This window comes from Neoarius graeffei, chromosome 23 (genome assembly GCF_027579695.1).
Source record: "Neoarius graeffei isolate fNeoGra1 chromosome 23, fNeoGra1.pri, whole genome shotgun sequence".
Lineage (NCBI taxonomy): Eukaryota > Metazoa > Chordata > Actinopteri > Siluriformes > Ariidae > Neoarius > Neoarius graeffei.
The window spans coordinates 33,199,677-33,271,765 of NC_083591.1; positions in this window are offsets into that span (position 1 = coordinate 33,199,677).

Here is a 72,089-nt window from a genome sequence, read left to right on the forward strand (position 1 = left end):
CACAATTACCCCCCATAATGGTTGCATGAAGGAATCAGTCTCGAGATTAATTATTATGGGTTTAACTCAAAGCGCGCTCTTCCCGTGACAGCTCATTCACGAGGATAAACAATCTTCCCGTGACTCTACATGAGGATAAACAATCTTCCCGTGGCCCTTCCACGAGGATAAACAATCAATCTTCCCGTAAACCAGTTATGAGGATAACCAAAAAAAAATCTTATAAATAGATAACTGGGTTTTTCTGATACTACCAACCAGGCGGAAGTCCCCCCCAACTAATCAATTAAAAGAGACCCCTTACCTGATTGGAAGTATCCAGGATGAGCCCCCAAATTGAAAGGTTTTTTCACCTCTGGCCCTCACCATCTTGAGATCAGTCCCCTCGTGTCACCCAGACGTCTGGGGGTGAGTCTCAGAAAAAAGACAGGAACCCCATAAAGTAGTTTGCAATCTTTATTCGCAAGTCCCCCATGAGACGAGAGTATACAAGGGGTTTTATATATGTGTGTGTGTGTGAGTGAAACCTTGGATCAATCATGTCATAATGCTCCATACACACCCCACACCAGCAGATGTTCTAACAGATATCAACATTTACACACAACCTTAGGTCAGAGATAGCACAGTTCTGATAGAATGTTCCAAAAGATATCAATATTACGTCTCGAGCAATGTGTCTTAGACAGAAGGTTACACAGTAACTTGGTACACAGTTACACAGGAAACAGAAGGTCACAGAAGAATTCAATGCCTTCTAGCTGAAATAGTAAAATAGAACAGAACAGAACAATATTAAGAATAAATCCTTACAATTTTGTCACAAAATAAATTACTGCCTTCTTGGTCAAGAATAAATACTTACAATTATTTATCCTTACAAAGGAATAAAACCTTACAATGTATATTTTATAACTGTATTTATAATTTGTAATTGCAATTAACATTGATTTCTCCTTCTTTGTGATGTATAAAGAGAGTTAAGATCATCTTTATATTGCACAAATAAAACCATATGGTGAAACTTTGAAGAAAAGGGTGTGCCGATTTAATGGTTTTACCTAATTAGAATAATTATTGCTAATTAAAAACTAATTCATAATTTGTTTTTACTAATTTTTCAAGCTTTGTATTCAGTATATATCCATCTATGCACCTGCCAATTTTCATGTAAATATCTTGAAAAATAGTTTTGAAGAAAAAACATTTGATCTCATTCGTTAATGAGGCCCATTTTGGACCATGTTATCCGAATACATAATATTACACCAGTTTTCTAAAAATTAAGCCGTTTTTTCAATCTTTGATTTGTAATATCTAAAGGACAGATAAACATATTTTAATTCTGTAAAAAGTATGTTGTTCTATATTCAATTCTGAATTTATTGAGACCAGTTTCAAGCAATTTGGATTGAATTTGAATTTTCATCTGCTATGCCTACATATAGTAAATATCTTTGACATTCTGTTGGGTTCCCAGGGAAATGAGACGGGAGGCAGACTTGGGTCAACTCAAAAAGGGCTCTTTTTTTTTTTTTTACCCTTTCTTTCACACTCTACAGTAAAAAGAAAATGTGCAGAATGTTTGAGCTGAGCAAGCATTCATCTGCTACACTGGTAGTTAGTTTTAAGTTAATTCATAATTAGCTATGTATTTTTTTTTCTTTTTCCCTGCCCCAACATGTCTCATTTGGCCCCAATGGGTCTTATAATTGATGTTTAATGACTTGACTCCAATATGTAAAAGTAGGAATAAAAGAAATATGCAGAGCATGTGGCATCAATTCCTTTTAAAATTTTCACAATTCAACACTAAAGCTTCCATATACTACCATCCACATTGTGTCAATGTTTTTGCTCATTACTTTTTCAATAACTGGCCTTTATTAATACATCATGCCTAAAATAATATAACAATCCCCTTGACCTGAAACCCAGGTGCAAGAACAAGTAGTTTTATATAGCAGATTTTTCTCCCAGCTATCCCAGAATTCCTCATTCTGACCCATATTCTCCGTTATAGCCATGGGAAACCCAGAACCTTCAGTGTGTACAGAGACATGCTTGACTTTCACACTTTTGATCATTCAATAATCCCTGCCTATTGTCTTTCATCTCTTGGTGCTCACTCTGCCTATTTTATTCCCTTCCCTCAGGAAACACCTGCATTTGCCACACAAATGAAACTGAACATCGCAACAAAAAGGAAAAGATGATGCGCTGAGTGAAAATCCCATTTGCACTCTTCAGTCCCTATCAGACGACACCATTTTGGGGGGAAACATCAAAGTTTTACCCTGGCAGATCAAACCTGAACAGAAATACTGACACTCTATTTTTAAAAGCATAATCATACTCTTCAGAAACACTATCATGTTTTATTCAAAGAAATATATGATTGTAGCCATCAGAATTCAGAAAATTGCACTCTATATTCAACCTGGCTGTTATTTCATTGTGTCAGGCTTTATAGTAATGTAAGCAGGGCCGTCGACAGGGGGGGACAACCGGGTATTTTGTCCCAGGCCCCGGCATGAGGGGGGGCCCAGAACTGGTCCCTCATGAAGATGCCATTAATCATTCTGTTTCATTTCAAAATGTGTTGATTTGGGGGAGAAAAATGTGCTATATTTGCATTCAATTAATGATTTCTGGTTCTTTTGCCTTTATTGTCTTCAAAAATAGATTCAAGAACCCACCTACCACCCCTAATGCAGAAATGGTTTGGTCTTTGATTAAGGCGCCAAATAACACAGCACTATTCCATCATAATGCTTCGACAATAAGCGTGCGAGCCCGTTTGCCAACATGCACAAGTCAGGAGCAAAGAAAAGAAAAGAGAAAAAGAGATGAAGAAGCCAAGAGCCTCAGGGGCTCACTGCAGACTCGACGCCAGACACGGACTGACGGACGGGCCTTGAATTGCTTTGGGGGGGGCACACATTTTATACGCCAAGCCAGGGCAACACAACTGTTTCTAGCAACCCAGGAGAGCAGCACAGACGTGACGAGTTAAATATTCTAAGAAATCTATAAAGCAACCAAAACAACTTTCCAAAATGTATCAAACATTGCTCAGCATATTAAAAGTTTTTTTTTTTTTTTGCTCCGCTGGCCTCACAATACACAAAGCTGATTTCGGGTATCTACCGGAAGACGTCGTGATATGATCCCGTCCAGCAATAAAATGTGATTGGCTGAGACAGCTGCTCATTTACCCAGATACCATTTGAAGGAAAAATGCGATTGGTCGGTTGGTTCATTCCATTACATTAACCCATTGGTTCCCAAGAAATATTAGTCCATGTTTATAGCAATGATCCAGAAATTATTACTAGTGTTTCTGTACTCACGGATAATAATGAATGAACCGATCAGCCGATTTCGAATAGTTTCAATACATTTTAAATTGAGCACATTTTTCTTTATTATTGTTATACTGAAAAACTTTGACTTGTAGTTTACGTTTTTTTTTTTTTTTGAGGGGGAAAAAAAAACAGAAGAAGAAGAAGCTGTGACGGGATCCTATCAGGCCAAGTGCTGTCACTCGCCGGCCACTTTCAGGCATCTTTTTCGGATTAGTGAGACCAGACCCTCTGAACATGAATGGGAAGATATCAATACTGGACTCTGTGAAAACTAACAGTCGCGAAGAGCATATGATTGAAATCGCCATGAAAAGTTGATTATACTTGAGTGTTAGGTTGGTTCTCATGACTCAGAAAAAGCTTTAAAATCCACTTTTCTCGTGGATTATTTTGACACTGTGCAGGCGCAGTACTTCTATAACGGCAGGAGAGGGACAGCGGAGCACGAAGCTGCAAGATGATTGGAAAGCTGTTGGTTCAGATCGACATATGATTGGTTGTTGGCAGCGGAACAGGCGGGATATTTGCAGACCCGTACTGCCGTCAGAGACGGTTGATTAGAATGTTTGCTGCCGTTACGAACCGTCCCCATTCATTTCTATGGACGATTTCTTCAGTGACCTGTCTCCTATGAAAAAAAAGTCTCTGCTCTGGGTTCCAGCAGGGCGGGCCCACATGAGTCTCAGGGCGGGCACGGCCCCCTAAGGCCCGCCCATGGCGCCGGGCCTGGCTCACTGCATAGATATTTTAGAAAAGATTCAGATGATGCAGCAGGTGGTGAAGGCAGTGGGGCAGCTTAGCCAGGTAAGACACAGATAACTTTTTTCCAGCCCCGTAATGTAACCCCAGCACGCGCAACGCGCCATTCATATTGACGACTTTGCCACAGCAAAAGTCCGGCGCATTGCATTTCGCACCTGAATAGTTGCAGACTAAGGAAATGTTCAAACTGTAAATATGTTGAAATGTTGAAATAAAATGGTTGACTGTTATAATGGGCTTGGAATACCTGTTATTTAAGGGTTGGAGTGAATGGAGACTGTGAAAAGAGGGGTTGGGTGTGGGTGGTTGCTGTGTGGCGATGTGCGTGCGCACGTATGTGTGTGTGTGTGTGGGGGAGGCACTCAGATTATTTGGGGGGGGGGGGGGGGGGGGCACTCAGATTATTTTGTCCCGGGCCCAGCCAAAGCTGTCAACGGCCCTGAATGTAAGTATGGATGATTTTAATTGACAAAAAAGAAAAAGAAAAATCATTCAAACAGTGAGCTCAAGTGTCCCCTATGTGGAAGAAAAATAGTTCAGTGCTCCTCCCCCTTGTACCCTAATCAAAACAGAGGTATCTGACAGGAATGCGGCACATACATGGCAACAGAGAAGACTGACAGTGACAACAAATTTACAACCCCAATTCCAAAAAAAGTTGACGCTGTGTATACTGTAAATAAAAACAGAATGCAATAATTTGAAAATCGTGGAAACCTCTATATTTCATTGAAAATAGTACAAAAACAACATATCAAATGTTGAAACTGAGAAATTTTATTGTTTTTTGAAAAATATATGCTCATTTTTAATTTGATGTCAGCAACACATTTAAAAAAAAAGTTGGGATGGGGCATGTTTACCAATGTGTTGCATCACATCTACTTTTAACAACACTCTGTAAACATTTGTGAACTGAGAAGACCAAATGCTGTGGTTTTGATAGAGAAATGTTGTCCCATTCTTGCCTGATATACAATTTCAGTTGCTCAACAGTTTGAGGTCTCCTTTGTCATATTTTGCAGATTACTCATATAGTCAGCCAAAACATTTCATTCATATCGACTACTATTGGTTTAGCCTGTTTTATTTCAACTAAAGTGCGCACACTTTTTTTTTTTGACTGAACTATCAGTCAGATAATTAAAAGACTGTTGTTTTGCATGTAAAGATGTGTGTTATGTGGGAACTGAAGAAACACTTCTCAGTTTGAAGAAATAAGCTTATACTCCTGAAGAAATGTTATCCATATCATTGTTCCCACATTCCTTTACATATATCTGTGTGGCAGCGGGGGCGTGGTCAAGCGCCGGTCTGTGACAGGAGGGCGGAGTCAGGGAAGGTAAGTGGCAGAATCACTACACCTGAGAGCAATTAATCTGTGTTTGTGTGTCTTCCCAGTGACCGCGCCCTATATCAGGAGGGAGAGCGAGAGCGGAAGGAGCTCTCTCCACAACCAGATGACTGGAATGTGTGTGCGTGTGTGGCTGGGAGTAGAAAATATTTGCACTGAAAAGTGAAAATAAAACAGTCTGTCAAACTTTATCTCTGTCCTGCCGTCCGCTGTGCTCCACCCACCAACACAGAAACGTTACAGTGGTGCCGAAACCCAGGATCTGGAGCACAGCAGCCAAACAGCCCCATGGAGTCCTCCCCGTTCGCCGAACTGGTCCACGCCCTTGCCACGGCCCAGCAACGCCAGCACCAGGCACTACTCACCCTACGAAAGGAGCAAGAACAGCGATTTGAGGCCCTGGTGCTGGCTCAACAAGAAGATCAAGAGGCGTTCCGGCACCTCCTCGCGTCGGCGGGGTCCACCAGCGCTCCTACCGCGGGCCCGTCTCCCCTCACCGTCACCAAGATGGGCCCGCAGGATGACCCCGAGGCATTCATCACGCTCTTCGAGCAATTCGCTGAAGCCTCGGGGTGGCCGATGGAGCAGCGCGCGGCGCGCCTCCTCCCCCTGCTAATGGGAGATGCACAGCTGGCCGCGCTACAGCTCCCCGCCAACCGCTGGCTGGCCTACACGGACCTCCGCCGGGCCGTCCTCCAGTGCGTGGGGCGCACACCAGAACAGCAGCACCAGCGCTTCCGCGCGTTGCGCTTGGAGGAAGTCGGCCAGCCGTTCGCATTTGGCCAGCAACTCCGAGACGCCTACTGGTGGTGGTTGAGGGCCGACAACCATGACACAGAGGAGATCGTCGATCAGGTGGTGCTGGAGCAGTTCGTCGCGCGCTTGCCAGCCGGAACCGCGGAGTGGGTCCAGTGCCACCGCCCGGCGTCACTGGATCAGGCAGTCGAGCTGGCGGAGGACCATTTGGCGGCTGTCCCGGCAGCAGGACAGCAGATGGCATCTTCTCTTCTCTCCTCTTCTCTCTCTCTCCCCCTCCTCCTGTGTCCCGTCCTCGCCCCATTCCCCCACCACGGAGGCGGGGGCCGGCACCACCCCAGCCGGCCCGCCGCACCCGCAGTGCCCTCCCGTTACTCCCTTCTGTGTCTGTCTCTCCCCCAGCTCAGGTGAGTGAGCCCCAGATCACCGGTGCAGAGGGAAAGCCCGGGCCGGTTTGCTGGCGCTGCGGGGAGCCGGGCCACCTTCAACAGCAGTGCACGGCAATGGAAGTGGGTGTGGTGGTTCGGATCCCCGACGCGCCAGAGGCCGCCCTCGATCGGGCCGGAGCGTATCGCATACCAGTGAGTATCCAAGGGGCTACATATCAGGCGTTGGTGGATTCTGGTTGTAATCAGACCTCAATTCGCCAAAGCCTGGTTCAAAATGAGGCATTGGGGGGAGCACAAGGGGTGAAGGTGTTGTGTGTGCATGGGGATGTTCACAGCTACCCTTTGGTGTCGGTCCACATTATTTTCAGAGGGGAAAAATTTATAGTGAAGGCGGCGGTTAATCCTCGCCTTACCCACTCTTTAATTTTGGGGACTGATTGGCCGGGATTTCGGGGTTTAATGACACGCCTAGTAAAGAGTGGGTCCTGCCATTTGACAGGGGGAGGTCCCGGTGTTGCTTTGGCAGGAGCAGCTGTCACAGAGCCGTCTACGTCATCTCCGCGTCAGACCGAGGAGCCGCCGGCTCCTCCTCTCTCTATTGGGGAATCCCTCGCGGATTTCCAATTAGAGCAGTCGCGAGACGAGACTCTGAGGCATGCATTTGACCAAGTGAGAGTAATTGATGGTCAAACGCTCCAGCCGAATGCCACCCCGTCCTTCCCCTACTTCGCGATTATGAAGGATAGATTATACTGAGTGACACAGGACACTCAAACTAAAGAGCGAGTCACGCAGCTTTTAATTCCGAAGAGCCGCCAGGAATTGGTATTCCAGGCGGCTCACTTTAATCCCATGACTGGACACTTGGGGCAGGATAAAACACTAGCCCGAATAATGGCCCAATTCTATTGGCCGGGGATTCGCGGCGATGTCCGTAGGTGGTGTACGGCATGCCGCGAATGCCAGTTAGTAAATCCAGTGGCCATTCCAAAAGCGCCTTTGCGCCCTCTTCCATTAATCGAGACCCCATTTGAGAGAATTGGGATGGATCTCATCGGGCCATTAGATCGGTCAGCACGAGGGTACTGCTTTATTTTAGTTCTAGTGGACTATGCAACGCGATACCCAGAAGCAGTGCCTCTGCGCAATATCTCAGCACGCAGCATTGCAGAGGCACTCTTCTGCGTCATCTCCCGAGTTGGAATCCCGAAAGAGATTCTGACTGATCAAGGCACTATGTTTATGTCACAAACACTGCGCGAACTGTATGGGTTATTGGGGATTAAGCCGATCCGCACCAGCGTGTATCACCCACAAATGGACAGTTTAGTGGAACGGTTCAACCGCACCCTCAAAAATATTATTAAAAAATTCGTAAGTGAGGATGCACGTAATTGGGATAAGTGGCTTGAACCCTTGTTGTTCTCAGTGCGAGAGGTCCCCCAAGCCTCCATGGGGTTCTCCCCATTCTAATTATTATATGGGCGTAAGCCGCGCGGCATCCTGGACGTGCTGCGGGAAAATTGGGAGGAGGGACCTTCACAAAGCAAGAACGAAATTCAGTACATTATGGACCTGCGCGCAAAACTCCACACACTCACCCACCTAACTCAGGAGAATTTGCGGCAGGCCCAGGAACGGCAAGCCCGCCTGTACAACAAGGGTACGCGCCTTAGAGAGTTCACACCAGGAGATAAAGTACTCGTACTGTTGCCCACGTCGAGCTCCAAATTGATCGCCAAGTGGCAAGGACCCTTTGAGGTCACACGGCGAGTCGGGGACATCGACTATGAGGTGAGGCGAACGGACAGGGGTGGGGCGCTACAGATTTACCACCTCAATCTGCTTAAACTCTGGAATGAGGAGGTCCCCATGGCGTTGGTGTCGGTGGTTCCGGAGAAGGCGGAGCTGGGGCCGGAGGTTCAAAAAGGGACATTGGCATCACGTACCTCTCTGGTCCCCTGTGGAGACCACCTCTCCCCGACCCAACTCACGGAGGTCGCCCAGTTGCAGACCGAGTTTTCGGATGTGTTCTCGCCCCTGCCAGGTGGCACTAACCTCATAGAGCACCACATAGAGATGCCCCCATGGGTGGTAGTGCGTAGCCGCCCTTACAGGCTACCCGAACACAAAAAAAAGGTGGTTCGGGAAGAACTTCAGACCATGCTCGAAATGGGCATCGTCGAGGAGTCCCACAGTGACTGGAGCAGCCCGGTGGTCTTGGTACCCAAGGCCGATGGGTCGGTCCGGTTCTGTGTGGACTATAGAAAAGTCAACGCGGTGTCTAAATTCGACACGTACCCAATGCCTCATATTGATGAGTTGCTCGATCGACTCGGCACTGCTTGCTTTTATTCGACCCTGGATTTGACGAAGGGATATTGGCAGATCCCCTTGACTCCACTATCCCAAGAAAAAACAGCCTTTTCCACACCGTTTGGTTTACACCAATTCGTCACCCTTCCGTTTGGGCTGTTTGGGGCGCCCGCTACGTTTCAGCGGCTGATGGACAGAGTCCTCCGCCCTCACGCCACTTATGCGGCCACGTATTTAGATGACATCATCATCTATAGTAATGACTGGCAGTGGCACCTCGAACACCTGAGGGCCATTCTTGGGTCACTGAGGCGACCAGGTCTCATGGCCAACCCAAAGAAGTGTGCGATTGGGCGGGTGGAAGTACGGTATCTGGGCTTCCACTTGGGCAACGGGCAGGTGCGTCCCCAAATTAATAAGACAGCAGCAATTGCGGCCTGCCCGAGGCCCAAGACCAAAAAGGGGGTGAGACAGTTCCTGGGGCTGGCTGGCTATTATCGTAGGTTTATACCTAATTATTCGGACGTCACCAGCCCGATGACTGATCTCACTAAAAAGGGGGCACCAGATCCGGTCCAGTGGATGGAGCAATGCCAGCGGGCTTTTTCTGGGGTAAAGGCTGCACTGTGTGGGGGGCCACTTCTACACTCCCCTGACTTTTCTCTCCCCTTTATGTCGCAGACCGATGCGTCGGACAGAGGGCTGGGGGCGGTTTTGTCCCAGGAGGTGGAGGGGGAGGACCGCACTGTCCTGTATATCAGCAGGAAGCTGTCAGTGTGTGAGGGGCGCTACAGCACCATAGAGAAAGAGTGTTTGGCCATCAAGTGGGCAGTTCTCGCCCTCCAGTACTACCTGCTGGGGCGCCCTTTCACCCTCTGTTCGGACCACGCGCCCCTCCAGTGGCTCCACCGCATGAAAGATGCCAACGTGCGAATCACCCATTGGTATCTGGCGCTCCAACCCTTTAATTTCAAGGTGGTCCACAGGCCGGGGGCGCAGATGGTCGTGGCGGACTTCCTCTCCCGTCAAGGGGGGGGGAGTCGGCTGCAGGCCGGATGGCCGCCTGGCCTGAGTCGGGCGGTGGGGGTATGTGGCATCTGGGGCATGGTCAAGCGCCGGTCTGTGACAGGAGGGCGGAGTCAGGGAAAGTAAGTGGCAGAATCACTACACCTGAGAGCAATTAACCTGTGTTTGTGTGTCTTCCCAGTGACCACGCCCTATATCAGGAGGGAGAGCGAGAGCGGAAGGAGCTCTCTCCACAACCAGATGACTGGAATGTGTGTGCACGTGTGGCTGGGAGTAGAAAATATTTGCACTGAAAAGTGAAAATAAAACAGTCTGTCAAACCTTATCTCTGTCCTGCCGTCCTCTGTGCTCCACCCACCAACACAGAAACGTTACAATCTGCCTTTATCCATGCTCTGTTGCTATGCCTGTCTCTTTTGCTTCACTTATTCATTTTTCCACCAATCCCTGTCCAGCACTCTCACATTTATTATATGTTAATGGAGGATGTGAGAAACTAAGGGAGGAATGTGATCATGGAATGCAGAGAGAACAGTGTGCTGTTTCTGCATCTGTTGTTATCAGGCCTGAGTGGAATACATTCTCAGGGATAATGTGTACCAGAGTTGGTCTGCTCAGGTTTTAACCCCCCCCCACACACACACACACTACAGATGACCAATGGTCTGGATAACCAACGAGCAAGTCGATGATGACTGTAGGAAGGAAGGAAACAAACCAGACATGCATGACTTTCAGTGACGTATGATACCCAGTAAGTCATTTTACATTGAGTGAAGACCAAAAATCGTTGAGTTCTATCTAAAAAGCCCCTCTCTAGCCCTATTCAAATTGGACTAGTTTTACATGTGGAGGTGGGGTAATGTAATTATTACCAGAGTTTCTCAGTGATTTTAGTCCCATCTAAATGCACCAAAACAGTCATATTTATGGACTGCATGTTCCTGTGTAAAGATTCTAATGCATTTTACCTTCTGTAAAACTAGCCATAGAAATAACCTCAGGTTATACTCATGTGTGTACACATTCTGTCATATCTTGTGGAAAATATATTTTTCATGGTTTTTCTCAAGTAAGGAGGTATTGAGGAGGCATTTACTTTGTTGTGCATGCCACAGATACCTTGGGTCAGTGTTGTATGACAAACAGGTATGTTATATGTTGTACAGATGTTGTATGATGTACAACATTCAAATCCAAAAGATGATCCAAAGGGGTCCTCAGAGGTGCAACACTTCTGGTAGCTTTAGGTAAGTTATTGTCCAACATAGCCTATAACCTACATATGTGTAAGGAACATGTAGCCTGCCTGTGGTGGTCCTGACCATTGATGAATGGGTTAAGCAGAGAAATATGAGATGGACTATAAGAAAAATAAAGTACCCCATATGTGGTAGGCAACTGATAAAATGGGCAATCAATAATATTTTATTCCACATAGGTAATAACCATGTTCATGGGCTATATTTCATATTCTAATTATGTATATTTTTATTTTGACCCTGACAGTTGATGCTTTGTACCCTGCACCACCAACCACATACTTTTCTGGAAGACAGATGTGCAAAAATTTAATGATGGATGGTACCTCGATTTTAGGATACCACAAACAGCATTTAATTAGCTTTGTGATGATCTTTCCCCTTTCATCCAGACAGTCAACTGTTATGAAAAGTCCTGTGTCCCTGCAGAAGAAAGTTGCCATTACACTGTATAAATTGGCAAGCAATATGGAATTTCATGAGGTTGTCCAACTTATTTGGAGTAGGAGTAAGCACTGCAGGTGACAGACAACCCCACTTCCAAAAAAGGTGGGACGCCATGTCTCCTCAGTTCCCAAACATTTACAGAGCATTGTTAAAAGTAGAGGTGATGCAACACAGTGGTAAACATGCCCCTGTCCCAACTTTTCTGAAATGTGTTGCTGACATCATATTCAAAATGATCATATATTTTCAAAAAAACAATACAATTTCTCAGTTTCAACATATGATACGTTGTCTTTGTACTATTTACAATGAAATATAGGGTTTCCATGATTTGCAAATCTTCACATTCTGCTTTTATTTATGTTTTACATAGTCCCAACTTTTTTTGGATTTGGGGTTGTATTTTCGAAGGTATGTAAAGCACTTTGTCAACTCAAAAGGAAATATGTGCGTAATATGTTCCTAATGTGGGTGGAGCACAGAAGCATGGCAAGCGGGAGCTGATGTTCACACACACACACACTTTATTTATTTTACTTCTTTCTTTGCTTTTCAGCTTGACTCAGTCACTGCTCACGCACAGTCACACACACAACACACACACACGTGTTCTGGTTGGGAGAGCTTCCCTGTCTCTGCTCTCTCCCTCCTTTTCTACCTTCTGTCACTGCAACACAGACACACAACATTAATTAACGACAGGTGCATTGACTTTGCCTTTCACCTTCCCTGGCCCCACCCTTCATTCACAAACTGATGTTAGGCCATGTCCCCGCTGCCACAATGTGATTTGACCAAAAAGTATTCCAGAGCTGCAAGCCATCATCAGCCTCTTGAGAATACATCAGTTAGCCATAACATTATGACCAGTAACAGGTGAAGTGAATAACATTGATTATCTCATTACAATGGCACCTGTCAAGGGGAGGGACACAGTGGTGTTTGAAAGTTTGTGAACCCTTTAGAATTTTCTATATTTCTGCATAAATATGACCTAAAACATCATCAGATTTTCAAGTCCTAAAAGTAGATAAAGAGAACCCAGTGAAACAAATGAGACAAAATATTATATTTGGTCATTTATTTATTGAGGAAAATGATCCAATATTACATATCTGTGAGTGGCAAAAGTATGTGAACCTTTGCTTTCAGTATCTGGTGTGACCCCTTTGTGCAGCAATAACTGCAACTAAACATTTCCGGTAACTGTTGATCAGTCCTGCACACTGGCTTGGAGGAATTTTAGCCCATTCCTCTGTACAGAACAGCTTCAACTCTGGGATGTTGGTGGGTTTCCTCACATGAACTGCTCACTTCAGGTCCTTCCACAACATTTCCATTGGATTAAGGTTAAGATTTTGACTTGGCCATTCCAAAACATTAACTTTATTCTTCTTTAACCATTCTTTGGTTGAACGACTTGTGTGCTTAGGGTCATTGTCTTGCCGCATGACCCACCTTGTCTTGAGATTCAGTTCATGGACAGATGTCCTGACATTTTCCTTTAGAATTTGCTGGTATAATTCAGAATTCATTGTTCCATCAATGATGGCAAGCCATCCTGGCCCAGATGCAGCAAAACAGGCCCAAACCATGATACTACCACCACCATGTTTCACAGATGGGATAAGGTTCTAATGCTGGAATGCAGTGTTTTCCTTTCTCCAAACATAATGCTTCTCATTTAAACCAAAAAGCTCTACTTTGGTCTCATCCGTCCACAAAACATTTTTCCAGTAGCCTTCTGGCTTTTCCACATGATCTTTAGCAAACTGCAGATGAGCAGCAATGTTCTTTTTGGAGAGCAGTGGCTTTCTCCTTGCAACCCTGCCATGCACACCACTGTTGTTCAGTGTTCTCCTGATGGTGGACTCATGAACATTAACATTAGCCAATGTGAAAGAGGCCTACAGTTGCTTAGAAGTTACCCTGGGGTCCTTTGGGACCTCGCCTACTATTACATGCCTTGCTCTTGGAGTGATCTTTGTTGGTCGACCACTCCTGGGGAGGGTAACAATGGCCTTGAATTTCCTCCATTTGTACACAATCTGTCTGACTGTGGATTGGTGGAGTCCAAACTCTTTAGAGATGGTTTTGTAACCTTTTCCAGCCTGATGAGCATCAACAACACTTTTTCTGAGGTCCTCAGAAATCTCATTTGTTTGCGCCATGATACACTTCCACAAACATGTTGTGAAGATCAGACTTTGATAGATCCCTGTTCTTAAAATAAAACCAGGTGCCCACTCACACCTGATTGTCATCCCATTGATTGAAAACACCTGACTCTATTTTCACCTTCAAAATAACTGCTAATCCTAGAGGTTCACATACTTTTGATCATACTGGATAATTTTCCTCAATAAATAAATGACCGGGGCGGCACGGTGGTGTAGTGGTTAGCGCTGTTGCCTCACAGCAAGAAGGTCCTGGGTTCGAGCCCCGTGGCCGGCGAGGGCCTTTCTGTGTGGAGTTTGCATGTTCTCCCCGTGTCCGCGTGGGTTTCCTCCGGGTGCTCCGGTTTCCCCCACAGTCCAAAGACATGCAGGTTAGGTTAACTGGTGACTCTAAATTGGCCGTGGATGTGGATGTGAGTGTGAATGGTTGTCTGTGTCTATGTGTCCGCCCTGTGATGGCCTGGCGACTTGTCCAGGGTGTACCCCGCCTTTCGCCCGTAGTCAGCTGGGATAGGCTCCAGTTTGCCTGCGACCCTGTAGAAGGATAAAGTGGCTAGAGATAATGAGATGAGATAAATGACCAAGTATAATCTCCCATCCTAGCACCCAAATGCTTTGTTCAGGCTATCACTTGGGACTTAGACCACTTAGACCAAAAGATCAGGAATTCTCAGCCTCAGACACCTCCGGAGAACTGCCCCCCAGTCTCCTGTACATCACAAACCACCTTAGAGGTAGACTCATCACATGGGCACATGCATCTCCCATGGGTCACCTGAGCAGCCATCGCATACATCAACTACTCAGGAACAAGTACTGGTGGGAGAACGTGGTGATGGAGATTAACCACTTCATTTCCTTGTGTTCTGAGTGCGCTCAGGCCAAAGTACCATGAATCCCACCTGCTGGAATGTTATGCCCCCTCCCGGCACCACCCCCCACCCCCAGTTCCCATGGGATAGTTTGACCACACAGTATTTCAAGAAAAACCTAATGTTCTTTAAACAGAGACATTATGGGAGTGGATCTAAATGTATGAAAATACTGGCATGGAAACTTAAAAAAAAAAGAAAAAGAGAGAGCTGAAAATGCAATTAATAGAATTACAGAACCCAAAACAAAATTGATGATGAATAAGTCATACGAAATTCATGAAGCCTTTGGGGTGTTCTATTAAATGCTCTACTCTAACATTCCAGGTGGAAATGAAAACAAAATTGATGCTTTCTTAAATTCCCTAGACCTACCAATGTTGGATGAAGAACAAAATAGAAAAATGACTGCCAACATAACTGAAGGGAAATTAGAAAATGCAATCAGGAGGCTTAAATTAGATAAGTCACCAGGAGCAGATGGTTATATAGCAGTGCAGTATAAGAATTTATACCTGTTATACTCCCCACATTGAACAGGGTTTTAAAAAAGGCACAAACGCATCCAAGCTGGAAAGGGGCAATGATTCCAGTTATACCGAAGGAAGGCAGAGATAAAAATTAATGTGGATCATTCAGACCAATATCTGTTCTTAATGTAGATTATAGAATACCTCCAATATGGCCAGATGATTAGAAGTAATTTTACCCATATTAATACATAATGATTAGACAGGCTTTCTACAGCAATGCTAGATGCAGGATAATATACGCAGGACACTACATGTCATAGATTATGCACACGTGTGCACGCACACACACACACACAAATAATAATAACAAACTAAAGCAATATTGATGTGTTGATGATGAAAAGGCATTTGATTCGGTTGACTGGAGTTTTCTTTAGAGTCTTGCATAGATTTGGTTTACATGACACAATCACCGAAACCATACAGGAATTATGACAATCCCACTGCTAGGGTAAAGGTCAATGGATATTTGTCATAGTTTCACTCTGGAAAGGGGCAGTGCATGGTCACCACTACTTGTTACATTATATCAGAATTACTTTATTAATCCCCAGAGGGCAATTCAAATTTGCTACCAAGCTCCTGAATCAAAGAAGTAAACATGTCTAAAAATAGAAGATAAAATCATCTGAAAAAAGAATAAATAAAAATAAATTACATTTACAGAAGTTCAATAACTTAAATAAAAGCAAAATTAAGTGATTTTATATACAATGATTCCTATATACATATATTGCACCTGAGTTAAGGATACAGTATACATGGTAAGACAGTGTACTACAGTTATACAGTGGCATTGTACAGCTTGACTGCAACAGGTAGGAATGATTTCCTGTGTCTCTCAGTTGTGCAGCATGGAAGAATCAGCTGTTTACTGAATGTGCTCCTGTGGCTGATCAGCTCCTCATGTAGCAGGTGGGAAGGACAGTCTAAGATTGAATTTTATCTCTGTCCAAAATAAAAACAGACTTGTGGAATAGGGACTGTTAGCTGTCTATAAGACAAAATGAAGATATCAGAGGAATTATTGGTGTAGTGGTGGTGTAGTGGTTAACACTGTCACCTCACAGCAAGAAGGTCCTGGGTTCGAGCCCAGCAGCCAGCAAGGGGCCTTTCTGTGTGGAGTTTGCACGTTCTCCCCGTGTCTGCATGGGTGTCCTCTGGGTGCTCTAGTCCCCCCCCCCCCCAGTCCAAAGACATGCAGGTTAGGCTAATTGGTGGCTCTAAATTGACCGTGAGTGTGAATGGTTGCTTGTGTCTGTGTCAACCCTGTGATAACCAGACGACTTGTCCAGGGTGTACCCCACCATGGAGAAGACAAAGGAGATTATTGCGGACTTCAGGAGAGTGCACACCCAGCATGCTCCAACTATCAACTAACTATCAATGGTGCTGCAGTGGAGAGGGTGAGCAGCACCAAGTTTCTGGGTGTACACATCTCTGAAGACCTGTCCTGGAGCAACAACACCGCATCACTGGCCAAAAAAGTCCAACAGCGTCTGTACTTCCTCCGCAAACTGAGGAGAGCAAAAGCCCCGGCCCCCATCATGCACACATTCTACAGAGGCACCATCGAGAACATCCTGACCAGCTGCATCACCGTGCGGTATGGCGCCTGCACAGTGTCCTGCTGCAAGACTCTGCAGCGCATCGTGAGAGCAGCTGAGAGGATCATTGGTGTCTCTCTCCCTTCTCTTATGGATATCTATAACTCCCGCCTCACCCGCAAAGCCATCAGGATTGCAGGTGACCCCACCCACCCATCTTACAGCCTCTTCAGCCTGCTGCCGTCAGGGAGGAGGCTGCGGAGTCTCCGGGCCAAAACCAGCAGGCTCAAGGACAGTTTCTTTCACCAGGTGGTCAGGAGGCTGAACTCCCTCCCTATTCTGCCCCTCCTCCCCCCTCTGCCCCCTGCCACAGATTCTGCTTGCACACACCCCTGCCCCCCTTCAGCATCTGACATCATGTCACCCACACAGTTCCCCCCCAACACACACACACATATACTCTCAACATTCATTCACACACTGAACTCAGGGACTGCACATTTTCACTTTACCTCGCTCATTTGCACTATTCTGCACTACCTCACCTTAACAGCTATTAGTTTATTGTTTATACTGCTTATTTCATGTTTACCTGCTATACCTCAAGTGCCCTTGACTGTTTATTTTATGTCCTTTTGCTCGTGTGTGTGTGTGTGTGTGTGTGTGTGTACACACACACCCATGAGTGTTTAGTCTATTTCTTATTTCTTAGTGTTTTATATTGTTTTATTTCAGTTATTCTATTTTTATTTATTGCATTGCCTGTTTGCACCATGGGTCGGAGAGGACTGAAATTTCATCTGTGCTGTATGTCGAGCATATATAGCATATTTGACAATAAAGTTGACTTGACCGCTTGCCCATAGTCAGCTGGGATAGGCTCCAGCTTGCCTGTGACCCTGTAGAACAAGATAAGCAGCTACAGATAATGAATGGATGGAGCACAAATTGGCCTGTTATGCCAATGACATTTTGATTTAGGGCAGGGGTGTCCAAACTGATCCATAAAGGGCCGTGTGGCTGCAGGTTTTCATTCCAGCCATGCAGCAGAACACCTGATTTGGCTTATTCAATCAACTGACACACCCACCCTTTAATCAAGGGTGGGTGTGGCTGCAAGTATTTGACTGTGTGAAGACAGTTCAGTTGATTGAATGAGCCAAGTCAGGTGTGCTGCTGCATGGCTGGAATGAAAACCTGCAGCCACACGGCCCTTTATGGATCAGTTTGGACACCCCTGATTTAGGGTAACCAACATACTTCTTACCTAAATTGATGTAGCTGTATAAACAATATGGTGAGCTCTCAGGATACAAGATTAACATGAGCAAAACCCAATTACTTTCATACAATTATAGCCCACCTGAAGTGATCAGGTACCCTATGGTATGGCAAACAAAATTCTTGAAGTATCTGGGTGATAACATACCAAAACATCTTACAAAATTATTTGAATGCAATTATATGCCTCTATATAAAAAAAAAAAAATTAAGGAAGCCCGAGCAAGATGGAATGTAATCCCATTCTTTAGCCTTTCAAGGATTGAGTCTGTTAAAACGAATGTCTTGACAAGAATGTTGTACTTATTTCAGACCCTACCCTTACAGGTTAATCAAAACCAATTTAATGAATGGGACAAAATGGTAATGTATATATGGCAAGGAGAGAGACCTAAAGTGCGTTTTGAAACTTTACAATTATCCAAAGACAAAGGAGTATGGGGCTTACCCTCTCTAAGAGATTACTATTTTGCAGCACAGATGAGAGCAATGATATGCTGGTGTGACCCATCATATGATGCCCAATGGAAAATACTAAAGAGAAAATATCTCCCTTCCCATACAAGCAATCTTAGCTGATACAAATATACAAAGGTACATAAATATTATTAATTATCCATGGGTGGATTGTACTCTTAATACATGGAAAACCATTATAAAATAATACAAAATTGACAGGGATATCGCAGTTCTTAAATGGTGTGCCTATAACTCTGATTTTATGCCAAATAAATTAGATACTAGATTTAAGAATTGGACTTCTTCTAAAGGAATAAGAGCCCTATGCAAAATTATGAAAGAAGGAACACTGTTCAGTTCTGAAAGACTCAAAGAGAAATATTTATTGAAAAAACAAGACTTTTATCCATACCTGTAGTCACATTATATTAATATCAAGTTTATTAATCCCAAACTGAAGCATATGACTGAGGTTAGGACATGCTTGATAGATTTGTTTAGAAAGGCATATAACTAATACTAGTGGGAGAATTATTTCAAGTTTATATAAGGGTTTGTTGAATCTCAAATCTCATTTATCTTCATATGTTAAATCAACATGGGAGGAGGAAGGAGGGATAAGTATATCTGAGGAATTATGGACAGCAATATGGAGCTATCAGTGGAAATATGCCATTCCACCAGACAGTAAGATTATATATTTTGGACACATACCACAGGAATGGACGAAGAGAGACAAATATTTAATGAATATACTGCTGGTGGCTGGTAAAAAGACATTCACTAAGAAGTGGTTAACATGGGAGAGCCCAACTCTGAATGCATAGATGGATATAACAATGGACAGTTTAAAAAATAGAGAGAATAACAGCATTTGTAAATGATACATTAGAACAATTTGTTCCACATTGGAAATAAAATGGGTTCAATATAGGACTATCCATAGGCCTGATTTTCTCATCTCCTCATCTCTAGCCGCGTTATCCTGTTCTACAGGGTCGCAGGCAAGCTGGAGCCTATCCCAGCTGACTATGGGCGAAAGGCGGGGTACACCCTGGACAAGTCACCAGGTCATCACAGGGCTGACACATAGACACAGACAACCATTCACACTCACAGTCAATTTTAGAGTCACCAGTTAACCTAACCTGCATGTCTTTGGACTGTGGGGGAAACCGGAGCACCCAGAGGAAACCCACGCAGACACGGGGAGAACATGCAAACTCCGCACAGAAAGGCCATGGGGCTCGAACCCAGACCTTCTTGATGTGAGGTGACAGCACTAACCACTACACCACCATGCCGCTCAGGCCTGATTTTAGTTTTAGAAATTAAAAATTATGATGCAAAACACCACTCCCAAAGTGTACATGGTTCTGTTTTTTTTTGTGTTTATTTTTTGTTTTCTTTTATCTTTCTGTTGATGTGTATTTTTGAAAATGTTAAAACCAAGCAAGTGTATACATATGTATGCATCAATGAAAAATGTTTAAAACCAATTTAAAAAATTACAAAAAAGAATGGTACAAAGACAAATATCAAATGTTGAAACTGATATATATGTTTTGGTTTTTTTAATATATGCTCATTTTGAATTTGAAAAAAAAAAAGTTGGGATAGGGGCATGTTTACCACTGTGTTGCATCACCTCTATGTTTAACAACACTCTGTAAACTTTTGGGAACTGAGGAGACCAATGGCTGTCATTTTGAAAGAGAAGTGTTGTCCCATTCTTGCCTGATATACAATTTCAGTTGTTCAACAGTTCGAGGTCTCCTTTGTCATATTTCACGCTTCATAATATGCCAAATGTTTTAAATGGGAGACAGGTCTGGACTGCAGGCAGGCCAGTTTAGCATCTGGACTCTTTTACTATGGAGCCATGCATATGTGCAGCAAGTAGTTTAGCATTGTCTTGCTGAAAGAAGGAAGGCCTTCCCTGAAAGATTTTATCTGGATGGCAGCATATTGCATTGAAACTTGTATATATTATTCAGCATTAATGATGCCTTCCCAAATGTACAAGCTACCCATGTCATGTGCACTAATGCAGCTTCACACCATTACAGATGCTGGCTTTTGAACTGTGCACTGACAACAAGCCAGATGGTCTTTAGCCTGAAGGATGTGTTGTCCATGATTTCTAAAAAGAATTTCTACTTTTGATTCATGAGACCTTGGGACAATTTTCCACTTTGCCTTAGTCCATTGTAAAAGAGCTCGGGCCCAGAAAAGGTGGCGGTATTTCTGCATATTGTTTATATATGGTTTTAACTTACATTTGTGGATGCAGTCCTGAATTGTTTTTACAGACAATGGTTATCTGAAGTGTTCCTGAGCCTATACAGTGATTTCCTCTACAGACACATGTCTGCTTTTAATGCAGTGTCACCTGAGGGCCTGAAGATCAGACATCCAGTGTCAGTTTTCAGCCTTGTCTCTTGCATACAGAGATTTCTCCAGATTCTCTGAATCTTTGAATATTATGTACCACAGATGACATGATCCCCAAAATTCTTTGCAATTTTACATTGAAGAATGTTATTCTTATTGTTGCCCCATGTTTGCCCACTGCAGTCTTTCACACAGTGGTGAACCCCTCCCCAACTTTACTTCTGAGTTACTCAGTCTCTCTGGGATTTTTTTTTTTAATTCACCAAATTATTTTTTTAGCATTATACAACTTTTTCAGTCTTTTGTTGCCCTGTCCCAACTTTTCTGAAATGTGTTGCTCACATCAAATTCAAAATGAGCATATATTTAAAAAAAATAATAAAAATTCTCAGTTTCAACATTTGACATGTTGTTGTCTTTGTACTATTTTCAGTGAAATATAAGGTTTCCAAGAATCATCATTCTGTGTTTTTTAATTTACATTTTACACAGTGACCCAAATTTATGGAATTGGAGCTGTACCTCAGTGGAAACCCTGAAGTCACCACAACCACCAACATTCCAAAATGTTACCAGGCACCTTTAGAAGTATTCAGTAAGCCCCCCCCCCCCCAAAAAAAAAAAATAAAAATAAAAATAAATTTAAAAAATTTAAAAAAAACTCTGACTGTGTCATAGATCTCCTTCCTGGAACTCTGCTTCCTTTATGCTGCATGTACCCACTTTCCATCTCGGAGCAGAAGGCAATGGAGGATTATGTGCAGGAAGCTCTGCAACGGGGGTAACTCCATCCCTCCACATTGCCTGCTTTAGCTGGTTTCTTTTTTATTAAGAAGAAAAGAGGGGTCCTTAGGCCTTACATTGACTATAGAGGACTCAACCAAATCACAGTAAAATACCCTTATCCCCTGCCTTTAGTTCCCTCAGTCCTTAAACAACTCAGGTCAGCTAAAGTGTTTAGCAAGCTTGACCTACACAAGACTTATAATCTGTTGTGCATGCATTAGGGTGATGAGTGGAAGACAGCTTTTAGCACCACCTCTGGCCACTATGAGTTCTGTGTAATGCCATTTGGGCCATCTTGTGCTCCAAGTGTCTTCCAGTGCTTGATTAGCAACATATTGAGGATGCTTGGAAGATTTGTCATGGCCTACATCAATATCTTGATCTACTCCCCTACCATAGAAAGCCATATAAATCATGTAAGGAAGGTCCTGTCTCAACTCCTCCAAAACCAATTGTTTTAAAGCAGAGAAATGTGAATTTCATGTGAATTTCATGGTGAATCCTAGGAAACACTGAAGCACCTTAACTGTGGTGGGAGATGGTTACATAGTTACTTCTGAGACCTTGTTCTCATCCATGGTTGCTCTCTCTGCACTGATGATGTAACCCAGGAAGGATAATGGTTATCCTTCCTGGGTTACATCAGTGCAAAGGGAGTGACCATGGATGAGAACAAGGTCTCAGAAGTAACTGTGGTCATCTCCCGCCACAGTTAAGGTGCTTCAGTGTTTCCTAGGATTCACCAACTTCGACAGGTGTTATTGGAGGATTCATTAATAGAGTTCCATCACCACTTCAAAGACAGCCCTAGTCAAAAAAGTTCACAAGCACCTTCAATGGAACCAAGCTGCAAGAGCCTTCTCACAGCTCAAGGCAGCATTCATGTCTGCCCCCGTCCTGAAACACCCTGATCCCACTCAGCCTTTCGTCGTGGAAGTTGACACATCTGAGTCCGGAGTCAGCTCATTGCTATTGGAAATTGGGTGTTTCCTCAGGGTATTCTGCATGAAAAACTAAAGGGGGACTGGGTGCAGTTCCTGCCATTGGCTGAATATACCCAAAACTCACTGCGATACACTGCCACCCAACCGTACCCTTCCAATCTATTGTCAGATATCAACCTCCCCTCTTCCCATGGAACAACTCTCCCACCAACTTACCTGCAGTTGATGATTGACTAGCTTAAGCACAGTGAACAGGTGTGGGAGTGTACCCAGTGCCTAGAGCAAGTGGCGCAAAGATACTAGCACTTTGCTCACCATCAGAGAAGGGAAACCCAGGTGACCAAGTGTGGCTGTCTACCAAAGATATCAGGAACCCACAGACCTGCAAGAAACTCAGTACAAAGTGTATCATCTCATCTCATCTCATTATCTCTAGCCGCTTTATCCTTCTACAGGGTCGCAGGCAAGCTGGAGCCTATCCCAGCTGACTACGGGCGAAAGGCGGGGTACACCCTGGACAAGTCGCCAGGTCATCACAGGGCTACAAAGTGTATCAGCCCCTTTAAAATCATCCAATGCATCAACATTACATACAAGCTTGACCTGCCCAGACACAGTAGAATCTGTCACATTTCATGTGTAATGTCTGAAACTTGCCATTCCAGGTCCTCTAGCCATCCATGTGCCCTCCATGTCACCTCCTGCACCCCTCGCCCTTGATGGCCAATCATCTTACATTGTCCACAACATTCTTAACTTTTGCCACAAGGAAGGTAAATTGGAATATCTGGTTCAGGGAGGAGCACTATGGGATTCCTGCAAGAGATATCTAAGAACCACTCCAATGCCAAGAATTCCATGTCAAGCATCTCGATAAACCAGGCCCTCACCCCTCGGACCGCCCAAGAAAAAGTATTGCTCCCAGAGTGAGCTCTTTGGTGGGTTCTGTCTCATCTGCACCTGCTTGCATTCAAGACTCTACTTCCAAGAATTCATCACGACCTTCAAATAGGGCCACCTCAGATTACAATGTCTAACTTGCACTTCACCGCTCAGTCTTCTGATCACTAATCACACACCTGGACACAATCACCACAGCACACGATATCAGCACTCTCCAAGCACTCAGTCATTGTGAAGTAAACACTCAGTTCTGTGTGTCTGACTTCACCAAGCCTTTTGAATATTGCTCTGCTTTTCTAGTTTTACTTTGTTCTGTACTTTGAGAGTGTCCACCAGCACCTAGAGCAAGTGACACAAAGATACAAGCACTTCACTGATCATCATAGAGGGGGAAACCCCTTGATATAACTCGGGTGACAGAGTGTGGCTATCAACCAAAGACATCAGGAATTCACAAACTAGTAAAAAACTGAGTGCCAGGTACATCAGTCCCTTTAAGTTTCTGCATTGTATCATCAATGTTACTTACAAGCTGGACCTGTGACAACACAGTAGACTTTCACCCACGTTCCATGTATCATGCCTGAAAACTGCCATCCCTGGTCCCTGAGCCACCAATGTTCCTTCCACTTTGCCTCCTACACCCCTCACCTTTGATGATTAACCTGCTTACATTGTTCAAGACATCCTCAATTCTTGCTGCAGAGGAGGCAACCTAGAATACCTGGCTGAGTGGGAGGGCTAAGGTCCTGTTCCCAGTCAAGGACATATTAAACCCACTCTTTTGCCAAAAATTAATTTGCAAGTACACTAAGTCAGGCCTTCACCCCTAGGGCTGCCCAAGAAAAAGTAGCATTCACAGAGTAAACTCCTTGGGGGGCAGAGAGGGGTTCTGTCTCATCTGCACCTACTTGCAGTAAAAACTCCACTTCCCAGTAGCCTTCAAATATGGCTACCACAGACTACTTGCATCCACCCAGCACCTCACCACTCAGTCTTCTTCTTTCCCATAGCCGGCAAGGGCTGTAGGGGCACCACTGACAACAATTTAAGTCCATCATTGGTGTGTCTCGGGCATTTTCAACTTGGCAGAGCCTATCCATCTCCAAGCTTGATCAATGGACAATGTAGACTAGCCAATTAGCTTAACTGCATGTCTTTGGACTGTGGAGAAAACCCACGCAGACACAGGAAGAACATGCAAACTCCACACAGAAAGGCCATTGGGCTCTAACCTAGAACCTCCTTGCTGTAAGGCAACAGTGCTAACCACTACAGCACTGTGCCACCCTACCATCATTCACACCTGTTCACAATCTCACCATTTAAGAACTTCCACTCTCACAGTTCATTGTGAAGTATATGCTCCATTCCTTGTCTCTGACTTTACCAAGCCTTTTGTTATTGCTCTGCTGATTCTGTTTTTGACTTTGTTTTGGATTTTGCCTTTTGGCTTTGCCTTTCATATTCTGTTTGTGCCTCACCTGACCTTTGTCTGTTTTTTGATACTGCCTTTTGTCTCACAATTTGGATCTGTTTGATAGTATGCTCTTAATAAAGACTCTGTTCTGACTTTATATCCATCTGTTGCCTGCATAGCTGGCATTGATATTTTCAACAGATTTATGCAGTTGATTCATATTTTGATATCTTGATAAGGCTGTGGTATGATGTGCTGCTAGTGCTGTCTTAATATTTATATATTGCCAATTTAGATCTGACATAATGTAGATATATGCAGGCAATAAGCTATTTTGTCTCTCTATTGTCCTGTCTTTTTCTCCCTCTGTCTGGAAAGTGTAAACCTGCCTATGAATGAAGACAATTGTGATCTCTTGACCTTGTTGTCACAAAAAAGTTTTATTAATTGAGAATTGTGCTTTGCTTCAGTCAGTATATTATATTCATATACTGGATTCTTGCTGTGCCACAATGCAAATAACCATGAGAAACTTTAGGGTTTAATGTAAAGAAAGCCATTCCTTTTTTCATTGCCACCTCTTCATTTTTCTCCCTTCTCCCAAGCTGATTTCCTATTTAGTTTAGGCTTATACTGGAATATATTGATTTTTTTGAAAGTCAAGGTCTGAAGGTTTCTGATTCAGATATGCTATCAATGATAAACAAAATATTTGCTGACTTACAGTACATGCTGAAACTTTCTCGAAGTAATTTTCCCCAGTGCTTTCTGGGCACAGAAATTAGCCTCATTCCCTAGATGAATCACACAAACATCTGCATGGATTTTTCTCAGTGATAAATGATGTGGCAGTGTAGTCTGTTCCTTGGTGTATGCATAAGTGTGCTTTGGAGAGATAGCAAGAGGAGAATTAAGGTATTCCATTTTATGCCTCTCTATCTCTGAGTGTATGTGAGTGTTCATTTATTCAAATATTTAAAAGTGTTTGCAATTTATTAAAGCTCTGTAATGGCTAGGCAGATGAAGTTTTGCTTTTCTAACCCTTTATGGCTATATTTGGATCTCTGGGCTCTTGGTAATTGCAAAGAACCTGGCAGCATAGAAACATGACCTCAATTAATACAGTGTATGCTAATAGTGCACAACATAGAGTGAATCTTAAGCCCTGCACTGAAACAAACAGCTACTGATAAGCTTTAGATCCAAAAACAAACTGAGTCTGCTTATTATTATTTCTTTAATTACTATTTTCTCTTGTTAACCATTTGATCTTTTACAGATTGTATTTAACTTCAATTAGATTCAATTCAGGGGGCGGCATGGTGGTGTAGTGGTTAGCATTGTTGCCTCACAGGAAGAAGGTCCTGGGTTTGAGCCCAGCAGCCGGCAAGGGCCTTTCTGTGTGGAGTTTGCATGTTCTGCCCGTGTCTGCGTAGGTTTCCTCCGGGTGCTCCAGTTTCCCCCACAGTCCAAAGACATGCAGGTGAGGTTAATTGGTGGCTCTAAATTGACCGTAGGTGTGAATGTGAGTGTGAATGGTTGTTTGTCTCTGTCAACCCTGTGATGACCTGGTGACTTGTCCAGGGTGTACTCCACCTCTTGCTCATAGTCAGCTGGGATAATCTCCAGCTTGCCTGCAACCCTGTGGGACAGGATAAGCGTCTACAGATAATGGATGGATGGATAGATTCAATTCAGGTGGCACAGTGGTGTAGTGGTTAGCACTGTTGCCTCACAACAAGAAGGTTCTGGGTTCAAGCCCAGTGGCTGACAGGGGCCTTTCTGTGTGGAGTTTCTTCCCATGTCTGCGTGGATTTCCTCCAGGTGCTCAGGTTTCCCCCAAAGACATGCAGGTTACCGGTAGGTTAATTGGTGGCTCTAAACTGACCATTGGTGTGAGTGTGTGTCAGCCCTGTGATGACTTGGTGACTTGTCCAGGGTGTACCCCACCTCTCACCCCATACTCAGTTGGGACAAGACAAAGACAAGACAAAGTTTAATATAATATCTGTTTAACTTATAATGTGAAAGTAAGGTTAATAATATAACTCAGATAACACATTTTTTTCAGTTTTACTCAAATTAGGGTGGTGCAAAAATGAGGACACCCCACAACAAAAAACTACTACATCTAGTACTTTGTATGGCCTCCATGATTTTTAGTGACAGCACCAAGTCTTCTAGGCATGGAATGAACAAGTTGGTGAGGTTGTGCAACATCAGTCTTTTTCCATTCTTCAACAATGACCTCTTTTAGTGACTGGATGCTGGATGGAGAGTGATGCTCAACTTGTCTCTTCAGAATTCCCCATAGGTGTTTGATTGGGTTCAGATCAGGAGACATACTTGGCCACTGAATCACTTTCACCCTGTTCTTCTTCAGAAATCCAACAGTGGCCTTAGATTTGTGTTTAGGATCATTGTCATGTTGGAAAAGTGCATGACAACCAAGGGCATGGAGTGATGGTAGCATCTTCTTTCAGTATAGAGCAATACATCTGTGAATTCATGATGCCATCAATGAAATGCAGCTCCCCGACACCAGCAGCACTCAAGCAGCCCCACATAAGGACACTGCCACCACCATGTTTCACTGTAGGCACCATGCATTGTTCTTTGTATTCCTCACCTTTGTGACGCCAGACAGTTTTGAAGCCATCAGTTCCAAAAACATTTATCTTGGTCTCATCACTCCAGAGTATAAAGTCCCAGTAGTCTTCATCTTTGTCACCATGGGCCCTGGCAAATTCTAGGTGGGCTTTTTTGTGCCTGGGCTTCAGGAGAGGCTTCTTTTGTGGACGGCATCCATGCATGCCATTCCTCTGCAGTGTACACCGTATTGTGTCACGGGAAATAGTCACCCCAGTTTGGCTTTCTACTTCTTCTTTGGATAACTACAGTGAACTTGCATGCTGATTTTCTTCAACCCTTCTCATCAGAAGACGCTCATGTTGAGGTGTTAACTTCCGTGGATGACCTGGACGTCTCTGTGAGATGGTTGCAGTTCCATCTTTCTTAAATTTTTGAACTACATTTGCTACAGTATTCTGACTGATAAGTAAAGCTTTGTTGATCTTCTTGTAGCCTTCACCTTTGTGGTGTAAAAAAATTTATTTTCTTTGGGGAATTCTGAAGAGACAAGTTGAGCATCACTCTCCATCCAGCATCCAGTAACTAAAAGAGGTCATTGTTGAAGAATGGAAAAAGACTGATGTTACAAAATGTCGCCAACTTGTTCATTCCATGCCTAGAAATCTTGGTGCTGTCATTAAAAATCATGGAGGCCATACAAAATGCTAGATGTAGTAGTTTTTGTTGTGGGGTGTACTCATTTTTGCACCACCCTAATTTGAGTAAAATTGAAAAAATGTGTAATCTAAGTTATATTATTAACCTTACTTCCACATTACAAGTTAAACAGATGTTATATTAAACTTTGTCTTGTCAACTGTGGCAGCGGGGGTGTGGTCAAGGGTCGGTCTGTGACCGGAGGGTGGAGTCAGGGAAGGTAAGTGGCAGAATCACTGCACCTGATGTTGGTTAATCTGTGTTTGTGTGTCTTACCCAGTGACCGCGCCCTATATGAGGAGAGAGAGAGCAGAGGAAGGAAGATCTCTCTCCAACCAGACAACTGGTGTGTGTGTGTGTACGCGTATGAATAGTTTAAAGCTGAATAGCTAAAATAAAGAGTTTGTTAAACTGAATTCTGGCCTGCTGTCTTTCTGTGCTCCACCCACACGAACTGCTACAGTGGTGCCGAAACCCGGGGATCGAGCACAGGAAAAAGAACAGCCCCATGGAGTCCTCCCCCTTCGCGGACTTGGTCCACACCCTCGCCATGGCCCAGCAGAGCCAGCACCAGGCGCTAGTCACTGTCCGAAAGGAGCAGGAGCACCGGTTCGAGGCCCTGGTGCTGGCGCAGCAAAAAGACTGACAGGCGTTCCGGCACCTCCTTGCATCAGCGGGGTCCAGCACCTCCACCTTCTCCCCTCACCCTCACTAAGATAGGCCCACATGATGACCCCGAGGCTTTCATCACAGTCTTCGAGCAGGCGGCAGAGGCCTCGGGCTGGCCGGTGGAACAGCGCATGGTGCGCCTCCTCCCCCTGCTAACAGGCGAGGCGCAGCTGGCCGCGCTACAGCTCCCTGCCGACCACCGGCTGGTCTACGCGGACCTTCACCGGGCCATCCTCCAGCGGGTGGGGCGCACCCCTGAACAACAGCGTCAGTGCTTCCATGCTCTGCGTCTGAAGGAAGTCAGCCGGCCGTTCGCGTTTGGCCATCAGCTCTGGGATGCCTGCTAGTGGTGGTTGAGGGCCGACAACCGTGACACCAAGGGGATCATCGATCAGGTGGTACTGGAGCAGTTCATCGCCCGCCTACCAGAGGTAACTGCGGAGTGGTTCCAGTGCCACCACTCGGCGTCACTGGATCAGGCCATCGAGTTGGAGGAGGACCATTTGGCGGCTGTTCCAATGGCAGGACAGCGGACATCCTTTTCTTCCCTCTTCTCTCCCTCTCTCCCCCCCTTCTCCTGTGTCTCGTCCTCGCCCCATTCCCCCACCGTGGAGGCAGGGGCCGGCCCCACCCCAGCCAGTCCGTCGCACCCGCAGTGCCCTCCCGTTTTTCCCTTCTGGGGGGGGAGAGGAAGACACAGATGAGTGAGCCCCAGAGCACCGGTGCAGAGAGGAAGCCCGTGCAGGTTTGCTGGCACTGCGGGGAGCCGGGCCACCTCCAACAGCAATGCTTGGCTATGGAAGTGGGCATGGTGGTTCGGATCCCCAACATGCTAGGAGCCGCCCTCGATTGGGCCAGAGCGTATCGCATACCGGTGAGTATCCAAGGGGATACATATCAGGCTTTGGTGGACTCTGGCTGTAATCAGACCTCAATTCACCAAAGCCTGGTGCAAGATGAGGCATTGGGGGGAGCACAATTGGTGAAGGTGTTGTGTGTGCATGGGGATGTTCACAGCTACCCTTTAGTGTCAGTCCACATTCTTTTTCGAGGGCGAAAATTTAGAGTAAAGGCGGCGGTTAATCCTCGCCTCACTCACTCAATAATTTTGGGGATTGATTGGCCAGGATTCAGGGAGTTAATGAGCCATCTAGTGAAGAGTGAATCCTGCCATAGTTTAGCAGGGGGAGGTCCCGGTGTCGCTTTGGCAGGAGCAGCTGTCACAGAGCCGTCTATGTCATCTCCGCATCAGAGTGAGGAGCAACAGGCTCCTCTTCCCTCTCTTGGGGAATCCTTTGGGGATTTCCCGTTAGAGCAATAGCAAGACGAGTCACTGTGGCATGCGTTTGACCAAGTGAGAGTAATCAATAGTCAAATGCTCCAGCCAAATGCCACCCTGTCCTTCCCCTATTTTTCTATTATGAAGGATAGGTTATAAAGAGCAAGTCATGCAGCTTTTGATTCCAAAGAGCCACTGGGAATTGATATTCCAGACGGCTCACTTTAATCCCATGGCTGGACACTTAGGACAGGATAAGACACTAGCCCAAATAATGGCCCGGTTCTATTGGCCAGGGATTCATGGCAATGTCCGTAGGTGGTGTATGGCGTGCCGCGAATGCCAGTTAATAAATCCAGCGGCCATTCCAAAAGTGCCTTTGTGCCCTCTCCCATTAATCGAGACCCTGTTCGAAAGAATTGGGATGGATCTCGTCGGGCCATTAGATCGGTCAACATGAGGGTACCGCTTTATTTTAGTTCTGGTGGACTATGCAATGCGATACCCAGAAGCAGAGCCTCTGCGCAATATCTCAGCATGCAGTATTGCGGAAGCGCTCTTCCATGTCACCTCCCGAGTTGGAATCCCGAAAGAGATTCTGACTGACTAAGGCACCTCGTTTATGTCACGTACACTGAATGAACTGTATGGGTTATTGGGTATTAAACCGATCCACACCAGCGTTTATCACCCACAAACGGACAGTTTAGTTGAACGGGTCAATCGCACCCTCAAGAATATAATTAAAAAATTCGTAAGTGAGGATGCACGTAATTGGGATAAATGGCTCGAACCCTTGTTATTTGCAGTGTGAGAGGTCCCCCAAGCCTCCACGGGGTTCTCCCCATTCAAATTGTTATATGGGCGTAAGCCCCACAGCATTCTAGATGTGCTGCGAGAAAATTGGGAGGAGGGAACTTCACCCACTAAAAATCAAATTCAATACATTATGTACCTGTGTGCAAAACTCCACACACTCACACACCTAATCCAGGAGAATTTGCAGCAGGCCCAAGAATGGCAAACCCGCCTGTACGACAGGGGTACGCACCTTAGGGAGTTCGCACCGGGAGATAAAGTTCTCATACTGTTGCCCACATCGAGCTCCAAATTAATTGCCAAGTGGCAAGGACCCTTTGAGGTCACACGGCGAGTCGGGGATGTCGACTATGAGGTGAGGTGAATGGACAGGGGTGGGGTGCTACAGGTTTACCACCTCAATCTGCTCAAACTCTGGAACGAGGAGGTCCCTGTGGCATTGGTGTCGGTGGTTCCAGAGAAGGCAGAGCTGGGGCCGGAGGTTCAAAAGGGAACATTGGTATCGCGTACCTCTCCGGTCCCCTGTGGAGACCACCTCTCCCCAACCCAACTCACGGAGGTCGCCCAGTTGCAGACCTAGTTTTCGGATGTGTTCTCGCCCCTGCCCGGCTGCACCGACCTCATAGAGCACCACATTGAGACGCCCCCGGGGGTGGTAGTGCTCAGCCGCCCTTACAGGTTACCCGAACACAAGAAAAAAGTGGTTCGGGAAGAACTCGAGGCCATGCTCAAAATGGGCATCGTCGAGGAGTCCCACAGTGACAGGAGCATCCCGGTGGTCTTGGTACCCAAGACCGACGGGTCAGTTCAGTTCTGTGTAGACTATAGAAACGTCAATGCGGTGTCTAAATTCGATGCGTACCCAATGCCTCGTATTGATGAGTTGCTCAATCGACTAGGCACGGCTCACTTTTACTCGACACTGGATTTGACAAAGGGTTATTGGCAGATCCCCTTGACTCCATTATCCTGAGAAAAAATGGCTTTTTCCACACCGTTCAGCTTACACCAGTTTGTCACACTTCCTTTTGGGCTGTTTGGGGCACCTCCTATGTTCCAGCGACTGATGGATAGGGTCCTCCGCCCCCACGCCACCTATGCGGCCGCGTACCTAGATGACATCATTATTTATAGTAATGACTGGCCGTGGCACCTACAACACCTGAGGGCCGTCCTTAGGTCACTGAGGCAGGCGGGTCTCACAGCCAACCCAAAGAAGTGTGCGATTGGGCGGGTAGAAGTATGGTATCTGGGCTTCCAGTTGGGCAACGGGCAGGTGTGTCCCCAAATTAACAAGACAGCAGCTATTGTGGCCTGCCTGATGCCCAAGACCAAAAAAGGGGTGAGACAGTTCCTGGGGCTGGCTGGCTACTATCGTAGGTTTATACCTAATTATTCCGATGTCACCAGCCCGCTGACTGATCTCACTAAAAAGGGGGCACAAGATCCGGTCCAGTGGACAGAGCAATGCCAGTGGGCTTTCTCTGAGGTGAAGGCTGCACTGTGCAGGGGGCCACTGTTACACTCCCCTGACTTTTTTCTCCCTTTACGTTGCAGACGGATGCGTCGGACAGAGGGCTGGGGGCCGTTCTGTCCCAGGAGGTGGAGGTGGAGGACTGCCCCGTCCTGTACATAAGCAGGAAGCTGTCAGTGCATGAGGGGCGCTACAGCACCATCGAAAAGGAGTGCCTGGCGATCAAGTGGGCGGTCCTCGCCCTCCACTACTACCTCCTGGGGCGCTCTTTCACCCTCTGTTCAGACCATGTGCCCCTCCAGTGGCTCCACTGCATGAAGGATGCCAGTGTGCGGATCACCCGTTGGTATCTGGCACTCCAGCCCTTTAATTTCAAGGTGGTCCACAGGCCGGGGGCGCAGATGGTTGTGGCGGACTTCCTCTCCCGTCGGGGGGGGGGTCAGTTGCAGGCCGGACGGCTGCCCGGCCTGAGTCGGGCGGTGGGGGTATGTGGCAGCGGGGGCATGGTCAAGCGTCAGTCTGTGACCGGAGGGTGGAGTCAGGGAAGGTAAGTGGCAGAATCACTGCACCTGATGTTGGTTAATCTGTGTTTGTGTGTCTTCCCCAGTGACCACGCCCTGTATGAGGAGAGAGAAAGCAGAGGAAGGAAGCTCTCTCCCCAACCAGACGACTGGTGTGTGTGTGTGTGTGTGTGTGTGTGTGTGTGCGTATGAATAGTTTAAAGCTGAAAAGCTGAAATAAAGAGTTTGTTACACTGAATTCTGGCCTGCTGTCTTTCTGTGCTCCACCCACACGAACTGCTACATCAACATTTTGGAAATTGTTTGTGTTCATTGAGATATTGCTTAAAATGTTACTTTTCAAAGGGGGTGTACCCACTTATGCTGAGCACTGTACACATACACCTATAGGCAATTTAGAATAGCCAATTGAACTAATCTGCATGGCTTTGGACTGTGGGAGGAAACCAATGCAGGCACCAGGTAAACATGCAAACTCCACACAGAAAGGCCTCAGTTGGCCATGGGGTTCAAACCCAGGACCTTCTTGCTGTGAGGCGACTGCTAACTACTGGACCACAATGCCACCCTTTATTATTATCTCATCTCATCTCATTATCTCTAGCCGCTTGATCCTGTTCTACAGGGTCGTAGGCAAGCTGGAGCCTACCCAGATAGCAGAGGGTCGTTGATTCGACGTGGAATCATCGGCATGTTCTTCGACCTATACGCCGTCGAATCACCGTCGATCACCGACGTTGATTCAACACCGCTTTGCTCATACGAGTTTCCGTTGAAACGACGTTGAAAAGTGGCTGGTGGTCGACAGAGAATAGACCCCCTTTCACCCTTTATTCAACTACGTATTTCGGTCGATTTATAGTTGAATTTTCGGCGATGATTCATCCAACTTTACTTCCTGTTTTATGTACAACAGGAAGGCTACAAATTAAGCAAAACAGGCTAAATTAAACTAGCTAACAATAAAGCATCGGGGCTCTTGCCTAGGATAAACACACACATGCATACTTCAACCATGAAAGTGAAAATTTATATCAATGTGCGTAGGCTACGTCCTGTTTTATGTACAACAGGATATAAAAATGCATGCAACAATGCACCTCTCCTAATGTTTGTCAAGCTATCTAATGAGGCATAACTTTTAACATTTATAAGGAACAGAACACACTTGAACAAGTTCTTAGAAACATTTTATGATTTATTTATAATTGTGGCCTATCCCTCCTGCGGCGCAGACCTGTACATGGAAACAGAAAAACATAACCAAAATTAATTTGATGCAGCATTGATAAAGAAAGTCAGCAGTAGGCTATGGGTTTCTAAATGCCACCCTACCTCATTATTTGGACATGGGGAAAAACTATATTTAAAATCCAAAGAGGGATGGAGGGAGGAAAATTAAAACAAAAGAAAGAAATGAAATAGAGTAGAGAATATTTGATAAAATTAAGGATGTTTTTATTCAGTAAACATTTAAAAAAAATGTTCTACAACACTCTAGCCTAGTGACTTACCAGTAACAAAATAGACTTGAAGTATTCAGATCCGCTCTGCATAAAGCAGCTAAATCCTCTCTCTGTCTCCCGGCAGAAAGCTCCTTGGTTTGCTTGTGTCTCAATCACAGCTGGTATTCTGTAGAAAGACTTCTTTTCACCTTTCCCATCAGCTTTGTTAGAACCCTAACACAGCACAAAAGTTTACCATTGTAGGTTTATGATGAACCAAGTGCCTCGTGGGTTCACATACCGCGCGCTGCCTTTATTTCCCCCAAATCACGAGTTTGTTGGTCTTCCAATGTGGCGCAGGGCTTGTTTACTTCCGGTTTCGGGTGACGTCAGTGAAAGGGGTCTAATGGGGGCATTACCGCCACCCACTGGATTGGGGTGTAAAGCAGTCTGAACAAAACGTGTAAACATAAACATAGGAGAAATGAACCCGTTTTTCTAACTCGTCCTCACTTAGTCTACTTTTCTTTTTTGATTAGTCTGGATTTGATATTGTAAATTTAAATGTGAATCAATGTATATTCATCGGACATGAACAAATGAATAAATCTTGAGTAATCTTGAGGCGTGTGTGTCCGGGGCGCGGTGTCGCGGGGGGGGGGGAATCGAATGAACCCTCCGATCCCCCCTGGCTACGGGCCAGTTGCTCATCCTACCAATGTTGAAAACTGGCCGGCAAAAGTGACGATGGTTCAACGTCGTATATTCAACCTTCTCTGACGGTCGACAGATCAACCTTTACCCACGTTGATTCAACGGTGATAAATCGACCCTCTCAGACGGTGGAGAAATCGACGTTTCACGGCGCCGTTTCAACGTTGATTTTCTGACGTACGACGGAAACCGACCATTCTGACCAAAACTCTACGTCGTTTCAACGACCCTCTGCTATCGGGGTATCCCAGCTGACTACGGGCAAAAGGCGGGGTACACCCTGGACAAGTCACCAGGTCATCACAGGGCCCTTTATTATTATTATTATTATTATTATTTTTATTATTATTATTATCAGCCAATTTTTTTCTCAAATTGTATTATCCATAAATTACACTTCAATAATTTATCACTTATTTTCATCTAAATGTGGTGCCTTATGAGTATAAAAACTAGCACCATATTCTCATTATTTTTTGAGTACTGTCTGATTGTATGTTTAAAACACAAACCACATTACATACAAACCATTTCTAAAGTAAATGGTTTTAAAACTTTTCCAGTAAAAAGATAATGGGGAAGGCAGAGGCTCAAAGAACATGAGAATGGGATAGGAAAAAAAAATGAAGTACAGCGATCCTGGGAACTGTGGCAGATTTAATTTGCTTGGCATTACTGTTATGGATATTGGCTGATAGTGGTGATCCTAGGTGTAAGTGTTTCAGCAGAACTACACTGAGGTGAAGGCAGTGAGTCCTTGTCAATAACAGTTTTTTAATCCTCAGCCATGGAATTAATTGCCATATATATATATCAAAATATTTTAATTAGCCAAACAATTAATTGCGCCTTCGAAATTTTAGCAATATATTAACTATCTAAATGAAGACTAGAAAATTTGAGAACTGTGGGGAAAAAAGATTTCATGGTAACTGAGATGAAAACAGTCTTTATTTTGCCTTTGTTCATAAAGTTTTCCCCAAACCAAACACAGCCCAACCAGAGGCAATATCATTCCTGTGAAGCGCACTGGTGGTAGTATCATGGTCTGGGGTTGCTTTTCAGCAGGAGTAACTGGAAAGCATGTTGCCATCACAGGCAAGATGAGCAACTATAAGCAACTTATTGAGGAGAACATGTTCCACTCTGCCAGACAAATTCATTTTGGCCAAAAAATGCATGTTTCAACAGGGCAATAATCCAAAGCACATGGCAAGAACTACAAACGAATGGCTTGAAAAAAAAAAGCCTTTTAGGATGGCCAAAACAAAGCCCAGACTTTAATCCAACTGAAAATCTGTGGCATGACCTGTAATTGCAGTCCACCAACATTCTCTGTTTAAAGTGGAGTTGCTGGAGAAAATTTGTATTGACAAATGGAGGAAAATGTAAAAAAAAAAAAAAATCTAATGTGTAAAGATCATAGACCAGTGTTTCTCAAACTTTTTCAGACCAAGGACCACTTTATCCATTTAAAAAAAAAAATTGCAGACCACCTAACCCCCTAAATATCCTGAACAAAATAACAATGAGCCTACTTCAACAGTATATTACAAATTACACACTAATGAAATGGCAGTTTTACAAATAGTATAGTCAACTCACTCACTGTTGTCCTTACCTTAATGGGAAGAATGGTGCTGCTTATTCTGACACATCAGTGAAGTGATGTCTGGCTCCAAACTGGACAATTTTAATCTCATACTGGGGGCCATATTGATCCAGTTGTGCTGCTTTGTTTTCTAAAACAAAGAATCTTCATATCTTTCTACTTTGCTCTTGCTTGTGTTTGATGTTTATCGTGCTTTTCTTTTGATTAACCCGGTCTTCAGCCACCAATCCATTATCTTTTTGACAGTTTGATGTTAAGTCTAATCTGTTTACTTGTAGTTTTTCCGCATGCCACATTCATATGTGACGTTGATATGAAAGTGTAAGCTAAATTGACGTAGCTGTAGGCAGTGTCGCAAAACTGTTGGATTGCTTAATGTCAGACAAATTCAAATAATAGGCTACTATTTGAATTTACATAAGAGTTTTTATTCAATATAGAAAACAGCTCATTTGTGGTACTCAGAGCTTTGCTTTTGGAGTCGCATGGGCAAATTGAGAAACACTGATAAAACGTGATATTTTAAGACATCAACTTGTAGACCATCAGGGGCCGCTCGTGGATCACCAGTGGTCCACAGACCACTCTTTGAGAAACAGTGTCATAGACAGATATCCCAAAAGAACTCAAATCTGCAACTGCAACAAAATTACACTTCGCAGTCAAGAAGTAAATACTTATCAAGGAGGCAGTGTTGAGTTTTTTTTCACATAGTTCTGAAGATATCAAAATACTTTATTATTTCTGTAGAGAGTTAATTCAAAAAGAGCAGAAATTGATATGGTTAAATTTTACAACCCCGATTCCAAAAAAGTTGGGACAAAGTAAAAATTGTAAATAAAAATGGAATGCAATGATGTGGAAGTTTCAAAATTCCATATTTTATTCAGAATAGAACATAGATGACATATCAAATGTTTAAACTGAGAAAATGTATCATTTAAAGAGAAAAATTAGGTGATTTTAAATTTCATGACAACAACACATCTCAAAAAAGTTGGGACAAGGCCATGTTTACCACTGTGAGACATCCCCTTTTCTCTTTACAACAGTCTGTAAATGTCTGGGGACTGAGGAGACAAGTTGCTCAAGTTTAGGGATAGGAATGTTAACCCATTCTTGTCTAATGTAGGATTCTAGTTGCTCAACTGTCTTAGGTCTTTTTTGTTGTATCTTCCGTTTTATGATGTGCCAAATGTTTTCTATGGGTGAAAGATCTGGACTGCAGGCTGGCCAGTTCAGTACCCGGACCCTTCTTCTACACAGCCATGATGCTGTAATTGATGCAGTATGTGGTTTGGCATTGTCATGTTGGAAAATGCAAGGTCTTCCCTGAAAGAGACATCGTCTGGATGGGAGCATATGTTGCTCTAGAACCTGGATATACCTTTCAGCATTGATGGTGTCTTTCCAGATGTGTAAGCTGCCCATGCCACACGCACTAATGCAACCCCATACCATCAGAGATGCAGGCTTCTGAACTGAGTGCTGATAACAACTTGGGTCGTCCTTCTCCTCTTTAGTCCGAATGACATGGCGTCCCTGATTTCCATAAAGAACTTCAAATTTTGATTCGTCTGACCACAGAACAGTTTTCCACTTTGCCACAGTCCATTTTAAATGAGCCTTGGCCCAGAGAAGACGTCTGCGCTTCTGGATCATGTTTAGATACAACTTCTTCTTTGAACTATAGAGTTTTAGCTGGCAACGGCGGATGGCACAGTGAATTGTGTTCACAGATAATGTTCTCTGGAAATATTCCTGAGCCCATTTTGTGATTTCCAATGCATGCCTGTATGTGATGCAGTGCCGTTTAAGGGCCCGAAGATCACTGGCACCCAGTATGGTTTTCCTGCCTTGACCCTTACGCACAGAGATTCTTCCAGATTCTCTGAATCTTTTGATGATATTATGCACTGTACCGTAGATGATGATATGTTCAAACTCTTTGCAATTTTACACCGTCGAACTCCTTTCTAATATTGCTCCACTATTTGTCAGTGCAGAATTAGGGGGATTGGTGATCCTCTTCCCATCTTTACTTCTGAGAGCCGCTGCCACTCCAAGATGCTCTTTTTATACCCAATCATGTTAATGACCTATTGCCAGTTGACCTAATGAGTTGCAATTTGGTCCTCCAGCTGTTCCTTTTTTGCACCTTTAACTTTTCCAGGCTCTTATTGCCCCTGTCCCAACTTTTTTGAGATGTGTTGCTGTCATGAAATTTCAAATGAGCCAATATTTGGCATGAAATTTCAAAATGTCTCACTTTCGACATTTGATATGTTGTCTATGTTCTATTGTGAATACAATATCAGTTTTGAGATTTGTAAATTATTGCATTTCAGTTTTATTTACAATTTGTACTTTTGTCCCACCCCTCCTTGAACTGCCACCTTATTGTGGTGGAGGGGTTTGTGTGCTTGAATGATCCTAAGAGCTATGTTGTCGGGGGCATTATGCCCCTGTCAGGGTTTCCCAAGGCAGACAGGTCCTAGGTGACAGGCCAGACTAAGAGCAGTTCACCAAAACCCCTATGGAGAAAAATCCGAGGACCGTGACGTCGCCCGGGATGACGCAGCCGGGGCCCCACCCTGGAGCCAGGCCCGGGGTTGGGGCTCGTATGCGAGTGCTTGGTGGCCGGGCCTTTGCCCATGGGGCCCGGCCGGGCTCAGCCCGAAGAGCTGACGTGGGCCCGACCTCCTGTGGGTTCACCACCCACAGAGGTAGCAGTAGGGGACTGGTGCAATGTGGATTGGGTGGCAGTTGAAGGCAGGGGCCTCGACGACCTGATCCCCGGACACAGCGGCTGGCTGTTGGGACATGGAATGTCACTTCGCTGGGGGGGAAAGAGCCTGAGCTTGTGCGGGAGGTTGAGAGGTACCGGCTAGAGATAGTCGGGCTCACCTCCACGCACAGCTTGGGCTCTGGAACCCAGCTCCTCGAGAGGGGCTGGACTCTCCACTTCTCTGGAGTCGCCCGTGGTGAGCGGCGGCGGGCTGGTGTGGGCTTGCTTATAGCTCCCCAGCTCAGCCGCCATGTGTTGGAGTTTACCCCAGTGAACGAGAGGGTCGCCTCGCTGCGCCTTCGGATTGGGGAGAGGGCTCTTGCTGTTGTTTGTGCCTATGGCCCAAATAGCAGTATAGAGTATCCGGCCTTCTTGGAGTCCCTGGGAGAGGTACTGAGGAGTGCTCAGACTGGGGACTCCATTGTGTTACTGGGGGACTTCAATGCTCACGTGGGAGATGACAGTGACACCTGGAGGGGCGTGGTTGGGAGGAACGGCCTCCCCGATCTGAACCTGAGTGGTGTTTTGTTATTGGACTTCTGTGCTAGTCACGGTTTGTCCATAACGAACACCATGTTCGAGCATAGGGGTGTCCATAAGTGCACGTGGCACCAGGACACCTTAGGTCGGAGGTCAATGATAGACTTTGTAGTCGTTTCATCTGATCTCCGGCCCTATGTCTTGGACACTCGGGTGAAGAGAGGGGCTGAGCTGTCAACTGATCACCACCTGGTGGTGAGTTGGATCCGCTGGCGGAGGAGGAAGCTGGACAGACCTGGCAGGCCCAAACGTATGGTGAGGGTCTGCTGGGAACGTCTGGCCGAGCACTCTGTCGGGGAGGTCTTTAACTCCCACCTCCGGGAGAGCTTTTCCCAGCTTCCGAGGGAGGCGGGGGACATTGAGTCTGAGTGGACCATGTTCTCTACCTCCATTGTGGACGCAGCTGTTCAGAGCTGTGGCCGCAAGGTCTCCGGTGCCTGTCGTGGCGGCAATCCCCGAACCCAGTGGTGGACACCAGAAGTAAGGGATGCCGTCAAGCTGAAGAAGGAGTCCTATCGGGCCATGTTAACCTCCAGGACTCCCGAGGCAGCTGACGGGTATCGGCAGGCCAGGCGTGCTGCAGCTCGGGCAGTTGCGGAGGCAAAAACTCGGAACTGGGAGGAGTTCGGGGAGGCCATGGAGAAGGACTATCGGTCGGCCTCGAAGAAATTCTGGCAAACCGTCCGGCGCCTCAGGAGGGGGAAGCAGTACTCTGCCAACACTGTTTACAGTGCGGGTGGGGAGCTGTTGACCTCGACTGGGGACATTGTCGGGCGGTGGAAGGAATACTTTGAGGATCTCCTCAATCCCACCGTCATGTCTTCCACTGAGGAGACTGAGGCTGATGACTCAGAGGTGGACTTGTCCATTACCCAAGCCGAAGTCACTGAGGTGGTTTGCAAGCTCCTCGGTGGCAAGGCACCGGGGGTGGATGAGATCCGCCCTGAGTATCTCAAGTCTCTGGATGTTGTGGGGCTGTCTTGGTTGACACGCCTCTGCAACATCGCGTGGCGGTCAGGGACAGTGCCTCTGGAGTGGCAGACTGGGGTGGTGGTCCCTCTTTTTAAGAAAGGGGACCGGAGAGTGTGCCCCAATTATAGGGGAATCACACTTCTCAGCCTCCCAGGGAAGGTTTACTCCAGGGTACTGGAGAGGAGAATTTGACCAATAGTCGAACCTCGGATCCAGGAGGAACAATGCGGTTTTTGTCCTGGTCGCGGAACACTGGACCAGCTCTATACCCTTCATAGGGTGCTCGAGGGTTCATGGGAGTTTGCCCAACCAGTCCACATGTGCTTTGTGGATCTGGAGAAGGCATTCGACCGTGTCCCCTGTAGTATTCTGTGGGGGGTGCTTCGGGAGTATGGGGTTCGGGGCTCTTTGCTAAGGGCTGTCCGGTCCCTGTACGAACGAAGCAGGAGTCTGGTTCGCATTGCCGGCAGTAAGTCAGACCTGTTCCCAGTGCATGTTGGACTCCAGCAGGGCTGCCCTTTGTCACCGGTTCTGTTCATAATTTTTATGGACAGAATTTCTAGGCGCAGCCAGGGGCCAGAAGGAATCCTGTTTGGGAACCACAGGATTTCATCTCTGCTTTTTGCGGATGATGTTGTCCTGTTGGCTTCTTCAAACCAGGACCTTCAGCATGCACTGGGGCGGTTTGCAGTCGAGTGTGAAGCGGCTGGGATGAGAATCAGCACCTCCAAGTCCGAGGCCATGGTTCTCGACCGGAAAAGGGTGGCTTGCCCTCTCCAGGTTGGTGGAGAAGTTCTGCCTCAAGTGGAGGAGTTTAAGTATCTCGGGATCTTGTTCACGAGTGAGGGAAGGATGGAGCGTGAGATTGACAGGCGGATCGGTGCAGCCTCCGCAGTGATGCGGTCGCTTTACCGGTCCGTTGTGGTGAAGAAGGAGCTGAGCCAAAAGGCGAAGCTCTCAATTTACCGGTCGATCTACGTTCCGACTCTCACCTATGGTCATGAGCTTTGGGTAATGACCGAAAGGACAAGATCGCGGATACAAGCGGCCGAAATGAGTTTCCTTCGCAGGGTGGCTGGGCGCTCCCTTAGAGATAGGGTGAGAAGCACAGTCACTCGGGAGGAGCTCGGAGTAGAGCCGCTGCTGCTCCACATCGAGAGGAATCAGCTGAGGTGGCTCGGGCATCTTTTTCGGATGCCTCCTGGACGCCTCCCTGGGGAGGTGTTCCAGGCATGTCCCCCCGGGAGGAGGCCCCGGGGAAGACCCAGGACACGCTGGAGGGACTATGTCTCTCGGCTGGCCTGGGAACGCCTCGGTGTTCTTCCCGAGGAGCTGGCCGAGGTGTCTGGGGAAAGGGAAGTTTGGGCTTCCCTGCTTAGACTGCTGCCTCCGCGACCCGGTCCCAGATAAAGCGGAAGAAGACGAGACGAGACGAGACTTTTGTCCCAACTTTTTTGGAATCAGGGTTGTATGTTTTGTTCCAGAAAAAAAGTCATGGGGATTGGGGTTGTGGGTTACAGAAGCTGAGAATGGACACACTTGCAATAACTTTTGAATGCCATTTTCTCCTGATCGCAAGAAAATTATTGTTTATGATCTAGAGATAATTTATCATGAATAAAAATTCTAAAAAAAGGTTTTTTAGGTTATATATTGTGATGTCCCGAGAGGCTGGGTCGTCATAGAGCACTACGTCACACACAGATGGCTCCAACTTCTGGCAGCTATAACTCCATCTGGTGGTGGAGTTAGGAACTGCACCCCTCAGCACACAACCTGGCAGCACACCTGTGGCCAATGAGGGCCTAATTCACAAGAGGGATTTGTGAGAGCTCAAAAGCTCTCAGTGTCCTGTGAAAAGGAGAGAAGCGAGGTTCATGGAATCCCGCTGCTGAGTGGAACCTGCTGGGCGAAATATCTGTTGGAAAAGTTATCTGTAATTCTTACCTGAAGGATTTTTGCACTGAAATACTTCCCTGTGTAGCAGGACACCTGCTACTGGGCTGCCACTGGGCTGAAGACTACAGGGATGGTTAACTGGACTCAAAGTAAGGCAGAAGATTTTGTTTGTTCTGGGAAAAGGATATTGGACTGAAAGAAACCTGCCTATAATTTCATTGTTCTAAAGCCAGAGACATTATTTGAGTTTGACTTTTGGGAATCCATTTTCGTTTGACCATTGAACTTTGAGTTACCTTTCCTGTTTAATTTCCTGGCATAACATTAAAAATCTTGATTTATTTTAACTTCTGTGTCCTTGCACTGATTGAAGGGTCCCGCCGAGAGTCAGCCCACCTCTCGTGACATCACATATGGTCGAGAATGCGGGCATTTCAATCATCGATAATGGTGCATGTACGAGGAGGACACTGAACATTTGATTGCTCAATTTTCCCAGTTAACCATAGGCCCTCTGCACAACAAGATGGAGGAAATTTTGAAGGCTCTTATTGCAGGCCAGCAAGCCCAAATGCAGGTGAGCGCTGCCCTCCTGGGGGAACAAAGAAAAGCCAACCAACTGAAGGCAGAGGAATTGCAACTACAGAAGAAGATGGCAGTTCAGAGCGCTGGCCCAATAAAGACAAGTGATTTCATTGTCAAAATGGGGGTTACAGATGATGTTGAGGCATACTTGCACACCTTTGAAGCCACGGCCACTAGGGAAGGGTGGCCCAAGGAGCAGTGGGTTGGACTGTTGGCCCCATTCTTGTCGGGAGAATCGTTGAGCACTGTCCGGGACCTACCCCCCAACAAGACCACGAACTATGATGCGCTAAAGACTGAGATCCTCAGCAGACATGGGCTCAACAAGTTTGGTATGGCTCAACGCTTCCACAGCTGGACCTTCCAAGCGGACCAGGCTCCCCGTGCGCAGATGCACGAACTTGCCAGAATCACAAGGAGATGGCTGGAACCTGAGAAAACCACAGCGGCTGCAGTAGTGGAGGCCATTGTCGTGGATCACTACATTCGAGCCCTGCCATACAAGGTAAAGCGCTTCATCAGCCAACAAGCCCTAACCACAGCCGAACGGACTCTTGAAGTGGTGGAAAAGTACCAGGCCACAACAGAAATGCTCCGTGCTTCCAGGAAGGACCCCAGGATTGCGGCCCCACTGCTGACAGGGGGAGGCCACCCCAAAAACCCCAAGGGGCTCAGCTTCCCCCCGATGGACCGAGGCGAAGCAGAAAACCGTCCCAAGGTCCGACGAATCAAAAGCCAAAACCCCCCTTCGAAAATCATGGATACCACGTCCTCCAGCTCACCAGCCACCCAGCTGTTTGCATCACTCATCAGGGCTGCAGACGGGCCCCCAGACTGACCCCCCACATGCCCAGTGACTGTGAATTGCCGTGATGTCAAGGCCTTGTTAGATTCGGGTAGTCAGGTCACCTTGGTGCATAAGGACCTGGTGGATCCATCGTGGCTGACCACGGACAAAGTTCTCCCAGTTTCCTGCATCCATGGGGACACCAAAGAGTACCCCACCACCAGGGGGACTATACACGCGAGGGTGGGAGTGGTTGACTCCCTCCCAGTTCCTGTTCTGATTGGGTGAGATTGCCCCACCTTCCACCTGCTGTGGAGAGAGGCCCAGCAGAGGCCAGCCCGGGTACCCCACAATCAGAGAGATAAGACTCCTCCTGGATCCACACAAGCGCAACCCGCACAACCCCACACCCCCGCTTTTGCCCTCACAGGGATGACAGATACCCAGGCTGACACAGAGACTGGCCCGGAGACCGGAGAAGAGGCTGGGGCCCCGGAAAGCTCTCCGAGCTCTGACGAGGAAGATGCCCCAGGCATTGAGGAGCTTCCCCCTCTCACAGGCCAGTATGGCACTGCCCAGTTGCAGGATACCTCACTTGCAAATGCCTTAAGAAATGTGCAGGTGCTAGAGGGTGTGCTGGTAGGGGGTAGAGCAAGCCCTACATACCCCCATTTCACCATTATATGGGGCCTACTGTATCAGTTGGTGAAGAAAGATGACAAAGTGCTTGAACAGCTCCTTGTACCACAACCCCACTGGGTGACTGTGCTCAATCTGGCACACACACATCCCCTGGGGGCCCACCTAGGTGTAGAGAACATGAAAGAAAGGATCTTACAGCGTTTCTTCTGGCCGGGAGTGCACAAGGAAATGGAGAATTACTGCTGTAGTTGCCCAGAATGCCAGAAGGTGGCGCCCAAACCTCCATACCGTAACCCGCTCATCCCCTTGCCAATTATCGAAACTCCCTTTGAGAGGATTGGACTGGATATCATCGGGCCTTTACCAAAAAGCTCCAGGGGGCATCAGTACATTCTGGTCATCCTGGACTATGCGACCCGGTACCCTGAGGCCATCCCCCTGAGGAAGGCTACCTCTAAACAGATAGCCAAGGAGCTGTTCCTCCTCTCCACCAGTCTGGGGATTCCAAAGGAAATATTGACGGATCAGGGCACTCCATTTATGTCCAGGGTGATGAAAGAACTGTGTGCCCTGTTGAGAATCAAACACTTGCAAATATCCGTCTACCACCCCCAGACAGACGGCTTGGTTGAGCGGTTTAACTGGACTCTGAAGTCCATGCTGAGGAAGGCGACAGAAGAGGATGGGCGGAACTGGGACCAGCTGCTGCCATACCTGCTGTTTGCAGTACGAGAGGTACCCCAATCTTCTACTGGCTTTTCACCTTTTGAACTATTGCTTTCCTACAGACCCAGAGGGCTGCTGGACATTGCCAAGGAGGCTTGGGAGGAGCAACCCTGCAGACAGTGGACCCTGATCGAGCATGTCAAGACCATGAAGGAGAGAATGAGAGCCGTCTACCCGATTAGTACGTGAACACATGGAGACTGCTCAACGGCAACAGCAGGCCTCCTAGAACCAACCTGCCCAGCCGAGAGAGTTTAAGCCGGGGGACAGAGTGCTGGTCCTGGTGCCAACCATGGAGTGTAAGTTCCTGGCAACCTGGCAAGGACCGTATGAGATCATCGAGTGGATAGGAGAAGTGAATTATAAGGTGAGACAGATGGATAAAAGAAAACCTGAGCAAATATATCACGTTAACCTCTTGAAAAAATGGCACACCAGAGAGGTGTTGTTCAGTTGTTTGCCCCCGACAGAGTCCAAAGAACCCGCCAGAGAGGAGGTTCAGGTGGGGCCAGGCCTATCCCCACACCAGCGGCAGATGACCCTAGAGCTGGTGGACCGCAACCGAGACATCTTCTCTTCACTCCCCGGGCACACAGAGGTGGTCCAACACAAGATCCGCGCTGTCCCGGGCTGAACAGTGACCCAGCATCCCTACCATGTGCTGGAGGCTCGCAAGGTGGCCATCCAAGAGGAGGTGAGAAAGATGCTAGAGCTGGGAGTCATTGAAGAGTCCAAAAGTGCCTGGTCAAGCCCCATCGTCCTGGTTCCTAAACCAGACGGGTCGGTGAGATTTTGCAATGATTATTGCAAATTGAATGAGGTGTCAGAGTTTGATTCATACCCCATGCCCCGTGTTGATGATTTAGTAGACTCCTTAGGACATGCCTGGTTCCTCACCACTCTGGACCTGCCAATTTTGCCTCCATTGCTGCACCCCTGACAGACCTGACAACCAAACAGCACTGGAGGATGGTGAAGTGGAATCCCGTGGCAGAAGCAGACTTCATCAACCTGAAGCAGGCCCTCTGCTCCAGTCCGGTTCTGGTGGCACCCGACTTCAAGAGGGAGTTTGTGGTGCAAACAGATGCTTCAGAGGTGGGGCTGGGGGCTGTACTCGTGCAAGTACATGAAGGTGAGGAACATCCCATCCTGTATTTAAGCAGGAAGCTAATCCCCAGAGAGAAGAACTATTCTACGGTTGAAAAAGAGTGTTTCGCCATTACCTGGGCCCTGGAATCCCTGCGGTATTATGTCCTGGGCCGGCGGTTCATGGTGATCTCGGACCACGCCCCTCTGCAGTGGATGGCCAAGAACAAAGAGACCAACAGTAGGGTTACAAGATGGTTTTTAAGCTGACAAGTGTTTAACTTCTCTGTTGTTCACAGGGCTGGCAGGCACCATGGCAATGCGGATGCCCTGTCCCGGCGAGATGTCCTCTTCGCAACCTTCAGCCCGATGAGGACGTCGGTCCCGAGGGGGGGGGATGTGTGATGTCCCGAGACGCTGTGTCGTTGAAGGGCACTACGTCACACGCAGATGGCTCCAACTTCTGGCAGCTATAACTCCATCTGGTGGTGGAGTTAGGAACTGCACCCCTCAGCACACAACCCGGCAGCACACCTATGGCCAATGAGGGCCTAATGCGCAAGAGGGCTTTGTGAGAGCTCAAAACCTCTCGGTGTTCTGTGAAAAGGAGAGAAGCGAGGTTCATGGACTCCTGCTGCTGAGTGGAACCTGCTGGGCAGAATATCTCATCTCATTATCTCTAGCCACTTTATCCTGTTCTACAGGGTCACAGGCAAGCTGGAGCCTATCCCAGCTGACTACGGGCGAAAGGCGGGGTACACCCTGGACAAGTCGCCAGGTCATCACAGGGCTGACACATAGACACAGACAACCATTCACACTCACATTCACACCTACGGTCAATTTAGAGTCACCAGTTAACCTAACCTGCATGTCTTTGGACTGTGGGGGAAACCGGACCACCCATAGGAAACCCACGCAGACACGGGGAGAACATGCAAACTCCACACAGAAAGGCCCTCGCCGGCCATGGGGCTCAAACCTGGGCCTTCTTGCTGTGAGGTGACAGCGCTAACCACTACACCACCGTGCCGCCCTGGGCAGAATATCTGTTGGAAAACTTATCTGGAATTCTTACATGAAGGTTTTTTGCACTGAAATACTTCCCTGTGTTACGGACACCTGCTACTGGGCTGCCACTGGGCTGAAGACTACAGGGATGGTTAACTGGACTCAAAGTAAGGCAGAAGATTTTGTTTGTTCTGGGAAAAGGATATTGGACTGAAGGAAACCTGCCTATAATTTCTTTGTTCTAAAGCCAGAGACATTATTTGAGTTTGACTTTTGGGAATCCATTATCGTTTGACCATTGAACTTTGAGTTACCTTTCCTGTTTAATTTCCTGGCATAACATTAAAAATCTTGATTTATTTTAACTTCTGTGTCCTTGCACTGATTGAAGGGTCCTGCCGAGAGTCAGCCCGCCTCTCATGACATCACAATATATGTGTGTGTGAGACCCCTCAACGAATCCAGGGACACATGTTGGCCGAAACGAATCTGAGATAATCGGAAAAGAAGCATTTTTTTTCGAAATTTGTGATTTTTGTTTTTTTCCATCATGTGCAAGTTGAGATCTTGAAGAATGCAATCAGTATTTCAGATAATAGATTGTTTTGTTGGAAAAGCATACATTTTTTGTTGCAAATTGTCTCGTTTTTGTCAGGACTGTAGCCTGCTGGGGGGTGTGGGTAAATTACCATATGGGCCATTCACATGATGATTTAAGTCTTTTGTTTTTTTTTCCGTGAATCAGCTGTATGATCCGAGCTGAGCGCATGGCTACTTAACTGCATACAGGCGTGTGATTTCACTATGGAATGAGGAAGCTAAACAGAGCGCAGAGGAGCTGACACACTGCGAAGCAAACAGACACACGGTATTTACATCGGAGATAACAATTTCTAGCAAAAAAAAACGCAACCTCGTTTTCCAGATTGAATGGAATACTTGAATGATCAGATGATACACGGACCATTCTAGGATTACATTCCATCAGAGGCATTGGTGTGTGCAAGGCGCCGTTTCTCTTTCTGATGGGGTAAGTTTATTAATCTAAGGCTGTGTGCTTATTTTTGCATGTAACGGAGAGTGTTGTGGTTTGGTTAAGCCTAGGTCACAACCGGACCTACGATATTTTGGCCGTGTGATTTTTGGCGTTTCCCAAATTGCTGCGTTTTTTTTTTTTTCACGGAGAAAGACGCGTGTTGGCCGTAAGTTTGTCTTGCAACCTGAAAAAAAAAGTAAGCGCCCGTAGAGTTTGTTTGACATGACAAAGAACCTCTGCGGCCGGTCTATGGCCAGTCTGCAGCTCGAAAATCAGCACATCACACGCGCGCTCTCATGCTTATCACACGCGCGCTCTCATGCTTTTCACACGCGCGCTCTCGTGCATTTCATGCGCGCTCTCCGTGTGTTTCTTGCATTTTTTGCATGTAGACCGGCTGTAGGAGCACATATGGCCGGTTGTGACCGAGGCGTTACATGAAACTAGTGTTGTGTTAGTTGTGTCATCATTGTGCTATCTTTCTTTCTTACAGTGTGAGTAATTTTTCAACCACAAAACATTAAAGTATACTTTAGGACTTATTTTTGTACTTCATAATTGTGTTGGGCATACTTTGCATGGAAGGAAAACTGACGTGGTGATCTTTGTTTACATGAAAGTAGTATCGTGCTAGCTAGTAGGGGGTAGAGCTTTCCTTAATGTCATGCAAATGAGCACCATTATGTGCCCGCCCTACACCCAGAGTAGCTGAGATGGAAAACTTTGAGGGCGATTTTCTCCCTTTTCTGTTTTAAGAAGTATACACTTTCAAAAGGCCACACATTCTTCAAATATTGTCAGATCTCCACATGGAAGGCATCATTGGAAAGCTTAGAAACTGTACTTTCTGAATCTGTCAATAACTCAAAATGCCCCTGGGCAGACATGTGTCCCTGGATTCTGTGATCTGCCACACATATATATATACACACAGTGGGGCAAAAAAAGTATTTAGTCAGCCACCAATTGTGCAAGTTCTCCCACTTAAAAAGATGAGAGAGGCCTGTAATTTTCATCATAGGTACACTTCAACTATGAGAGACAGAATGGGGGGAAAGAATCCAGGAAATCACATTGTAGGATTTTTAATGAATTAATTGGTAAATTCCCCGGTAAAATAAGTATTTGGTCACCTACAAACAAGCAAGATTTCTGGCTCTCACAGACCTGTAACAACTTCTTTAAGAGGCTCCTCTGTCCTCCACTCGTTACCTGTATTAATGGCACCTGTTTGAACTCGTTATCAGTATAAAAGACACCTGTCCACAACCTCAAACAGTCACACTCCAAACTCCACTATGGCCAAGACCAAAGAGCTGTCAAAGGACACCAGAAACAAAATTGTAGACCTGCACCAGGCTGGGAAGACTGAATCTGCAATAGGTAAGCAGCTTGGTGTGAAGAAATCAACTGTGGGAGCAATTATTAGAAAATGGAAGACATACAAGACCACTGATAATCTCCCTCGATCTGGGGCTCCACGCAAGATCTCACCCCGTGGGGTCAAAATGATCACAAGAATGGTGAGCAAAAATCCCAGAACCACATGGGGGAACCTAGCGAATGACCTGCAGAGAGCTGGGACCAAAGTAATAAAGGCTACCATCAGTAACACACTACGCCGCCAGGGACTCAAATCCTGCAGTGCCCCCTGCTTAAGCCAGTACATGTCCAGGCCCATCTGAAATTTGCTAGAGAGCCTTTGGATGATCCAGAAGAGGATTGGGAGAATGTCATATGGTCAGATGAAACCAAAATAGAACTTTTTGGTAAAAACTCAAATTGTCATGTTTGGAGGAGAAAGAATACTGAGTTGCATCCAAAGAACACCATACCTACTGTGAAGCATGGGGGTGGAAACATCATGCTTTGGGGCTGTTTTTCTGCAAAGGGACCAGGACGACTGATCCGCGTGAAGGAAAGAATGAATGGGGCCATGTATCGTGAGATTTTGAGTGAAAACCTCCTTCCATCAGTAAGGGCATTGAAGATGAAATGTGGCTGGGTCTTTCAGCATGACAATGATCCCAAACACACTGCCCGGGCAACAAAGGAGTGGCTTCGTAAGAAGCATTTCAAGGTCCTGGAGTGGCCTAGCCAGTCTCCAGATCTCAACCCCATAGAAAATCTTTGGAGGGAGTTGAAAGTTCGTGTTACCCAGCGACAGCCCCAAAACATCACTGCTCTAGAGGACATCTGCATGGAGGAATGGGCCAAAATACCAGCAACAGTGTGTGAAAACCTTGTGAAGACTTGCAGAAAACGTTTGACCTCTGTCACTGCCAACAAAGGGTATATAACAAAGTATTGAGATGAACTTTTGTTATTGACCAAATACTTATTTTCCACCATAATTTGCAAATAAATTCTTTAAAAATCAGACAATGTGATTTTCTGGATTTTTTTTTCTCATTTTGTCTCTCATAGTTGAGGTATACCTATGATGAAAATTACAGGCCTCTCTTATCTTTTTAATTGGGAGAACTTGCACAATTGGTGACTGACTAAATACTTTTTTCCCCCACTGTATATATATATATATATATATATATATATATATATATATATATCCCAGAGAGGCTGAGTCTCTCAGAAGTAAAAATGGGGAAGGGTTCACCACTCTGTGAAAGATTGCATGGGCAAACAGTGCAACAAGTTAAGAATAATATTCCTCAGTGTAAAATTGCAAAGAATTTGGGGATCACATCACCTATGGTACATAATATCATTATTAGATTCAGAGAATCTGGAGAAATCTCTGTATGCAAGAGACAAGGCTGAAAACTGCCATTGGATGCCTGTGATCTTCAGGCCTTCAGGCATCACTGCATTAAAAGCAGACACATGCCTGTAGTGGAAATCACTGTATGGGCTCAGGAACATGTAAAAAAAACATCGTCTTTGAAAACAGTTCATTTCTGCATCCACAAATGCAAGTTAAAACTACATATAAAAAATATCCAGAAATACCGCCACCTTCTCTGGGCCCAAACTCTTTTATGATGGACTGAGGTGAAGTGGAAAATTGTCCTGAGGTCTGACAAATCAAAAGTCGAATTTCTTTTTGGAAATCATGGACACCATGTTCTTCACACTAAAGAGGAGAGGGACCATCCGGCTTGTTATTGGTCTACAGTTCAAAAGCCAGCATCTGTGATGGTATTAGGATAGTGTCTTGCAAATGTATTCATCCCCCTTGGTGTTTGTCCTGTTTTGTCAGATTATAAGCTGGAATTAAAATGGATTTTTGGGGGGGGGTTGGAACCATTTGATTTACATAACATGCCTACCACTTTAAAGTTGCATTTTTTTTTTGTGACCCAAGCAATAATAAAGATGAAAAAAACAAAAACAGAAATCTGGAGTATGCATAAGTATTCACCCCTTTTCATATGAAACCCTGAAATAAAAGCTGGTCCAGCCAATTAACTTCATAAGTCACATAATTAGTTGATTAAGATCCACCTGTGTGCAATCAAAGTGTCACATGATCTGTCACATGATATCTGTACAAATCAACCTGTTCTGGAAGGACCCTGACTCTGCTACACTACTAAGCAAGCAACATGAAAACACTCCAAATAGGTCAGAAACAAAGTTGTGGACAAGTTGGGTTATAAAAAATATCCCAAACTTTGAATATCCCATGGAGTGCCATTAAATCCATTATAGCAAAATGGAAAGAACATGGCACCACTATATATACCTGACAAGAGAAGGCCACCCACTAAAACTCACAGACCAAGCAAGAAGGGCATTAATCAGAGATGCAACAAAGACACCAAAGATCCACAGCGGAGAAAGGAGTATCTGTCAGTCAGACCACTTTAAGCCTTAAGCTCCACAGAGTGGGACTTTATGGAAGATTGGCCAGAAAAAAGCTATTGTTGAAAGAAAAAAAAAAGCATTTGGAATTTGCTCAACAGCATGTGGCAGACTCCCAAAACACATGGAAGGAGATCCTCTGGTCAGATAAGACTAAAATTGAACTTTTTGGCCATCACGGGAAATGTCATGTGTGGTGCAAACTGACCACTTCCCATCACCCTGAGAAAACCATTCCTACAATGAAGCATGGTGGTAGTAGTATCATGCTGTGGGGATGTTTTTTTTTCATCTGCAGAGATGCTGGTCAGGATTGAAGGAAAGATGAATGGCACTAAATACAGGGCAATTCTGGAGGAAAACCTGTTTGAGTCGGCCAGAGGTTTGAGACTGGGATGAAGGTTCACATTCCAGCAGGACAATGACCCTAAACATACTGCCAAAACTACACTGGAGTGGTATAAAGGGAAACATTTAAATATCTTGGAATGGCCTAGTCAAAGCCCAGACTTCAATCCAATTGAGAATCTATGGCATTACTTGAAGATTGCTGGACACCAACGTAACCCATCTAACCTGAATGAGTTGGAGCAGTTTTGCTTTGAGGAATGGGCAAGAATCCCAGTGGCTAGATGTGCTAAGCTAATAGAGATATACCCCAAGAGACTTGCAGTTGTAATTGCAGCAAAAGTTGGCTCGACAAAGTATTGACTTTGGGGGGTGAATACCTATACACACTCCAGATTTCTGTTTTTTCATGTTAATTATTATTTGTGCCACAATAAAAAACAATTTTCACCTTTAAAGTGGTAGGCATGTTGTGTAAATCAAATGGTGCTAACCTGCCAAAAATCCATTTAAATTCCAGCTTGTAATGTGACAAAACAGGACAAACACCAAGAGGGATGAATACTTTTGCAAGACACTGTACGAGTGTGATGGTCATGTGTCCATAAACCTTTGGCCACCTAGTGTAATTGTAAATACAAAACCAAAACACACTTTTACAAATACCAACCTACAAACAATGTTAATGTATGTATGAAAAGTTCAAAATTTGATTGTTACTGTAGGTACAGTCCGTCTAAGAACTACAACAGCCTGTCTCTTTAAGAAACTATATTTCCCATCAGCCAACTTCCATGTTGACCTACGTCAAGCGTGGGCGGGATCATCTACGTCACTTCCTCCACGACTCCATAAGGGACCCGGAAATCCACCATACTTCCTCTCTTGTCTTGGATTTCAAGCCATCTGGACACAAAGAAATACTGTACCGCACACCAGAAAACCAGATAAAGACGTCTTTTCTTTTCTTTTCCTCAAGAATCAGAGTTTCGCGCTTTTCTTTCACCTTTGGCCACTGTTGATTCTAGGATCGCGCGATTTTTAAACTCAGCTTGAGTTACAACCGGTTTTCAGTTATTTATTATACATACATACGGACTGCAGCCCAAGCAGTTAATTAATGTTAGAAGCAACCGGCTCCTTCTAATTAAGTGCTGTGCACATTATTTTAAAAAGAGATTTTCTTCCCACGAGCTACGAAGTGTAGGACCAAGAATTCTCTGTTTCCTACAGAAGTCTCCACGGGCTCCTGTGAAACTCAGTCTCTCCAAGAATTCTCTTCTTTCTACAAAAGGGTGAGATACTGAAGTAAGACTTGGTATTTGGGCATAAAAGCTAGTCTTAGGAATTTGCTTTTATGAAGCAGTGTGAATTTAAACTCAGGAATGGTTTAATTGTGTACACTGTAGACACTCGGTGTTGAATTGATTGTTCTATTTTGTTTTAATCTCTCAATTGTTTAATAGATAGGCTTTGCATGCTCTCTCTCTATTCCTGGCTAATATTTTAATTTCATTATTACACGTATCTTGACCGCATCAAGATTTCAGTGGATTTAGTACTGTTATAAGCTAGTGAAATTAGCCTATGGCTAATTCTTTTGTCCCATTAGCCTCCAGGGCTAAGGGTATTGAGGTATTTCACCTGACGTCACAGGGTCATGTGACGCCCCGGTGTCTGCCATTTTGGACGACAAGCTAGCTAATGTCAACAACAGTAGCTGGTATGTTACTGTAGCAATGTTTACGTTCAGTCATTTGGATGACTGTTAAAACCTTTCAGTCTCAAGTTTTTCCTTTACTGGATTTACTAGTTTACTGAGCCAGCCAGCCGGCCCCGGAGCGCCAGCCAGCCAGCCGGCCACAGAGCGCCAGCCAGCCAGCCGGCTGGCCACGGAGCGCCAGCCAGCTGGCCCCGGAGCGCCAGCTAGCCGGCCCCGGAGCGCTAGCTAGCCAGCCAGCCAGCCCCGGAGCACTAGCTAGCTAGCCAGCCAGCCCCAGAGTGCTTGCTAGCTAGCTAGCGCCAGCCAGCCAGCCAGCCCCAGAGCGCTAGCTAGCTAGCGCCAGCCAGCCTGCCCCGGAGCGCGCTCAGTAAACTAGTAAATACAGTAAAGGAAAAACTTATAATGGGCCATGTCTCAACAGACTAAGAAGTTATTTCAATGACATTTAATAACATTTTGTTTATCCTGAGGACCGAAAGTAAATGAAAATGTGAACAAACCTTAGCTGTCAGTGAACAATCCTGGTGGAAGCAGGTAAACATCGTTCTCTAAGCCTGCTAACCTCAATTTTTGCAAATACCTCTCCCTCTGCTTGCCCTGTAAATGCCCTACGTCACTGGATAGTGAAGGTGTTTTCTGCATCTCGCTCCTTTTTCTTTTATGTTTTTTGTTTGTCGCCTTCCTCACATTCAAACTGATTCGAGCCGTGCCGTCCAAAATGGCAGCGTCACATGACTTGGTCACGTGAGTGAAATACCTCAATTGTCTCAAGGGAACACGTGGCGGTCCTCCCCCACACTCACATACACACCTTTTGTTTTAACTCCATGAGGTAGGATCCTTGGGCCTTAGCTAGCCACATACAGCTAATTCTTTTGTCTAATTAGCAACCAAAGCTAACTCTCTTGTTTTACTTAGAAACACGTGGCCACAGGCCTCACAAACACACTTTAGCTAAACACATGGCTAATTCCTTTGTCTCGTTAGCAAGCTAGGCTAACCTTTGTTTAGAACACGTGGCCACACAAAAACACACCTTAGCTAGCAATCCATGCTAACTTTTTGTTCAGGCCACACACACAGGCTAACTCTTTGTCAGGCCACGTGGCACACACACAAACACACCTTAGCTAGCAACCAAAGCTAACTCTTTTGCTGTACTTAAAAACACGTGGTCATAAGGCCTCTCTCACACACACACACACACACACACACACACACACACACACACATACCATATCATATTTGTATATAATGATTCCAACTGCTATTATCGATTTTTATCTTTGTTATAATAAATTCATTTATTATTGAAACTGTGTGTTTGTGTTCCGATATTTTTGAAGTCGCCCAACCTCAAAGAATTCCAAGGTGCATATGAGTTATGTAATATGGTAAGTGATCATAATAATTTGGAATATACCATAATTTAGCTATTTGATAATTTATTATTAAGCATCAAAATTAATGGTATGATTCAATGAGACTGATTCAATGAAAATGATTCAATGAGACTGATTCAATGAGAATGATTCAATGGTATGATTCAATGAGACTGATTCAATGGTATGATTCAATGAGACTGATTCAATTTAATGATTTAATGAGACTGATTTAATGAGATTGATCACTTAATTACCAATTGCACCTACATTACCAACTACCAGAGCTTGTGCCAGTGAACTTTGTTCAGTGTTTTAGCAAACACATGTTGATTGCTTGAATGGAGTCATCTGCATAAATAGGTTGCAAATCAGCATAGGTGAAATAAATGCTGATGATAGCTTATTGCTGAAACACTTCTATTTCTATACCAGTCACCCTGATAGTCTATTAATTGTAAAAGTGATCTGCAAAACTATATTCCAGAGTGCTGGTTTCTTCCATGTACAACCCCGATTCCAAAAACGTTGGGACAAAGTACAAATTGTAAATAAAAATGGAATGCAATGATGTGGAAGTTTCAAAATTCCATATTTTATTCAGAATAGAACATAGATGACATATCAAATGTTTAAACTGAGAAAATGTATCATTTAAAGAGAAAAATTAGGTGATTTTAAATTTCATGACAACACCACATCTCAAAGTTGGGACAAGGCCATGTTTACCACTGTGAGACATCCCCTTTTCTCTTTACAACAGTCTGTAAACGTCTGGGGACTGAGGAGACAAGTTGCTCAAGTTTAGGGATAGGAATGTTAACCCATTCTTGTCTAATGTAGGATTCTAGTTACTCAACTGTCTTAGGTCTTTTTTGTCGTATCTTCCGTTTTATGATGCGCCAAATGTTTTCTATGGATGAAAGATCTGGACTGCAGGCTGGCCAGTTCAGTACCCGGACCCTTCTTCTACACAGCCATGATGCTGTAATTGATGCAGTATGTGGTTTGGCATTGTCATGTTGGAAAATGCAAGGTCTTCCCTGAAAGAGACGTCGTCTGGATGGGAGCATATGTTGCTCTAGAACCTGGGTATACCTTTCAGCATTGATGGTGTCTTTCCAAATGTGTAAGCTGCCCATGCCACACGCACTAATGCAACCCCATACCATCAGAGATGCAGGCTTCTGAACCGAGCGCTGATAACAACTTGGGTCGTTCTTCTCCTCTTTAGTCTGAATGACACGGCGTCCCTGATTTCCATAAAGAACTTCAAATTTTGATTCGTCTGACCACAGAACAGTTTTCCACTTTGCCACAGTCCATTTTAAATGAGCCTTGGCCCAGAGAAGATGTCTGCGCTTCTGGATCATGTTTAGATACAACTTCTTCTTTGAACTATAGAGTTTTAGCTGGCAACGGCGGATGGCACGGTGAATTGTGTTCACAGATAATGTTCTCTGGAAATATTCCTGAGCCCATTTTGTGATTTCCAATACAGAAGCATGCCTGTATGTGATGCAGTGCCGTCTAAGGGCCCGAAGATCACGGGCACCCAGTATGGTTTTCCGGCCTTGACCCTTACGCACAGAGATTCTTCCAGATTCTCTGAATCTTTTGATGATATTATGCACTGTAGATGATGATATGTTCAAACTCTTTGCAATTTTACACTGTCGAACTCCTTTCTGATATTGCTCCACTATTTGTCGGCGCAGAATTAGGGGGATTGGTGATCCTCTTCCCATCTTTACTTCTGAGAGCCGCTGCCACTCCAAGATGCTCTTTTTATACCCAGTCATGTTAATGACCTATTGCCAGTTGACCTAATGAGTTGCAATTTGGTCCTCCAGCTGTTCCTTTTTTGTACCTTTAACTTTTCCAGCCTCTTATTGCCCCTGTCCTAACTTTTTTGAGATGTGTTGCTGTCATGAAATTTCAAATGAGCCAATATTTGGCATGAAATTTCAAAATGTCTCACTTTCGACATTTGATATGTTGTCTATGTTCTATTGTGAATATAATATCAGTTTTTGAGATTTGTAAATTATTGCATTCTGTTTTTATTTACAATTTGTACTTTGTCCCAACTTTTTTGGAATCGGGGTTGTATGTATGAAGCTGTTGGCTCCATGCACCACTGTGCAACCACTTACCACTATTTACCCTTGACAAGACTGGAATCTGATCAGCTGTGTAGACTAACAGGACAACAAAAAGGTTGATGAGGTCTGTCAAGTACAACCACTAGTAGAAGTAATAAGAAACAAAGAGTAAGGAGATAAAAGAAGACATGATGACATACATCCTCCTAAGTGAACAAAATAATGATCTCAAGCATCAACTCTTTCACTCTTAAATGCACAGGATGGAGGTTACAATCAAATGGCTAGATTCAAACAGCTGGGCTTCCCAAGTGAGAGTTTTGATTCATTATTGTGTTATTCCATTGGCTCTTGGCTTCACTTAACATGACTATTTGATGGTATATACTTGTATCTCTTGTGCCGAAAACAGCTGAAGTGAGGTCAGAAGAACAAATCCAATAGTGTTCACTGATTATTTTGTAATGCCATTTTTTTTAAGAACTAAAAGCAGTAGGTGGTATTCACCTGTCGAAAACGGTAGACTACTGTGTGAATCAGTAGAGCTGGCAAGTATGTATTGTGCATTTAAAAGAGGTAACAGCTGTCGGAACAGTAACATTAACAGGAGCATTATGCCTCTGGTGGAAATGAGCCTTAAACACTCTATATCTAAAAAATGTCTGCTTGCAGCTGGTTCCAAAACATTAAATACACAACATGGTTCGTTATGATGAAGTTTGCAATGAAGTTAATAATCCCTCAATGTCTTAACCAACTTGCCACAGAAATTACAAGTAAACATTTGGGTAAAATTAGCTAACTAACGTTTTTACTTACACACACACACACACACACACACACACACACACACACACAGGTCTGGAACCCCCACCCCACCCAATATCCAATATCCTGGAAGAAAGGGATGACCTTTCTTCCAAGATATTCCCTCATTTACATACAACCTTTATTTAATCAGATAATTTAATTGAGATCAAGATTTATTTTGCAAGAGAGACCTCATCTTATCTCATCTCATTATCTGTAGCCGCTTTATCCTGTTCTACAGGGTCGCAGGCAAGCTGGAGCCTATCCCAGCTGACTACGGACGAAAGGCGGGGTACACCCTGGACAAGTCGCCAGGTCATCACAGGGCTGACACATAGACACAGACAACCATTCGCACTCACATTCACACCTACGGTCAATTTAGAGTCACCAGTTAACCTAACCTGCATGTCTTTGGACTGTGGGGGAAACCGAAGCACCCGGAGGAAACCCACGTGGACACGGGGAGAACATGCAAACTCCACACAGAAAGGCCCTCGCCAGTCACGGGGCTCGAACCCAGACCTTCTTGCTGTGAGGCGACAGCGCTAATCACTACACCACCGTGCCGCTGCAAGAGAGACCTAAGTACAGCAAATAGACCTCAGGTAGGGGTATCTGAAAAACTCAAGCCCTTTTGAGAATTTGTGCCTGTACTTTGTTCCCCCCACCTTTGAAATCAAAATTCCACCCAAATAGAACACTACCAGCTCTCCTGCTGAAACTGCATCCCCTAAGCACAGGACTCACCACAGGATCAGTGGCTTTGATTCAACTTGGATTAAAAAAAAAAAAGAGTTCTATTGTAAAAAAAAATTTTCTAATTATTGTTCTAAAATAAATGTGAGGACTTAAATATGACTCCTTTATCAGTTTGTTCAGGTCCAAATGCTCTGTAATAGTAGTTGCAGGGGAGGTGTCCTGCAGCTGACCATCCTTATCCAGCAATAGCATACTTAATTATAATGCACACAAATGGTCATAATTTTCTTTTAAATAGTATATCTTCTGATTATTTTAGGGAGCAACATGATAAGCCTGGCCTGTGTTGAGTGAGGGTTTTTGTTTGTTTGTTTGTTTGTTTGTTTGTTTGTTTGTTTGTTTTTGGCATCCTTGTGCATGTTTTCTTTTAAACTGTCCTCTATTCTATCTAATTTTATTGTACAGTGCCTTGCAAAAGTATTCATCCCCCTTGGTGTGTGTCCTGTTTTGTTGCATTACAAAGTATCACAGAGACAGTCATGGAGACATTCACAAAGACCTCACCAAAGTCCCAATCTCAGTCTCGCTCTTCTGACTTTGTTGTACCATCTCCATCTCCCCCCTGCATGGATTTCCCTAAAAGTATGCAGAGACTGCTGCCAATGGCTACACTCTCTTTTTCCAGCCCAAATCATTTGCGACAAGCAGTGTACCTAGTTCATCAAAAATCAACCAACAGACTGAATTGTGTTTGCCCAGGACTTTCAGCTGGCTACCAATCTTTTTCACCATCTAAAAAATACATGACATCTCCAATCCTTCCCCCCTCCCAACCTCATGGAACATACAGAGAGTCTTGTATGATGTGCTGTGGGTCCCTGCATTGGGTGTAGTTTTGAAAACAAGCTGGGACCCAGTATGCCTATGCCATTCTCTATTCCTGTGTTGATAAGAAATAGAAAACATAGAGCATATTTAACCCAGGGGGTAAGCCAGTCTAGTCTCCTTCCTGTTTCAAAACAACATCAGAGTGTCCAAGCGGATATTACTTCTAGACTTTCTGTAAAGCTAGCTCTTCTGAACGTTAGATCACTTTCAAACAAGTCATTTTTAATTAATGATCTTATTTGCAAACACAATCTTGATTTTTTGCTTCTAACTGAAACATGGCTGGATCAAGCAAATAGTGCTACCACTCTTATTGAAGCAGCTCCCCCAAATTTTAATTTCATGAGTGCTACCCGACAGGGGAAAGGTGGAGGGATTGCAAATATATTCAAAGCCTCTTTTCAATGTAAACAATACTCACTTGGTGATTTTACATCCTTTGAACACTTATGTGCACTTGTTACATGCTCTCCTAACATATTGTTATTAACTATTTACAGGCCTTCGAGACATTCAGCCAAAGTTTTTCTGGAAGAGTTTGGTGAACTGTTGTCAGTCATTTGCTTAGAGTTTGACTGTCTTATTATATCTGGGGATTTTAACTTGCATGTAGATAATCCTGAAAACACTTATGCCAGAGAACTACTTGCACTTATTGACAACTTCAACCTAGTACAACATGTACAGGGGCCAACCCACTCTCGTGGCCATACCCTTGACCTCGTCATCACAAAGGGTCTTACTGTTTCTACTACTGTTGTTGACCTGGCCTTATCTGATCATTTCTGTGTTTTCTCTGATGTTTCTATGTCTCCTCACATTCAGAACAGCTCAATGACTATGGGTAGGAGAGTCATAAATGACAACACGTGTTCTCTTTGAGCAAGCTCTCTCTCGGATCTCAACCAAAATGTCAGACTCTGTAGATGATTTACTGGAAATTTTTAATTTAAATATGACCCAAATTATGGATGATATTGCTCCATTCAAAATCAAAAGAGTCAATGACAAGCAGAAAGCACCATGGAAGCAATACCCAGCTGTTAAATTGCTAAAGAGAGAATGTAGAAAGACTGAAAGAAAATGGCGCAGATCTAAACTTCACATCCATTATCAAATCCATAAAGAGATGCTTTGTAAATATAATTATGAAATTCATAAAGCAAGACAGTCTTTCTTCTTCAACATCATCAACAGGAATATGAACAATGCCCGTGTGCTATTTTCAACAGTAGAGAAGCTAACTAATCCCCTACCACAATTAGTAACTGAACTTTTCTCAGTTAATAAATGCAATGAGTTTGCATCCTTCTTCAAAGGTAAAATTGATAAAATACGGCAGAATATTGCTCATAATATATCTCAGTTGCAAATAATTGAAAAGTTGCAATCACCAGTGACACAGACAGACAATTTCAACACAATGTCAGAATTTTGTTTGATTGATTATGAGACTCTTGAAAAAACTGTACAAAATCTCAGTAGCTCAACATCTGAATTGGACATTCTGTCCACCAACTTTTTAAAGTCTGTTCTTCACCTCATAATTACAGAGGTGCTTCAGATCATAAATACATCCCTAGAGACTGGCATTGTTCCTGTGTCACTGAAAAAAGCCATTGTAAAGCCCCTACTTAAAAATAATAATCTGGATGCTTCAGTATTAAACAACTACAGACCAATATCAAATCTATCATTCATCGGGAAAACCCTTGAAAAAATTGTCTTCAATCAATTAACTGCCTTCTTGATATCAAACAGCTGTTTTGATAACTTTCAGTCAGGATTTCGTGCCAATCATAGCACTGAAACAGCGCTGATTAAAGTTATAAATGACATACGTCTTAATACTGATGCAGGCAAAACATCGGTCCTGGTGTTACTGGACCTCAGTGCAGCTTTTGATACTGTTGATCACAACATACTGCTATATCGACTTGAACACTGGGTTGGGTTGACTGGTAAAGTTATCAATTCGTTAAAATCATACTTAAAAGATAGAAGCTTCTTTGTTACCATGGGAAATTGTACCTCAACATCAATGTCCTTGACCTGTGGTGTCCCCCAGGGGTCGATCCTTGGACCATTACTATTCAACCTTTATATGCTCCCACTTGGACAAATTATCAAGAACAACTCAATTTTGTATCACTGCTATGCAGATGACACCCAAATTTATTTTGCTCTATCACCTAATGATTATGCCCCCCTTGAATGTCTCTACCAGTGTATCGACCAAATCAACAACTGGATGTCACAAAATTTTCTTCAGCTGAACACAGATAAAACAGAAGTAATTCTATTTGGGAAAAAAGATGAAAGACTCAGGATTACCACTATTCTTGACACAAAGGGGATTAAAACAAAAGATATGGTTAAAAATCTTGGTGTTTTCATTGACAGCGAGCTAAACTTTGACAGTCACATGAAAGCAATCACTAAATCGGCATTTTATCACCTAAAAAACATTTCCAAACTAAGAGGACTTATGTCAAAAAATGATCTGGAAAAACTTATCCATGCCTTCATCTCTAGTAGGGTTGATTACTGCAATTGCCTTTTCACAGGCCTGCCAAAAAAGACCATCAAACGACTTCAGGTGATTCAAAATGCAGCAGCTAGGGTTTTTACACGAACAAAAAGAACAGAGCACATTACTCCAATTCTAAGGTCCCTTCACTGGCTTCCAGTAAGTTACAGAATTGACTTTAAAGTATTGCTGCTGGTGTACAAATCTCTAAATGGTACAGGGCCCAATTACCTCTCTGATATGTTGCAGCGGCCTAACCCAATCAGATCTACCAGATCGCAGAAGCAAAATTTACTGGTAAAACCTGTTGTTAAAACAAAGTGTGGTGAAGCAGCTTTTAGTTACTATGCAGTACAGCTATGGAACCAACTCCCAGAGGATATCAAAAATGTTCCTGCTGTTGGCAGCTTCAAATCTAGACTAAAGACCAAGCTGTTTTCAGATGCTTTCTGCTAACTGATTAATATTGTCATCTTTACATGTTTTAAACTTTACTTAACTTTTATTCTATTTTATTCTGCTGGTTTTTTTACTGAACTTTTACTTCATTTTATTTTATTTCTACTATTGTTTAATTCTTCTTATTTTTTTTCTCTCTTCTTCCCCATTAATTTTATATAATTTTATTTTCTATTGTTTACTGTTTTGCTTTTACTTCTGTAAAGCACATTGAACTGCCACTGTGTATGAAATGTGCTATATAAATAAACTTGCCTTGCCTTACAAGCTGAAATTATAATGGATTTTTTTGGGGGGTAGCACCATTTGATTTACACAACATGCCTACCACTTTAAAGGTGCACATTGTTTTTTTTTTTTTTATTGTGACACACACAATAATTAAGATGAAAAAACAGAAATATGGAGTGTGCATAAGTATCCCCCAAGTCAATACTTTATAGAGCCACATTTTGCGACAATTACAGCTGCAAGTCTCTTGGGGTATGTCTCTATTAGCTTAACACATCTAGCCACTGGGATTCTTGCCCATTCCTCAAGGCAAAACTGCTCCAACTCCTTCAAATTAGATGGGTTGCGTTGGTGGACAGCAATCTTCAAGTTATGCCACAGATTCTCAATTGGATTGAGGTCTGGGCTTTGACTAGGCCATTCCAAGACATTTAAATGTTTCCCTTTAAACCACTCCAGTGTAGCTTTAGCAGTATGTTTAGGGTCATTGTCCTGCTAGACTGTGAACCTTCATCCCAGTCTCAAACCTCTGGTTGACTCAAACAGGTTTTCCTCCAGAATTGCCCTGTATTTAGTGCCATTCATCTTTCCTTCAGTCCTGACCAGCTTTCCTGTCCCTGTAGATGAAAAACATCCCCACAGCATGATGCTGCTACCACCATGCCTCATTGTAGGGATGGTGTTCTCAGGGTGTTAGGTTTGCACCACACATGGCATTTCCCACGATGGCCAAAAAGTTAAATTTTTGTCTCATTTGACCAGAGAATCTTCTTCCATGTGTTTGGGGAGTCTGCCATATGCTATAGGGCAAACTCCAAATGTGTTTTCTTAAGCAATGGCTTTTTTTCTGGCCACTCTTTCATAAAGACCCGCTCTGTGGGGTGTACAGCTTAAAGAGGTCCTATGGACAGATACTTCCATCTTCACTGTGGATCTTTGCAGCTCCTTCAGTGTTATCTTTGGTGTCTTTGATGCATCTCTGATTAATGCCCTCCTTGCCTGGCCTGTGAGTTTTGTGGGTGGCCTTCTCTTGTCAGGTTTGTAGTGGTGCCATATTATTTCCATTTTGCTATAATGGATTTAATGGTGCTCCATGGGATATTCAAAGTTTGGGATATTTTTTTATGACCCAACAACTTTGTCTCTGACCTGTTTGGAGTGCTCCTTGGTTTTCATATTGCTTGCTTAGTAGTGTAGCAGAGTCTGGGTCCTTCCAGAACAGGTTGATTTATACAGACATCATGTGACAGATTATGTGACACTTTGAATGCACACAGGTGGATCTTAATCAACTAATTATGTGACTTATGGAGTTAATTGATTGGACCAGCTCTTATTTAGGGGTTTCATACAAAAGGGGGTGAATACTTATGCACACTCCAGATTTCTGTTTTTTCATCTTAATCATTGTCTGTGTCACAATAAAAAAACAATGTACACCTTTAAAGTGGTAGTCATGTTGTGTAAATCAAATGGTGCTAAACCCCCCCCAAATCCATTTAATTCCAGCTTGTAATGCAACAAAACAGGACAAACACCAAGGAGAGTGAATACTTTTGCAAGGCACTGTATGTAAGTGTAATAATGGTGAAAAAAGAACAGCATGAAAAATCATAACACTTTTTAGAATATGACAATATAAAAGCCAATATTTATCTTCTTATTACAACAGTAAAAATACAGTTATGCCTTTGTTAATTGGGATAACTGCTGTAAGCAGCCATCCAAATGTTATGTATTTTTATCTTAGCAACCACCTCATACATCAACAAGAAAATCCCAGCAACACCACACCATCTAGAAACACATTAGCAAGAACCTACAGACACCCCAGTATCCACTCAGTACTGTACATCCTAACAATCATCTACAAACACCCTAACAACCATCCAGGAACATCCTAGCAACCACTCAGTACACTGTAGCAACACACTAGCAACCACCCAATATGCTATAGTTGTTAGGACTAGGACTGTTTTGGCCTCTAGAGGCCGCTGTTATTTCCTTTTCATGTCGTGTTTATTTTGGCCTCTAGAGGCCGCCACTGTTCCTGTGTTTTGTGTTTGTGTTAATTGCCTAATTATCTTCACCTGTGTCCTTAATTAGTTTGTCTATTTATACCCCTGAGTTCAGTCCTCTTGTCACGGAGTCTTTGTGCTGTTATGTTTATCTCCAGTTTCCTTTGTACTGTGTTTTTTGATCTTCTTAGCTTTTGTATTTTTGCACTTTGCTTTTCTTTTGGATTATACTCTTTGGTTTTTTTTTTTGTCTTTTGTTTTGCCCTGTATATAGTGTATATAGTTTAAATAAACCTTTTGATTCTTTTTCTACTTCCGCCTCACGCCTCTGCATTTGAGTCATCCCCCTGGTGGCCTAGTGGGGGTTTGCTGGATTATCACACCAACGAACCAGGTTCGAATCCCAGCAAAACCCTAACAATAGTAGCCACCCAGAAGACCCCAGTAATCACCTAGCAACACTGACAGACTCCACATACACACTGACAATCATCTGGAAAAACCCTATCAACTACCTGGTAAAGCAACCTTTAGTAACCAGATATAAACACCCTATCAGACATTTAGTACAGCCTATCAACCACATAGAAACACCTTAACAACTATCTGCAACCACACTATCAAACATCTAGCATACAGTGGTGCTTGAAAGTTTGTGAGCCTTTTAGAATTTTCTATATTTCTGCATAAATATATCATCAGATTTTCACACAAGTCCTAAAAGTAGATAAAGAGAACCCAGTGAAACAAATGAGACAAAAATATTATACTTGGTCATTTATTTATTGAGGAAAATGATCCAATATTACATATCTGTGAGTGGCAAAAGTATGTGAAACATTGCTTTCATTATCTGGTGTGACCCCCCCTTGTGCAGCAATAACTGCAACTAAACGTTTCTGGTAACTGTTGATCAGTCCTGCACACTGGCTTGGAGGAATTTTAGCCCATTCCTCCATACAGAACAACTTCAACTCTGGGATGTTGGTGGGTTTCCTCACATGAAATGCTCGCTTCAGGTTCTTCGATAACATGTCGATTGGATTAAGGTCAGGACTTTGACTTGGCCATTCCAAAACATTAACTTTATTCTTCTTTAACCATTCTTTGGTAGAACGACTTGTGTGCTCAGGGTTGTTGTCTTGCTGCATGACCCACCTTCTCTTGAGATTCAGTTCATGGACAGATGTCCTGACATTTTCCTTTAGAATTTGCTGGTATAATTCAGAATTCATTGTTCCATCAATGATGGCAAGCCGTCCTGGCCCAGATGCAGCAAAACAGTGATACTACCACCACCATGTTTCACAGATGGGATAATGTTCTTATTCTGGAATGCAGTGTTTTCCTTTCTCCAAACATAATGCTTCTCATTTAGACCAACAAGTTCTATTTTGGTCTCATCTGTCCACAAAACATTTTTCCAATAGCCTTCTGGCTTGTCCACGTGATCTTTAGCAAACTGCAGATGAGCAGCAATGTTCTTTTTAGACAGCAGTGGCTTTCTCCTTGCAACCCTGCCACACACACCATTGTTGTTCAGTGTTCTCCTGATGGTGGACTCATGAACATTAGCCAATGTGAGAGAGGCCTTCAGTTACTTAGAAGTTACCCTGGGGTCCTTTGTGACCTTGCCGATTATTACACACCTTGCTCTTGGAGTGATCTTTGTTGGTCAACCACTCCTGGGGAGGGTAACAATGGTCTTGAATTTCCTCCATTTGTACACAATCTGTCTGACTGTGGATTGGTGGAGTCCAGACTCTTTAGACATGGTTTTGTAACCTTTTCCAGCCTGATAAGCATCAACAACGCTTTTTTCTAAGGTCCTCAGATATCTCCTTTGTTCGTGCCATGATACACTTCCACAAACGTGTTGTGAAGATCAGACTTTGATAGATCCCTGTTCTTTAAATAAAACAGGGTGCCCACTCACACCTGACTATCATCCCATTGATTGAAAACACCTGACTCTAATTTTACCTTCAAATTAACTGCTAATCCTAGAGGTTCACATACTTTTGCCACTCATAGATATGTCACATTGGATCATTTTCCTCAATAAATAAATGAACAAGTATAATATTTTTGTCTCATTTGTTTAACTGGGTTCTCTTTATCTACTTTTAGGACTTATGTGAAAATCTGATGATGTTTTAGGTGATATTTATGCAGAAATATAGAAAAAAATTTAATTCCTCTTCTTCTTCTTTTTCTTCTTCTAAACTTTTAAGTACCACTGTACCTTAACAACCATCTTGTACTATCTGCCAACCAAATATTTCACCTGCCCTAAGACCCTTTTGAGCAAAGACCCCACAATATTTTGCAGTATAAAAGACCTCTCAAAGACCCTTCATTATGCTGGCCTTGGTTTACACTGAATCAAAACAGGCATCAAGCTGTCTCAGTGTTTCTTATTACATAGCATGCAGTCATTCTAGAACCAGAGGCATGACATGTCAGACAGCGGGGGGTGTGGTCAAGAGCCGGTCTGTGACCGGAGGGCAGAGTCAGGGAAGGTAAGTGGCAGAATCACTACACCTGATGTCAATTAACCTTTGTTTGTGTGTCTTCCCAGTGACCATGCCCTATATAAGGAGAGAGAGAGAGAGAGAGAGAGCAGAGGAAGAGAGCTCTCTCCTGAACCAGATGACGTGTGTGCGCGCGCGCGCATGGAAGAGAGTGAATTTTGCATTTGAAAAGAGCAAAATAAAAGAGTTATTGAACTTTATTCTGGCCTGCCGTCTTTCTGTGCTCCTCCCCCTCCTATGAACTGCTAAAGTGGTGCTGAAACCCGGGAACCAAGCACAGGAAAAGAACAGCCCCATGGAGTCCTCCCCCTTCACAGACCTGGTCCACGCCCTCACCACAGCCCAGCAGAACCAGCACCAGGCGCTAGTCACCCTCCGGAAGGAGCAAGAGCACCGGTTCGAGGCCCTGGTGCTGGCACAGCAGGAAGACCAACAGGCGTTCCGGCACCTCCTCGCATAGGCGGGGTCCACCATCTCTACTGCCGCGGGCCCTTCTTCCCTCACTCTCACTAAGATGGTCCTGCATGACGACCCCGAGGCCTTCCTCACGCTCTTCGAGCAGGCAGCAGAAGCCCCAGGCTGGCCGGTGGAACAGCGCGTGGTGCACCTCCTCCCCCTGCTAACTGGCAAGGTGCAGCTGGCCGCGCTACAGCTCCCCGCTGACCGCTGGCTGGCCTACGTGGACCTTCGCCGGGCTGTCCTCCAGTGGGTGGGGCGCACCCCCGAACAACAGCGAGAGCACTTCTGCACTCTGTGTCTGGAGGAAGTCGGCCGGCCATTCGCGTTTGGCCATCAGCTCCGGGATGCCTGCTGGCGGTGGTTGAGGGCCGACAACTGCGACGCCGAGGGAATCATCGATCAGGTGGTGCTGGAGCAGTTCATTGCCCACCTACCAGAGGGAACTGCGGAGTGGGTCGAGTGCCACCGCCTGGTGTCGCTGGATCAGGCCATCGAGTTGGTGGAGGACCATTTAGCGGCTGTTCCGACAGCAGGACAGTGGACATCCTCTTCTTTCCTCTCCTCTCTCTCTCTCCCCCTCTCTCCTGTGTCTCGTCCTCACCGCTTTCCCCCACCGCAGAAGCGGGGGCCGGCCCCACCCCAGCCGGCCCGTTGCACCCACGGTGCCCTCCCATTTTTCCCTTCTGTGTCTGTCTCTCCCCCCCCCAGGTGAGTGAGCCCCAGAGTGCTGGTGCAGAGAGGAAGCCCGGGCTGGTTTGCTGGCACTGCGGGGAGCCGGGCCACCTCCAACAGCAGTGCTCGGCAATGGAAGTGGGCTCGGTGGTTCGGATCCCCGACATACCAGGAGCCGCCCTCGATCGGGCCGGAGCATATCACATACCGGTGAGTATCCAAGGGGATACATATCAGGCTTTGGTGGACTCTGGCTGTAATCAGACCTCAATTCACCAAAGCCTGGTGCAAGATGAGGCATTGGGGGGAGCACAGGGGGTGAAGGTGTTGTGTGTGCATGGGGATGTTCACAGCTACCCTTTAGTGTCGGTCCACATTTTTTCAGAGGGGAAAAATTTAGAGTAAAGGCGGCGGTTAATCCTCGTCTCACTCACTCGATAATTTCGGGGACTGATTGGCCGGGATTCGGGGAGTTAATGAGTCATTTAGTGAAGAGTGGGTCATGCCATAGTTCAGCAGGGGGAGGTCCTGGTGTCGCATTGACAGGAGCAGCTGTCACAGAGCCATCTACATCATCTCTGCGTCAAAGTGAGGAGCCGCAGGCTCCTCTTTCCTCTCTCGGGGAATCCCTTGCAGATTTTCTGTAAGAGCAATCATGAGACGAGACTCTGCAACATGCATTTGACCAAGTAAGAGTAATCAATGGTCAAACGCTCCAGCCAAACGAGACCCCATCCTTCCCCTATTTTTCTATTATGAAGGATAGATTATACTGAGTGACGCAGGACACTCAGACTAAAGAGCAAGTCACACAGCTTCTGATTCCAAAGAGCCGCCGGGAATTGCTATTCTAGGCGGCTCACTTTAATCCCATGGCTGGACACTTAGGACAGGATAAACCACTAGCCCGACTAATGGCCAGGTTCTATTGGCCAGGGATTTGTGGCAATGTTCATAGGTGGTGTACGGTGTGCCACGAATGCCAGTAAGTAAATCCAGCAGCCATTCCAAAAGCGCTTTTGCGCCCTCTCCCATTAATCGAGACCCCGTTCGAAAGAATTGGGATGGATCTCGTGGGGCCATTAGATCGGTCAACATGAGGGTACCGCTTTATTTTAGTTCTGGTGGACTATGCAATGCGATACCCGGAAGCAGTGCCTCTTCGCAATATCTCAGCATGCAGTATTGTGGAAGCGCTCTTCCACGTCATCTCCCGAGTTGGAATCCCAAAAGAGATTCTGACTGACCAAGGCACCTCGTTTATGTTACGTACACTGAATGAACTGTATGGGTTATTAGGTATTAAACCGATTTGCACCAACGTGTATCACCCACAAACGGACGGTTTAGTTGAGCAATTCAATCGCACCCTCAAGAATATAATTAAAAAATTCATAAGTGAGGACGCACATAATTGGGATAAATGGCTCGAACCTTTGGTATTTGCAGTGTGAGAGGTCCCGCAAGCCTCCACGGGGTTCTCTCTGTTTGAATTGTTATATGGGCGTAAGCCCTGCGGCATTCTAGATGTGCTGCGAGAAAATTGGGAGGAGGGACTTTCACCAAGTAAACACGAAATTCAATACGTTATTGACCTGCGCACAAAACTCCACACACTCACACACCTAACCCAGGAGAATTTGCAGCAGGCCCAAGAACGGCAAACCCGCCTGTATGACAGGGGTACGTGCCTTAGGAAGTTCGCACCGGGAGATGAAGTACTCGTACTGTTGCCCACATCGAGCTCCAAATTGATCACCAAGTGGCAAGGACCCTTTGAGGTCACACAGCGAGTTGGGGACGTCGACTACGAGGTGAGGTGGACGGACAGGGGTGGGGCACTACAGATTTACTACCTCAATCTGCTCAAACTCTGGAATGAGGAGGCCCCCATGGCGTTGGTGTCGGTGGTTCCGGAGAAGGCAGATCTGGGGCTGGAGGTTCAAAAGGGAGCATTGGCATCGCATACCTCTCCAGTCCCCTGTGGAGACCACCTCTCCCCGACCCAACTCGCGGAGGTTGCCCAGTTGCAGACCGAGTTTTCAGACGTGTTTTCGCCCCTGCCTGGCTGCACCGACCTCATAGAGCACTACATTGAGATGCCCCCGGGGGTGGTAGTGCATGGCCGCCCTTACAGACTACCCGAACACAAGAAAAAAGTGGTTTGGGAAGAACTCGAGGCCATGCTCAAAATGGGCATCATCGAGGAGTCCCACAGTGACTGGAGCAGCCCAATGGTCTTGGTACCCAAGGCCGATGGGTTGGTCCGGTTCTTTGTAGACTATAGAAAAATCAACGCGGTGTCTAAATTCAACGCATACCCAATGCCTCGTATTGATGAGTTGCTCAATCGACTAGGCATGGCTCGCTTTTACTCGACACTGGATTTAACAAAGGGTTATTGGCAGATCCCCTTGACTCCATTATCCCGAGAAAAAACAGATTTTCCACACCATTCAGCTTACACCAGTTTGTCACACTTCCTTTTGGGCTGTTTGGGGCGCCTGCTACTTT